This window comes from Bubalus bubalis, chromosome 16, assembly GCF_019923935.1.
Source record: "Bubalus bubalis isolate 160015118507 breed Murrah chromosome 16, NDDB_SH_1, whole genome shotgun sequence".
Lineage (NCBI taxonomy): Eukaryota > Metazoa > Chordata > Mammalia > Artiodactyla > Bovidae > Bubalus > Bubalus bubalis.
The window spans coordinates 35,921,070-35,982,017 of NC_059172.1; the positions used below are offsets into that span (position 1 = coordinate 35,921,070).

Consider the following 60,948-nt stretch of genomic DNA (forward strand, 5'->3'; position numbering starts at 1 on the left):
TGTGAGAGTTGTTTTTGTCTTTATAATCATATATAATGACCTGCCTCAGGGAACTCTTCCCCTCTGCCTGACTGTTAAACCCTCAGGCAGGAAATAATGTTTAGAATTTTTAGTAGAGTATAATTCTCAACTACTTGAACCTCATGCTGGGTGGTTCAGTAGAACAGGAGTAAAGAAGTAGATTGATCTATTCTTCTCCAGCTGTAAGGAAATTGTAAACTCAACATATCCTTTTTGAAGAGCAATCTTAAGTCCTCTAAGGGTTCACAAACTCATTGTTCCCCAGGCCTCCTGGGAGCTCGGTTTGTTTTCAAAGACAGAGGTATAGCTTTAATCTGAGTATGGTGAATCCAAGGTTTTATCTCAGGCAATTTGACAGATGAGCTCATGGTGAATAACATGAGCTCTACCTTGCAGTCTACCTTGCAGTCAGTTGGTCCTCATCCCACTGTTCTCTCTACGTTTTAAGGAGGACTCCATCACTGGGTTAGAAAAAATGTAAGGCTACTTCAGTTGCATAGGCAGCTGGAAGCTTAGAAACTTAATATTGGATGAAAGGCTTTTACTCTAATGTGTGGACAACTGGCTCATAGCTAACCTTACATATGACAAATGTCTGCAAAATACCATCAGAACCCTGAACTATTTGGCTAATTGTGGATTAAAAGTTCCCTAGAAAAAAGCCCAGATATGCAAACAAGTCATCTATCTGGGCTTTGTCCTCTCCCAAGGACAGTGAGGGTATTTCACCTGACAGGAAGCAGGCAGTTCCAGGCTTGAGGGCACCAAGATCTGCAGACAACTGAGAAGGTATCAGGGGATGTCAGGGTTCTGTGGGATTTGGATCCCAAACTACAGGCTCATGTTAAAGCCCCTCTATGAGGCACTGAAAGGGCATGATCTTGAGCCCTTTACTCAAGATCAGAGGTTAGTATAATAGAGCAAAACTCATGAACAGAGGTTTTTATAATGTCCAAAGATTTAACATAATTAGCAACAGCTAGGTATTTCAGAGCATTTACAGATAGCCTGTCTGGTAGAACAATTGAAATGGCTTATCATACAATATTTCAAAGGGGCTTAATTTAAGCCTACTTCTGGGAGCCACCCTGATACGTAGCGGGCAACTGGCAAAGCCTCATTCCAAGTTCAATTAGTTTACTGACATATTTTAGCAATTCTCCTTTTCAATGTATGACTCATTTTCTCAGTTTTCCCTGTTGATTGTGGTCTCCAGGATGAATGTAAGTTCCAAGCAATTTGCAGTGCTTTAGACAGTTGTTGGGATATGCTAAAGACAAATAGTAGTTTCTATGCGCTAGGCTTCCCCGTCCTTCATTATCTCCAAGAGATTGTTCAAACATATGTCCACTGAGTCAGTGATACCATCCAATCATCTCATCCTCTGTTGCCACCTTCTCCTCCTGCCCTTAATCTTTCCCAGAATCAGAGTATTTTCCAATGAATCAGTCCTTTGCATCAGGTAGCCAAAGTACTGGAGTTTCAGCTTCAGCATCAGTCCTTCCAATGAATATTCAGGACTGATTTCCTTTAGGATGGACTGGTTTGATCTCCCTCCCTGTACAATGGACTCTCAAGAGTCTTCTCCAACAACACAGTTCAAATGCATCCATTCTTTGGTGTTCAGCCTTCTTTATAGTCCAACTCTCACATCCATACATGATTACTGGCAAAACCACACATTTGACTATTTGGACCTTTGTTGGCAAAGTGATGTCTTTGCTTTTTAATATCCTACCTAGGATTTTCATAGTTTTCCTTCAAAGGAGCAAGCATCTTTTAATTTCATGGCTGCAGTCACTATCTGCAGTGATTTTGGAGCCCCAAAAAATAAAGTCTATCACTGTTTCCATTGTTTCCCCATCTATTTGCCATGAAATGATAGGATCGGATGCCCTGATCTTAGTTTTCTGGATGTTGAGTTTTAAGACAACTTTTTCACTCTCCTCTTTCACTTTCATCAAGAAGTTCTTTTGTTCTTCTTCACTTTTTGCCATAAGGGTGGTGTCATCTACATATCTGAGGTTATTGATATTTCTCCCGATATTCTTGATTCCAGTCTGTGCTTCATCTAGCCCAGCATTTCACATGATGTACTCTGCTTATAATTTAAATAAGCAGGGTGATAATACACAGCTTTGATGTACTCCTTTCCTGATTTGGAACCAATCTGTTGTTCCATGTCTGGTTCTAACTGTTGCTTCTTGACCTGCATACAGGTTTTGCAGCAGGCAGGTAAGGTGGTCTGGTATTCCCATCTCTTTAAGAATTTTCCACAGTTTATTGTGATCCACACAGTCAAAGCCTTTGGCATAGTAAAAAAGCAGGGTTGATAAGAAGTCTGGGGTCCCCGAGAAGGAGAAAGGGGTCTGGGCTCTTGAGGACTAGAAAAGGACAAACTTTTTTTTTTTTTTTTTTCCTACTTTCCTTCATCTTAGTCACATAAAACAGTTTTTCCTTTAAGCACAGAGCTAATGATTACACAAAAAATCAACTCATCTTGCTCAAGGAGTTTTTCCTTAAACTCTGTAAGAATGATTATGTTACAACAATGTATCCTGCTGGAGGACAAGTTTCTCCTTCTTAAGATCCTTCTGAATAATCCTGACATCTTAAAATGTATATTGTGGGAGTGGGTCTGGTAAGACGTTTATGACCTTGAGACATTCTTTTGATTTACTGTAATAACCAATTGCTAAGGCTACGAGTGGGGCACTCTCAGCCCCTTCTGATGTCTATGTCAGAAGTTTTCTCTGTCCTTTTTCACTGTAATAAAACTGTCACATAAGAGCTCTGAGTGATTAAGCCTGGTCCTTGATCCTGAAGCTAAATCCTCTTCTTTGGAGATCACAAATCCAACATCATTCACTGTAAGCGATCAAACATAGGTAAAACTTGTATTCATTATCAGTCACTTCTTTCAGGGTATCCTGAAAAGTGTTCCTCTTACTTTGGGCGGGTGGCTGATCTCTGAGCCAGTTGTTCACAGAGATGACTTTGTGATGATATGTGACATCCTGGCAAACTTCTGCATTTATATTTCCAGATCAGTGGGGTAATTGGGGTGGTTGAATCCCTATGCTTTGACTCAGGGGTCTTTTCCACAACATCTTTGAATAACCCTGTCCCTGATCTGTTTGGTTCTAACTCCATAGATGATGGGGTTGAGCATGGGAGGTACCAAGAGATAGACATTAGCCAACATGATGTGTACCACTCGGGGCACATGATGTCCAAAGCGGTGGGTAAGGAAAGTAAAGAGAGCAGGGATATAGAAAGCCAAGATGACACAGATATGGGAGGCACATGTGCCAAAAGCCTTGAGCCGGGCTTCACTTGAGGGTAACTGTAGCACTGTTCTCAGAATCATTACATAGGATACACTGATGACGATAATGTCAAAGCCAACCACAGAGAAGGCCACAAAAAGCCCATATGCACGATTACCTCTAGTGTCAGCACACACCAACTTCAGCACAGCCATGTGCTCACAGTAGGACTGGGGGATGATCTGATTGGGGCAGAAGGGCATCCTGGACACCATGAAACAGAAAGGACTCACCCACAACAGCCCTCTCATCATCACACCTGCTCCCAGTTTACCCACTACAGATGGGGTCAGGATACTAGAGTGATGCAGTGGGAAGCAGACAGCCACATAACGATCCAAGGCCATAGCCGTGAGCAATCCGGACTCCACCGAAGAAAAGGCATGGATGAAGAACAACTGGATGAGGCAGGCATGGTATTCAATCTCATGATCGTGAAACCAGAATATGGCCAGCATTTTAGGTTGTGTGGAAGTGGAAAGGACCAGGTCAGTGATAGCCAGCATGGCCAGAAAGAGGTACATGGGCTCATGCAAGGTGGGATCAGTTCGGATTACATGAAGGAGAGTGATATTGCCGACTAGAGCCACAACATACATGGCACAGAATGGAAAGGCAACCCAAAACTGGGAATTCTCCAATCCTGGGATCCCAAGCAGGATGAAGGACACAGGATCAGAAGAGCTGTTCCCTGAAGTCAGCATTGCACTCTGGCTTATATTTCTTCACTGGAAAGGTAATCTACTCTCTGCAGGAGATAGCATTAAGATAAGTCTTTACTATTATTTATTATATTTAGATATAAGAATTGAATAATAAGGTAAAAGTTGAATGGCAAACCAGAACAACTTCAGCTATTTTAATAAGTAAAATTTGCAATATAAAATGATGCTAATCTGTGTTCATTACTTACATTAATGTTCTTGAATATGCAGTCAGAACACACCACTAGCTGCAACCATGATATTTTATAAGAAACAAAATTTTTTTGAAATAAGAACATGTAGAAGGAAAATTTAAATATAATGCCATGTTAATTCTGTCCCTGTGTTCTACTAAGAACTGACATCTGATTTGCTTAAACTTCTACATAGGTCATTTCATCCCTGTTGGAAATCCCTAACTCAGGGAAGCAGTTGGTTCACTACCCCACAACGAGGAATCAGTTTCTGGAGGACGCATGCTCTGAGGATGTGGGGATCAGTGATCTTCCTTGCTCTTCCAGCCGGGAGAGGGCTCCTGCTTCCCTGAGAAGGGATACTTATGCAGCTGACCCCATCATCTCCCTGCTGTTAGCTTCTGAGACTCCCAAAGCCAAGGATCCTACTGTGTTATCGAGGCCCCAGGAGGAGGTCCAGTCATGCCTTCCCCTAACCCCTCCCAGGACAGGGCTGGTCTCTAGAAGGTGGGGCAAGCACACTAGCCAAGGGCACCAGGCTGGTTAGGGGCTGAGCCAGGCTTCTACCCAACGTGCCCTGTTTTTCTCCTAATTTCATACACGCTTGGACTGACCTGTATTGCGAGTGTTCAGAGCCAGAATGTTTTTGGATTTTTACATGAGAATCCCTTTTTTTTCTTCTATGGAAATACTTAGATGTATACACAGACATACTGATGATGTAGACAGAGATCTATAAACAACAGTCTCCATGCTGGGGCCTCACGCTCCTGGATTAAAACAGCAGCAACACTTGGGCCACTTTTCAAAGTAGGAAGTCACTCTGGAAAACACTGACTCAAAGGACCATAGAGTGTATTTATTAAGTTAGTTTTAACTCTAAGACAATTACTGTGAAGATTTGGGTTGGTAGGTAAAGGACTGACCAATTGTGTGCCTATAAGGGATTTAGCATATGACTCCTCAGTTGGAGAATCAAAACACTTTCCTTGGCCAAATCATGAATATTTTAGGCTTTGTGGGCCATAGAATCTCTGTTAAAACTAGTTAGCATAGGTATTGTAGCATGAAAGAAGCCGTAGTCAATATGTTGTGTCCATGGGGTTGGACACAATTCTGATGGGTTATAGTTCATGGGGTCTCAAAGAGCTGGACATGACTGAGTAACTAAGACACACACACACACAAGGCTTAGCAATTAAAAACAAAGTCATGAATCATAAACAAAAACTGAAAAGAAATTCAGAAACACATACATTATCTGGGCACCAGGGCTGTGTTTTATCCCATTTGTCCTGGCCTGATGTTCTCAAACAGTCATATATTGTGTTTACTCTAGAGGCTTCTTCATTTTCCTCTTTTCACCTCATGTGTGTCACTCTTCACTTGCAAGGACACAGTCACTGAGGCTGAAGGTCACTTGGAAAAGCATACTTGTGTCATATTCACTATTTCAGTGGGTACTGGTGATGATGCTGGATATAAATTTATCAAAGTGAATAATAATCTCTTTGATTAATTCTGAAAGATATTGTATTTTTGTAGATACAACACTATACACTTTTGCATTTTATTATTTCTCTCGTAAAGCCTCTGCATCTTTATTTACAACGAGAGAAACAGAACTGAGGGTAGCTACATGATTTGCCCAAAACCACACAGTAAATTAGTGCCAAGTGCACAGCTCCACACCCAGTGGTCTTGGTGATCCACAATACTCCCTCTGCTAGGTAGTGACTGATTGGAACACCCAGGCTGATAGGATACAACAGTGATCGTTGCCCTGTCATGAAAAAGCCAGATACAAAGGGAACTTGTGAAATTGTTTAGTGAATTACAGATAGATCTGCATTTGAATCTGGAACCCCACTAAGTCATTGAACTGGATGCCTCTTTAATAGGTTCCAGGTGGATTTTCTGGCATCTCTGGGTATAGACTGCTGAATGGCATCTTCATTCAATCTGCCCACGAACCTTAATAGAAACTCACCTGTTATATAAACTCCCTTTGGGGTGGTGATCCTCTTCTCAACCAGGGTTCAGCTACTCATATACTGTAGCTTCTTTCAAAACTAGTTTCTCTCCACTGATGGATCTATTTTCCAGACTTTCCCATGGCCTTTTCACAGACCAAAGGTCCCTCATAAGCGATGACTCTCAACTTCTTCACTCTATTCTTCTATTCTGTTGGCTCTGACATTCAGGTCTCAGATTTTCTTTCTTGGGTCGACAGTGGAGGAGCAGAGCTGACCTGAAATTCAAGTCTGAGTGGAAGATGGGAGCTTCTTGACAGGCACCTCTCTTTCCTCTCTGCACTTTCTGCTGTGTTCCTTTGAAATCTGGTACCTTCGCTATCACTCACCTGATGAAATACCAGGGCAATCCACGTTGCTCAAACCCAAAGGGATAAAGACTAAATGGGCTGAGATCTTGCTAAGGAACAGCTTCTGGGAATTTTACACTCTGTTTTATTACTTTGGGCATTTAAAACTAAGACCCAGAACCATAATACTAGAGTAGTATGGAGTCCTGATCCAACCTCCTTCCTGGATGGATTGTGTAAGGAAGTAGTCCTTCTACTTTTCTAAAATTTTCCTGGAGGACACAGAATAAGCAGCAAGTCTTCTTCCCATCAGGCTGAAGATCGGCAGTCATGATCTCTGGGGCCTGGAGCACCCCAGTGAGTCAGGCCATTCTGCACAGAGCACACCATGCCTCTAGCTCCTTGAAGACTCTGAGTCCTATTGCTCCCTGGGATGGGCAGAGATAACTGGGGCCCAAGACACCCCTCACTGAAAGCTCTGCTTTATCTCTCACCAACTCCAACTTTACCAGACACAACTCTAAATGGCTTCTGGAAAACAGCTTATAACCGAGAACACTGAATGGAGCCTCTTTAAAACCTGTGAGTGTTTACACTTTCCCTTCCCCCAAGCACTAGTTCTCTCCGCCCTCCTAGGTCCCACTGCCTCATACTTGAACTGACTTCCACTAAGCCTGGAGACTAAAAGTGGAAGCATTAACCCCTAAATCTCCCTTCTTCTCTATATGTGTGAATTCTCTATATGCATGCATTTGAATGCACACATAATAATGTGTGTTGCTGAGATTGTTTTTGTTCAGTTACTAAGACGTGTCTGACTCTTGATGACCCAAAAGATTGCAGGACACCAGGCTTCCCTGTTCTTCATTGTCTCCCAGAGTTTGCTCAAACTCACGTCCACTGATCGTATGAGTGTAAGTTTATCTATATGCATGTACTTTATTTTTTGCACGAGTATGTATATTTACAAGTGAAGGGATATTTTGTGCAATGTGCAAGTGTGTTCATTTATCATGTATATTGATGTGTATATCTGAGTGATAGTAATAAACGTGTGTAAAGGAGTGGATTTTCTTCAGGATGTATGTATGTGAAATTGTATATACGTGCAAGGACAAATAATTACTTGCATGACATATACATTTTAATGTGATAGCAGGGCTCTGTGAGGGCAAGGTCACTACACATGTGGAGAAAACATCACCTGCCATTTCAGTAAGAAAAGAATATTGCCTGCCATTAAGCCATCGAGCCATCAACCAGTGGACTCTGGAAGGTATCCCCCTTCCTGCAACACCATTTCTTAGTTACAGGAAATAGTCTTCATTCAGTATCCTTGACTCCCTGAATTCCAGTGAGTGTGTTCAACAGTTGCTAACCAGGGAAGGGAGGTGATATAGAGACAAAGGGAAGAACAGTCAAAATAACCTGCCCCTGCCCGCCCCCCTGACCCCGACACACACACACAAAATAGTGCAGCCTTGGGGCAGTGTCCTGATCCTCTCTCAAGGGATATACATAACAATATCTTTGAACTGTTTTGCAGATCTGAAAATCCCACCAGGTGGGAGAAATTAAATGTATGCTTCCCACAAACATGTAGACCCCAGACCACTTGGAACCAGAAGGTTGATGATGTGGACTCCCACTTATTAGCATACCACCAACCAATCAGAAGACTGTCCAATAGATGACCTTGCCGCCTTTGAACCATTACTATAAAACTCTTCTTAATCCTTCCAGATTCGGACACAGAGTATGAGAGCATTACAATAGCAATAAAGCTATTATTTTCTATTTCACTTAAAATCTGTCTGAGAATTAGTTTCGTGCTGGGGCACAGAGGGTGGATTTGACTTCGACAGTAAGGACTTGAATTCAGATACTGATGTTCTAACCTCCAGTGCCCCTGAATGTGACCTCATTTGGAAATGAGCTCATGTTGTGCTATGCCTAGTCACTCAGTCATTTCTGACTCTGGAAACAAGCTCATTGGAGATGTAATTGTAACTAATAATAAATAAATAATAAAATGAAATGAAAATAAACTAGTAATAATAATTTCATGCTGAACTAGAGTGGGTTCCTAATCAATATGACTGATCTTTTAAAAAGGGAAAATTTGGACACTGAGACATACACCTACACGGCATGGCTCATAGTTTCATTGAGTTAGACAAGACTGTGGTCCATGTGATCAGTTTGGTTAGATTTCTGTGACTGTGATTTTCATTCTGTCTGTCCTCTAATGGATAAGGATAAGAAGCTTATGGAAGCTTCCTGATGGGAGAGATTGACTGATGGGGGTAACTGGGTCTTGTTCTGATGGGTGAAATGATACTCAGTAAATCTTTAATCCAATTTTCTGTTGAAGGGCAAGGCCCAAACTATGGTGGAGGTAATGAAGATAATGGCGACCTCCTTCAAAAGGTCCCATACACACACTGCCGCACTCAGTGCCCCCGACCCTTCAGCAGGCCACCGCTGAACCAGGCCTCCATCTGAGACCCCTGGACACTCATGGGCAAATCTGAGTCAGTTTCTTGTAAGGTTTCTGCTCCTTTCTCCTGGGTCCTGGTGTGTACAAGGTTTTGTTTGTGCCCTCCAAGAGTCTGTTGCCCCAGTCCTGTGAAAGTTTTGGTTGTTCTATAGTGGGATTAATGGTGACCTCCTCCAAGAGGGCTTATGCCATTACCCAGGTCTGCTGCATCCAGAGCTCCTGCCCTTGTGGCAGGCCACTGCTGACCCATACCTCCACACTCAAAGGCAGGTCTGGCTTAGTCTCTGTGGGGTCTTCTGCTGTGCACAAGGTTTTGTTTGAGCCCTCTGAGCATCTCTGGTGGGTATGGGGTTTGTTTCTGAATGCAATTTCACCCCTCTTACCATCTTGCTGGGGCTTCTCCTTTGTCCTTGGACATGGGGTATCTTTTTTTGGTGGGATCCAACATTTTCCTGTAGACGGTTATTAAGCAGTGAGTTATAATTTTGGATTTCTTGTAAGAGAAGATGAGTGAAGATAAGTGCATGTCCTTCTACTCTACCATCTTGATTTATCTTAGATGGACGGGTCATGGTGGAGATGTTTTGACAAAACATGGTCCACTGAGAAGGCAATGGAAAACCACTTCATTATTCTTGCCTTGAGAACTCCATGAACAGTATGAAAAGGCAAAAAGATAGGACACTGAAAGATGGACTCCCAAGGTCAGTAGGTGCCCAATATGCTACTGGAGAAGAGAGGAGGAGTAACTCCAGAAAGAATGAGAGACAGAGCCAAATCAAAAACAACACCCAGTTGTGGATGTGACTGGTGATGGAAGTAAAGTCCAATGCTGTAAATAACAATATAGCATAGGAACCTGGAATGTTAGATCCATGAATCAAGGTAAACTGGAAGCGGTCAAACAGGAGATGGCAAGAGTGAACATCAACATTTTAGGAATCAGTGAACTAAAATGGACTGGAATGGGCAAATTTAACTCAGATGACCATTATATTTACTACTGTGGGCAAGAATCCCGTAGAAGAAATGGAGTAGCCATGATGGTCAACAAAAGAGTCCAGAATGCAATACTTGGATGCAATCTCAAAAATGATAGAATGATCTCAGTTCGTTTCCAAGGCAAACCATTCAATATCACAGTAATACAAGTCTATGTCCCAACAGGTAATGATAAAGAAGCTGAAGATGAATGATTCTATGTAGACCTATAAGACTTTCTAGAACTAACATCCAAAAAAGATGTCTTTTTCCTTATAGGGGACTGGAATGCAAAAGTAGAAAGTCAAGAGATACCCGGAGTAACAGACAAATTTGGCTTTGGAGTACAAAATGAAAAAGGGCAAAGGCTAATAGAGTTTTCCCAAGAGAATGCACTGGTCATAACAAACACCCTCTTCCAACAACACAAGAGAAAACTCTACACATGGACATCACCAGATGGTCAATACCGAAATCAGATTGATTATATTCTTTGCAACCAAATACGGAGAAGCTCTATAGAGTCAGTGACACAAGACCAAGAGCTGACTGTGGCTCAGATCATGAACTCCTTCTTGACAAGTTCAGACAAATTAAAGAAAGTAGGGAAAACCACTAGACCATTCAGGTACAACCTAAATCAAATCCTTTACAATTATATGGTGGAACTAACAAATATTCATTTTATATATATATATATATATATATATATATATATATATATATATATATAAAACAAATTATTCATTCAAGGGATGAGATCAGATAGGCAGAGTGCCTGAAGAATTAAGGACAGGCGTTTGTGACATTGTACAGGAGGCAGTGATCAAGATCATCCCCAAGAAAAAGAAATGCAAAAGGGCAAAATGGTTGTCTGAGGAGGCCTTACAACTAGCTGAGAAAAGAAGAGACACTAAAGGCAAAGGAGAAAAGAAAAGATATACCCATCTGAATGCAGAGTTCCAAAGAATAACAAGGAGAGATAAGACAGCCTTTCTCAGTGATCAATGCAAAGAAATAGATGAAAATAATAAAATGGGAGACTAGAGATCTCTTCAAGAAAATTAGAGATACCAAGGGAACATTGCATGCAAAGACGGTCACAATAAAGGACAGAAATGTTATGGACCTAATAGAAGCAGAAGATATTAAGAAGAGGTGACAAGAATACACAGAAGAACTATACAAAAAAGATCTTCATGATCTAGATAACCATGATGGTGTGATCACTCATCTAGAGCCAGACATCTTGGAATGCAAAATCAAGTGAGCCGTAGGAAGCATCACTATGAACAAAGCTAGTGGAGGTGATGGAATTCCAGTTGAGCTATTTCAAATTCTGAGAGATGAGTTTGTAAAAATGCTGCACTCAATATACCAGTATATTTGGAAAACTCAGCAATGGCTACAGGACTGGAAAAGGTCAGTTTTCATTCCAACCCCAAAGAAAGGCAATGCAAAAGAATGTTCAAACTACTGCACAATTGCACTCTTTTCACATGCTAGCAAAGGAATGCTCAAAATTCTCCAAGCCAGGCTTCAACATTACGTGAACCATGAACTTTAAGATGTTCAAGCTGGATTTAGGAAAGGCAGAGGAACCAGAGATCAAATTGCCAACATCCACTGGATCATGGAAAAAGCAAGAGAGTTCCAGAAAACATCTACTTCTGCTTTATTGACTATGCCAAAGCCTTTGACTTTGCAGATCACAACAAACTGTGGAAAATTCTTCAAGAGATGGGAATACAAGACCACCTGACCTGCCTCCTGAGAAATCTGTATGCAGGTCAAGAAGTGACAGTTGGAACTGGAAATAGAACAACAGACTGGTTCCAAATCAGGAAAGGAGTACATCAAGGCTGCATATTGTCACCCTGCTTATTTAACTTATATGTAGAGTACATCATGTGAAATGCTGGACTGTATGAGGCACAAGCTGTAATCAAGATTGCCAGGAGAAATATCAATAAGCTCAGATATGCAGATGACACCACCTTTATAGCAGAAATTGAAGAAGAAGTAAAGAGCCTCTTGATAAAAGTGAAAGAGGAGAGTGCAAAAGCTGGCTTAAAACTCCACATTCAGAAAATGAAGATCATGTCATCTAATCCCATCAATTCATGGGAAATAGATGGGGAAATAGTGGAAACAGTGTCAGACTTTATTTTGGGGGGCTCCAAAATCACTGCAGATGGTGACTGCAGCCATGAAATTAAACGATGCTTGCTCCTTGGAAGTAAAGCTATGACAAACCTAGACAGCATATTAAAAAACAGAGACACTGCTTTGCTGACAAAGTCCTTCTAGTCAAACTTATGGTTTTTCAAGAAGTCATGTATGGATGTGAGAGTTGGACTATAAAGAAAGCTGACCACTGAAGAATTGATGCTTCTGAACTGTGATGTTAGAAGACTCTTGAGAGTCCTTGGACTGCAAGGAGAGCCAACCAGTACATCCTAAAGGAAATCAGTCCTGAATATTCGTTAGAAGGACTGATGGTGAAGCTGAAACTCCAATACTTTGGCCACCTGATGTGAAGAGCTGACTCATTTGAAAAGACCCTGATGCTGGGAAAGATTGAAGGTGGCAGGAGAAGGTGCCGGCAGAGTGTGAGATGGTTGGATGGCATCTCCAACTCGATGGACATGAGTTTGAGTATGCTTCAGGAGTTGGTGATGGACAGGGAAGCCTGGCATGCTGTAGTCCATGGGGTTGTAAAGAGTCAGCTATTGAGCTGAACTGAACTGAACTGAACTGAGATTTGCACACAAAGAGAATGTCATGTATACATGAAGTCAGAGATTATGGTACTATGTTTATATGGCGCAGTTTCCAGAAAATCACCAGAAGCTAGGAGAGATGCAAAATACAGGTTCTTCTTCAGAGCCTTTAGAAGGAATCAGCCCTGCTGACACCTTAATCTTGGACTTCTAAGCTCCAAAACTGTGACACAATCAATTTCTGTTGTTTAAGCCACTCAGCTTTTGTTACGTTGTTAAGCGAACCATTGCAAACTAATATAACAATTAATGCATTTTTATACATTATTCTAAGACATCATCTGTAAATAACTCACTTAATATGATCCATTGGATTTTTTAATATAGTTCTAAGAAAATTGTTCATCTATATATGATCCTACAGAACATACATGCTTAATGTTCCAAATACCCAAGAAGTGATCTTTTCTTTATCTGAGAATAGATCAATATACTGTGGAAGAAAATCAGGAAGAAGTCAGAAACAGCTCCAAATATAATTAAGTAATTTTTGTCAGATAAGTCAATGAACTTCAGTGATAGAAAAACGTGTGGCTAGAACAACTGTGTATTTGTATAAAAACCAAAATGAAATTTAATTCCTACCTCATTATAAAACATCTTTATTTGCAGTATAGTATAAACTTAAATTTAGAAGCTAAAACTATAAATATTATTGAGAAAAATTGATAGGATAATATTGTCATGAACTGAAGGAAAGCAAAGATTTCTTAGGACACAAAACAGAGTTTGAAGAAAAAAAAAAATCAGCATTTGAACTTCATCAAACTACAAAAGATACAAAGGTAAAAAAGAAACGCACAGATGAAGAAAATAATCACATTGTTTGTATCTGAAAAACAAAATCTCACAATAGAAAGATAAAGAACTCATTAAAATCTAAGCCTGTGATTTAAGAGACACTTCACAAAGGGAAGTAAATGAACATCTAGTACATGCATGAAAATATGCTCAACTTATTATTCATTAGGGAAATGAAAATTCAAACCACAAAGAGATACAAATACAAAGTCATCAGAATAACTAAGCAAAATGCATTGGCAACACTAAGTGTTAAAAAAACTGTGGGGCACCTGGGGCCCTCAGGCACTGAGGACAACCCCATCAGGAATCTTTTTGGCTACTTCTAACAAAGTCAGGCATATTTTGATGAAGCAGGTCCACTTCAAGTTGCATACACCAAATAATTGGTTAATACTTACATCAAAAAGTGAATATCATAACTTTGTGATTCAACTATATTTCAGTTGCAAAAAAGAGCATATTTAAAGTAGCTGTGTACATAATAACAGCTAAAATATAGAAACCCAAGTATGTGTCAATCAGAGATTAATGAAATTTTGCAACATTTGTCCAATAAAACACTACTTAGTAAAGAAGGGAAAAAACAAACAGCTGGGCAAAAAGTATTTGTGGAAATAATATTGTGGAATTTCAGAGTTCCAGGATGAAGACTGGAGACTAAGGCTTTAAAATATGGAACTTATCAACTTCAAAAGAAAGACAACATTTAGTTTTAGGCTACTTAGGCCTATTAATGAATGTGTGACGTTTGTTTAATAGTTTCTCTGTGCCAGGTTGTACTCTAGAGGATTCTAAACTGTATAGTTTTGTATTCTCTACAACAACCCAATGAAATAGTTATCAACCTTCTCATTGTACAGGTAGAGAATCCAAGGCACAGAGAGGTTAAAGTTTTAGATTGTAGACACACAGAACCAGAATGCTAACTTTACTCTCATTCACTGTATTTAGGTAAACCTTAAAGTGTTCAAAGAAAATTATTTAAAGCCTAGTAATTTTGTATATATAGTCAATCTATTAACAAAGTGTAAAAGGAAAAAAAAACAGTCATTTTACACTGGCAGGACACACAGAAAATTTATCATTTAAGCCTCAAATCCATATTTTTCTGATTAACATTGAATTATGTATTTTAGCAAAGAGAAACATATGTGCAAAAAAGTTCAACAACTGATTAGAATTGTTAACTAAGTATAAATTACTGAAGGGTGCCATGTAAAGTAATCTCAGGAAAAGAGCATTCCAACATGCCTTTAAAAGTGCAGAAAAAAAAAAATAAATAAAAGTGCAGAATGTATTAAAGTCTTGTGCAAAATAGGGCCTCAGAGCAGAACTGTTGTCAGATATTCCTGATTCAGGCCTGCCCTCAGACCTAATGAAAGAGAATTTTCATTTTAACAAGAGGTTTAGGATGTTTGTATGCTCTTGCAATTTTGAAAGCTTTTAGCACCATTAAGAATAATTAGCAGAAAGTCATTGGTGAGATGATGCTGAAATCTTGTCTTTATCCTCCTAGTGAGCAAAATGGAAGATAATTTGAATGCTAGTGATATGAGAAAGTTTTCCCAGAAATCCATGGTCCAATGTAAATTAAACAAAATATGACATATTGAATCAAAGAAAATAATTTATTTTGTTGAATGAATGCTTTCTTTTACAGTGATACGTGTTTAGTTATGTAGAGTAATGTCATTGTTTTTTCCTAGTCATAGTATATATTTTAGATTCTCTGTTGGATAACATGTATTTAAACACATCAATCAAAACTGACTTGCTTTAAAGTTCAAATAAATGAAAAATGAATGTATCATATTTTATATAGCTACAAGAGCATATGTAAATTAGGGCTGAAGGAAGGGAGAAAGATAACAATTGAGGTATGTAGAAATAACAAAACATACTAACTGAGCAATAATAGGAAATGAATCACTCATACATGCAACAGTATGGATGAATCTGAAAAGCTGTATTCTGAGCTAGACACAAGGCTCAAGTTTTGGAAGGAAAAATAATAATATAGAGAGAAAGAAATTAGATCAGGAATTGCCTGTGTGGGATGAAGGGTGTGTTTGAATACAAAGAGGCAGCAAAAATCTTTATAAAGTGATAGAAATGTTCTATATCTTAATTGGGCTGGTACCCACACAGGCATTTATGTGAGTCAGAACTCATTCTACTGGGGCTTCCTGGGTGACTCAGTAGATAAAGAATATGCTTGCAATGCAGGAGCAATCCCTGAGTTAGGAAGATCCTCTAGAGGAGGGCATGGCCACATATCCAGTATTCTTGCCTGGAGAATTGCATGGACAAAGAAGCCTGGCAAGCTACAATCCATAAGGTCACAAAGAGTCGGACACAACTCAAGAGACTGAACATACATGCATAAACTCATTAAACTATGTATTACAAATATTTGCATTTTATTGTTTCAAGTTATACTGCCATAAAATAATTTTTAAAGGACAAAGAGAGAGAATCAGAATTATTTATTGATTTGCTAATAAGGGGATCATGGTTCCTCAGAACTCTAAAATTTAGGAATTCTGACAATGGTCCTTCAGAATACCCATTCATTTCTGAAGGCTTCTTTAAGCTCCATTAGCTGTTTCTTGTGAAAAACAAATACTCCTGATTTCTTTTAAAGCACCTTCATCTGATGTTGGTTTTAATAACATAAAAGCCTCTATTTTAGGACTTTTTTCACCATTGGCTTTGAGAAGAGAGTAGTGCATGAGAATAAAAATACAGATACAGTAAATGTGACACATACGTTTATCACCTTGATTGTGGTGATGGTATCAGAGGGATATGCCTAAGTCCAAACTCATCAAAGTGTATGCATTAAATATGTGCAAATATTTGTATGCTTCATACAACTCAAAAAAGTTGAAAAAAATAAGAAAAAAATGGACATGTAGTTTTTAATATACCTTAAATTTTTCATTTAAAAGGAAATTGAATATTAATAAACAACAAAATTTTTAGTGACTTTCTTGCTACCTTCAACTCTACAACATTTATTTTCAAGGAGATGCTCCTTCCTCAATTTTTTTTTCCAAAATTTGATTTGAAATCAGTTATCATCAGAGCATCAGCAAATTTTGTTAAGAGAAACCAGCATTTAGTCTACCTAATTCTCAGTATTAGCAGTCTCAAGATACTGTGAGCAATATTATGTATGGCAGCAATGTTATGTCTATATTTCCAAACATTTCTGGAAATTATTATGGAGTCCCTAATGCTCTCAGATTGTCCATACTGCCCCCCTAGGCTTTGGCACTGAATTAACATCTTCTGTATAGTTTTACTGTTACTTCAATTACTTTTTTTTCTCACACTGAAACTAAACTTTTCAATCATGAATAATTTTGAGAAATACATAAAGGTGCAAAAAGAACATCAAATTCCACAAATCTCAGTACTATCATTAAAGTTATAGCATTTGGATTCATTTCCTGAATCCATTTCTATGCACCTATATTCCTTTTTAGAATTGAAATCAACCATATGGGCAATCTTTTTTCAGTTTCACATTATATCTTGATCATTTCCACACCATTACACATTTTGAAAATACAGTATTTAAATGATAAATAACATTCAATTGCTCATTACTATATCTGGTTTCTTATAAATCAATATTTTAATGTTTTCCTGCTCTTATTTTTATAAATAATGAATCCATACATGTCTTTGTACATCATTTTTAACATTCTATTACTATAAATAAATTACAAGCTTGGGGAAAATACAGAACTTTTAAACAGTTTCCATGGAAATTTCTAAATTCCTTTATCACAAGGTATATCAGCTTATCCTTCTACCAACCATTCAAAAGGAAATGTCATCTTGTTTGTCCGTGGAAGATGATATTCTTTTCAGATCTTCACAAATTTGATAGGTGAGCATGTCTTTTACTCTTTTCTTCTGATGATGAACATAGGTCAACCCTGTGTTCATTATCGATAACCTCTTTCAGAGAATCATATTCAGTATATCCTGAAAATTGCCCCTGTTGCTTCAGGATGATGGCTATTTTCTAAGTCAGTTGTTCATATGATCTTCTGACAATATGCAATATCATGTTGCTGCTGCTACTGCTGTTAAGTCGCATCAGTTGTGTCCGACTCTATGCAACCCCATAGATGGCAGCCCAACAGGCTCCTCTGTCCCTGGATTCTTCAGGCAAGAATACTGGAGTGGGTTGCCATTTCCTTCTCCAATGAATGAAAGAGAAAAGTAAAAGTGAAGTCGCTCAGTCGTGTTTGACTCTTAGCAACCCCATGGATTATAGCCTACCAGGCTACCAGGCTCCTCCATCCATGGGATTCTCGAGGCAAGAGTATTGGAGTGGGTTGCCATTGCCTTCTTCATGCAATATCATGTTAAGCCTTCTATATTTATGTCCCCAGACCAGTGGGGTGACTGGGATGGTTATATCCCTAAGCTTTGACTCAAGGGTCTTTTCTACAACATCCTTGAACAACCCTGTCCATGATCTGTTTGGTTCTAACTCCATAGATGATGGGGTTGAGCATGGGAGGTACCAGGAGATAGAGAATAGCTAACATGACATGTACCATTCGGGGCACTTGATATCCAAAGCAGTGGGTGAGGTAAGTAAAGAGAGCAGGGACATAAAAAGCCAAGATGACTTGGGAGGCACATGTGCCAAAAGCTTTGAACTGGGCTTCACCTGAAGGTAACCACAGAACAGTTCTCCAAATCATCACAGAGGATACACTGATGACAATAACATCAAAGCCAACCACAGAGAAGGCTGCAAAGAGCCCACATGCATGATTAACTCTAGTGTCAGCACACACCAGCTTCAGCACAGGCATGTGCTCACAGTATGACTGGGGGATGATCCGAATGGGGCAGAAGCACATCCTGGACACCGTGAAACAAAAGGGACTCACTCACAGAAGCTCTCTCATCATCATACCTGCCCCCAGTTTACCCACGACAGATGGGGTCAGGATACTAGAGTGATGCGGTGGGAAGCAGATGGCCACGTAACCGTCCAAGGCTATAGCCATGAGCAATCCAGACTCCACAGAAGAAAAGGCATGGATGAAGAACAACCGGATGAGGCAGGCATGGTATTCAATCTCATGATTGTGAAACCAGAATATGGCCAGCATTTTAGGTTGTGTGGAAGTAAGAACCAAGTCAGTGATAGCCAGCATGGCCAGAAAGAGGTACATGGGCTCATGCAAGGTGGGATCAGTTTGGATTACATGAAGGAGAGTGATATTGCCGACTAGAGCCACAACATACATGGCACAGAATGGAAAGGCAACCCCAAACTGGGAATTCTCCAATTCTGGGATCCTAAGGAGGATGAAGGGCACAGGATGAGAAGAGCTATTCCCTGAAATCAACCTCAGTAGATGGTGAATGTTTCTCCACTGGGAAGGTAATCTACTCCCTTCAGGGGATAACATTAAAAGCAGTCATGATGATTATTTATAATATTTTGGATGGAATAATTGAACAATAGAGCAGCTGGAGTTAATGTTAAACCAGAATATTTTCAACTATCTTAATAAATAAAAACTTGCAATATAAAATAATGCCACTCATTATTATTTATTCATATTTATATCCATGCAAAGGGGGTCAGAATATACAAGCTACATTAATAATAATATTTCATGAGTAATGTTTTATAATATTTCATAAGAGTAATAGCTTTTTGAAAATAGAATCTGTGAAAGGAAAACTATCTTGACAAATAACATCATAATATTTTTTCCCTTCTTTTCAATTTAGAATTGACAACTCATTTGTTTAACCTAAGCATAGGTCCCTTCATTCCTCTTGAGAAGTCCTTCTGCAGGGAAGCAATTGGCTCACTACACGACACCACAATACCCCTTTGTGGTGGACCCATGCTCTGAGGATGTGGGGAGCAGTGATCTGCTCTTCCTTTCTGGCAGGGAGAGGGCTCCTACTTCTCCATGAGGGATGACTATGCAGAAGACCCTGTCATCTCCCTGCTGATATGTTCTGAGACCCCCAAAGCCAAGGACCTTACCATGTAGAGACCCCAGGAGGAGGACTGGACTGGACATTCGCTCTGACCCCTCCCAGGACAGGGCTGATGTCTGGGAGGTGGAGCAAGCATTCTAGGCAAGGGCACCAGCCTGGCAAGGGGCAGAATCAGGCCTCCATCCCATGTGCCTTGTCTTTCTTTGGACTTCATGCACACTTTCACTGATCAGTTTGCAACTGTTCAAAGTTGTTCAAAGTCAGAATGCACTTTAGATTTTACATGAGAATCTCCTTTGGTAGAAATATTCAGATATATATTCAGACAGATGACCAGATAACAAAGGCTGAGGTTTATCAATAACAGGCTATATGCTGTGGTCTTCTGCTTCTGAATTAAAACAATGATGCAACACTTGGGGCACATTCCAGGTTGGATGTCAGTTTGAAAAACTCTTTGACTTAAAGGCAGATAGTCAACCTCAGTTGACTTTTTACTGATATTAATCAGTATCAGTATACTGATACAATACTGAGTATTTACTGATACAGTAAATACTCAGTGTATTTACTGATAATGAATTAGTTTTAACTCTAAAACAATTACCATGGGGATTTGGAATGGATGATAACTTGACTCAGCAATTGTGTACCTGTAATGAATTTAGGCTATGACTCTTACTATTTGGAAGATAAGCAAACTTTTTTTTTCCCTGAAAAAGTCAGATCTTAAATGTTTTAGACTTTGTGGGTCATATGATCTCTGTTGTAACTTCACTTAGCCAAAGCAGCTACCATGGTCAATATATAAATACATGAGTATGGCTGTGTTCCAATAAGAGTTTATTTATTAAAACAGGCTGCAAGTTAGATTTGGTCTGTAAGCTATAGTTTTCCAAACCCTGTCCTAAATGATAAATTTTCATATTGCCATCCTTAAGCCATGTTCTCTTTCTAGCACCTGTGTATGCCATAGAATAAGAGTTTAATAAAGGTTTGCTGAAGAAAATAACAAATAGAATTCATTATTCAGTAGCAATGGGGTCATTAATACATTGACCACATCTTAAAAAGGCTTCCCAGGTGGCTCAGTGGTAAAGAATCCACCTGCCAATGCAGGACTCCTGGGTTTGATCCCTGGGTTGGAAAAAGCCCTTGGAGGAGGAAATGGTAACCCATGTGAATATTCTTGCCTAGAGAATCCCATGGACAGAGGAACTTGGTGGGCTAGAGTTCATAGGTTACAAAGAGTTGGGCATGACTTGAGCATGCATGCTCACACGCACATCTTAAAATGGTCTGTCAGAACCCTCTACTTTGACACCAGGCCCACAAGATGGTTGTGCACTTTTTCATACTAGCCGTTGCCCTGCTGACCAGAGGATGACTTTGTGAACATCATCCTCTGCCAGTATTTGATGGAATTATTTGGGTTGAGCCTACTGTTTGTTCCAGTTGGTGACTCTTAACTAAGAGTTAATGACTCGAAAAATTCATCTGGAGCTCACCTACCCAACACTTTTTCACTATTCAATCTCACTTGACCTGAGTCTTTGACAATTCTTAGATTCTTAAATTCTTTGATTAATTCTTAACTCCTTTATAACAGAAACATGTAGGCAAGAAAGATATCTTTTCAAATCTCCTTTAACAAATCTATTGACAAATGTTTTATTCAACCCAACCCAAAGGTATCTAATAGGGGTTTCTGTAAGACATGTAATAAACCTAGCTTCTTTCTGATTTTTCCTTAGATTTGTAACAATTTGAGAGAAGTGTGGCTCTGAACTTGTCTTGCCATCCTTAAGCCATGTTTGGAAGGCAAGTTTGGAACTAGAAAATCCTATTTAGATAATAGCTATAGATTTGCTCAAAACAAACAGTCCTATATGGAGTATGGTGAAAATTCAGAAATATACACCCATTATCTAGGCACTAGGGCTTTGTTTAATCCCCTTCTGCCTGTCCTGGTCTTCCCAAATTGTCACATATTCTGTTTGAGGTAGAAGCTTCCTCCCAAACTCCTTTTTTTTTGCCTCCTGTATGTCATCCCCTCCCTTGTGAGGATGTAGTCACTGAGACTCAGTGGCAGCAGCAAAAGCACAAGTTGTACCATCTTCATCAGGTTGTACCATGGGCATTGGTGAAGATGCTGGCCAGAGATACAATTTATCAAAGTGGATAATAATCTCTTTGATTAACTGTGGAAGACATTGCTATTTTTGTAGATATGCCTTTACATTTTATTGTTCCTCTCACAAAGACTCTGCATCTGCATTTAAAATGAGGAAAATAGAGCTGAGGCTAGTTACATGATTTGCCCAAGACCACATAATAAATTTGAAACTGAAAGTGAAAGTTGCTCAGTCATGTCTGACTCTTTGTGACCCCATGGACTATATAGTCCATGGAATTCTCCGGGCCAGAATACTGGAGTGGGTAGCTTTTCCCTTAGCCAGGGGATCTTCCTAACCCAGGAATCGAACCCAGGTCTCCTGCATTGCAAGTGGGCTCTTTACCAGCTGAGCCACAAGGGAAGCCCAATAAATTAGTGCCAAGTGCATAACTCCACACCCAGTGATCTTGGTGGTCCACACCACTGCCTCTAATAGATAGTGATTGATTGGGACACTCACTCTGGTAGCACACAGAAGAGATTTTTGCCTGCCCTGTCGTGAAAAAGCCAGATACAAAGGGGGCCTGCAAATTATAGGGAAATCTGCATTTGAACGCAAAACTCTGCTTTTCATTGGACTGGTTACCTCTATAACAAGATTCCAGGTTGATTTTCTGGCATCTCTGGGTATAGACTGTCTTCTCTAGGATGGTGTCTTTATTGCCTTCTGCCCATGAGCCTTAATAGAAAACTCACCTCTTCTGTAAACTCCTTTAGGGGTGGTGACTCTTCTCAACTAGGGTTCAGTTATTCATATGCTGTAGCCCCTTTCAAAAACAGTTTGTCTCCACTGATTCATCTATTTTTCAGACTCTCTAATGTCTTTTTCACAGACCAAAGTTCCCTCAAAAGAGATGCCTCTCAGCTTCCTCATTCTATTCTGCTGATTCTGACTTTCAGATCACAGTTTCTTCCCCGCTTGGGTGGATAATGGAGAAGCAACGCTGACCTGCCACCCAAGTCTGAAATGGGAGAGAGGAGCCCTAGAGAGGTGCCTGTCTTTACTCTCTGCACTTTTTCCTGGATTCCTACAGAATCTGGTGCCTGCACACTGACTCACGAAGAGAAATAGCAGTTCAATCCATGTTGCTCGAGCCCAAAGGGATAAAGACCTAAATGGGATGAGATTTAGCTAATGAATAGCTTCAGGGAAGTTGAGACCCTGTTTTTGTACCTTGGGGTACTTAAAACTAAGACCCAGAAGAATAATTCTGGAGTAGTACGGGGTTCAGAACCAACCTCCCTCCTGGAGGGTTTGTGTATGGAGGAAGTCTTCCTACTTTTCTAGAGTCTCCTTGGAGGACACAGAACAAGCAACATGTCTTATTCCCATCTCAGACTGGAATCAGCAGTCATAATCTCTGAATGTTGAAAGTTTGTCTTTATCCCTTTATCTTGTTAGCAGGCAAAATGGAAGATAACATGAATTCTGGAGAAAGCAAAATGTTATCCCAGAAATCCATGGTCCAGTGTAAATTAAACAGAAATGTGACATGAATATGAGTAATTGAATCAGAGTCAAAAAAAAGTGATTTTATTTTGTTGAATGGATGCCTCCTCTTACAGTGGTGTGTGTTTGCATGCTCCGTCACCTCAGTCATGTCCAGCTCTTTGTCACCCTATGGACTGTAGTGCCCAGGCTCCTCTGACCATGGTATTCCCTAGGCAAGAATTCTGGAGTGGGTTGCCATGCTCTTTTCCAGGGATTTTCCTGATCCAGAGATCAAACCCACGTCTCCTGTATCCCCTGCATTGTGGGCAGATTCTTTATCCACTGAGCCACCTAGGAAGCCAGATATGTGTTTCAGTTCAGTTCAGTCCCTCAGTTGTGTCTGATTCTTTGCAACCCCATGAATCACAGCACGCCAGGCTTCCCTGTCCATCACGAACTCCCGGAGTTCACCCAAACCCACGTCCATTGAGTCAGTGAATGCCATCCAGCCATCTCATCCTCTGTCATCCCCTTTTCCTCCTGCCCCCAATCCTTCCAAGCATCAGAGTCTTTTCCAATGAGTCAACTCTTCGCATGAGGTCAAAGTACTGGAGTTTCAGCTTTAGCATCATTCCTTCCAAAGAATACCCAGGACTGATCTCCTTCAGAATGGGCTGGTTGGATCTCCTTGCAGTCCAAGGGACTCTCAAGAGTCTTCTCCAATACCACAGTTCAAAAGCATCAATTCTTTGGCACTCAGCCTTCTTCACAGTCCAACTCTCACATCCATACATGACCACAGGAAAAACCATAGCCTTGACTAGACGGACCTTTGTTGGCAAAGTAATGTCTCTGCTTTTGAATATGCTATCTAGGTTGGTCATAACTTTCCTTCCAAGGAGTAAGCGTCTTTTAATTTCATGGCTGCAATCACCATCTGCAGTGATATGTGTTTAGTTACACAAAATTGTATGTTATTTATTTTTCTAGACACTTCTTGGGTTTTAGATTCTGTGTTGAATAATGTTTATTTAATCATATTTCAATCAAAATTGGTTTGCTTTAAAGTTCAAACAACTGAAACATAAATATAATATGTTTAATAATAGTTATAAGACCATACTAAAAAGCCTCTTGATGAAAGAGGAGAGTGAACAAGTTGGCTTGAAGCTCAACATTCAGAAAACTAAGATCATGGCATCTGGTCCCAACGCTTCATGGGAAACAGATGGGCAAACAATGGACAGTGTCAGACTTTATTTTGGGGCTCCAAAATTACTGCAGATGGTGACTGCAGCCATGAAATTAAAAGATGCTTACTCCTTCGAAGAAAAGTTATGGCCAACCTAGATGGCGTATTGAAAAGCAGAGACATTACTTTGTCAACAAAGGTCCATCTAGTCAAGGCTATGGTTTTTCCTGTGGTCATGTATGGATGTGAGACTTGGACTGTGAAGAAAGCTGAGTGCCGAAGAATTGATGCTTTTAAACTGTGGTATTGGAGAAGACTCTTGAGATTCCCTTGGACTGCAAGGAGATCCCACCAGTCCATTCTGAAGGAGATCAGTCCTGGGTGTTCTTTGGCAGGATTGATGCTAAAGCTGAAACTCCAGTACTTTGGCCACCTCATGCGAAGAGTTGACTCATTGGAAAATACTCTGATGCTTGGAAGGATTGGGGGCAGGAGGAAAAGGGGACGACAGAGGATGAGATGGCTGGATGGCATTCACTGACTCAATGGACGTGGGTTTGGGTGAACTCCGGGAGATGGTGATGGACAGGGAAGCCTGGCGTGCTGTGATTCATGGGGTTGCAAAGAGTCGGACACGAGTGAGAGACTGAAATGAACTGAACTGAACTGATAAGACCATATGGACTTCCCTGGTGGCTCAGACGGTAAAGTGTCTGCCATATATAAATTTATATAAATATTCAGGAAAATATTATGGTTTAGGGGATTATATTAATATCTAGGAATGAAGAAAGGAGATAAGGATAAGGGCATTTCTTGTCTGCACTCTGCACAGCAATAAACAAAATTGAAAACTAAAGGAGGAAAAAAAAGACTTTACATTTATGGAACATTTTATAAAGATAGTGAAATAACTAAAAGGGAGATGGCAAACATATTATTTAGATTTTCTTCAATCTGAAACATACTATTAAGTATTTCCCAGGTGAGCCTCCTGGGAAATTCTAGTCTTCCACCTAGGATTATTCTGCTCATTTAATTTTACTCTCTCCAAGCCTCAAGGGTCTCTTGGCAGTAGGGCTGAGTCACATGCTGGGCTCTTCAGAAGGCTGGGTCTGAGAGCTACACTGTACAATTGGCTGAGAAGTAGAGGAAAAGGAATCTGCCCCTCTGTTGGGAGCCAGGTAAGATGCTAGGACCAGAAAGTGCAGACCAAGAAGAGGGACTGTTGAAAGCTCATCAGAAGGGCAAGGGACAGAGCAGAGGGAGGGATGGAGAGAGGGGAGGCAAAAGACTGCACACCTGAAAAGGGAGAGTAGAGTGATCAGAGTGACAGCCCCAAAGCTAGAGCTTGTGAAAGTTAAGTGACAGATTTGCAAGCACATATATGTCTACAGGAAAAACATTAAATTCAGTTCTATCAAGAAATTGAGTGAATTGTACTTCTCTGTGGCCCCAATTTGATATTTATCTTATATTTTATTGTTATTTCACACAGCTTTTAAATTTGATTTCTGTCTCCCTATTTGTTAGAAAGTAAGTTTTTTGAATTCTTTCACTTGGCATCAGTTCCACCTTTTTTACAGGATCCTCACAGTCTGAGCTTCTAAGAAACCTTTTATGTTTAGAAAGAAGTACTTCAAATACATCTTGGCATTTGATCATTATAGATACAACTGGATATTGGCAGACCAGGGAGTTTATTTTTTAATTGAAATATAGTTAATTTACAATGTTGTATCAGTTTCTAGTGTACAGCAAATGATTCAGTTATACACATATGTATAAATATTATTTTCAGATTCTTTTCCATTATAAGAAATTGAGTACAGTTCCCTGTGTTATACAGTAGGTCATTGTTGGTTAGTTATATTATATATAGTAGTGTGTATATGAGATAAATTGGGAGTTTGGAACCATGGATATTTAAGTCCAAGGTTGACAGGTAAGGAATCTTAGATGGGAATGGGTTACCAAGGCCTACCTCTCACCAATGTCAATGTAGGAGCGAGGACTTGTACCTTCATCTTTATTATTATAGTGGGCCAGAATAACACATCCCAACATCCATGATCAAAACCTCTGGACACAAAGATTTGTTAAGTGCTATTGTTCCTGTTCCCAACTCTCTTACCATGTATCTAACCACAGACTGTCATCAAATAAATAACACATGCACAATCTACTTTAAATCAGATACAGCAGTATTCTCTGGCTTTGGCATTATAATGTGTATATTTGCTGTACAACTTATTTTACTTACACGTATCTTTTGTAACCAGTTGTATTTAAGTTTGACATAGTGTGTTCTGTATTGGTATTTTACTTAACTGTTTTCACTTCATCTTATTTAAGAAGGCACTCCCTAAAAAAATATGCATTTCACTTATTTATTCTAATATTAATTATTATAGCTTTTTTTTGGTCTTGAAATTTTTAACCCAAGTGCAGAGATGTGTGAAATAGGGATCCTTTCATATTATTATAAACTGTTAACCAACTGCCCAAGTATTATCTATCATATCAAAATTTTCCTGGTAACATGCCACTGTCATTATATTCTTTATCTTCATTTAACCATTTTTTGGAAATACTCTTCTATTCTGGGGGTATATATTTTTAAACTTTTGACCATTACATTTTTTTAATGATAATAACTTTCAATTACCTTTTGACATATCAAAGAGTATCCCATCTTTGTTGCTTCAATATTATACCAAATATATTTGCACATTTATAGTACCTAATGCATTTTATAATACATCTGTCACTATCCATTAAAAACTTTTGTGTTATTGACTGATAACACTTTGAATTTATGGGAGTGTTAATGGGAAAATTCACATCTTTTCACTGTTGAATATTCATTCTTACTTTTAGGAAAGGAATAAAGGACTTAATGTTCTTCAGTAAATTTTTACAGACCTCCCCTATCTCTGCCAGACACAAACTTCTGTCATACGAATGCATTTTATAGCTTTGTAGCTATTATAAATAAATCATTACTTTAATAATATTTCCTCAGCAGTTAATTTCTTTTTAAAAAAATTTTTATTGGAGTATAGTTGGTTTTCAATGTTGTGTTATTTTCAGGTGTACAGCAAAGTGAATCAGTTATACATATACATATATCCACACTTTTTAAATTTCTTTTCTCATATAGGCCATTAGAGAATATTGAGTGAAGTTCCCTGAGCTGTACAACAGGTTCTTAATAGTTATCTATTTCACACATGATAGTTTGTCAGTCTCGATCTTCCAGTTTATCCCTTCCCCATCCCACCTTTAGCCTCTGGTAACAAGTTTGTTTTCTACATCTGTGACTTTACTCTCAGTGGTTAATTTCTGTGGCAGAAAAAGCTATTAATTTGTGATATTGATCATCTATACCATCACTTTGGCAGATTCTGTTTTTAAGAGTTTTCAGTCTATTCTTTTAAATGATTAGTTAAAACCTAAATAAAGACATTTTTGCTTTGTCCCAAAGGTAAGACATTTTTGCTTTGTCTCCTTTTATTTACTTGTTTTTTTCATTTATGAAGACTGCTCCATTAAATGTTGAATAGTAGTTGTGTTAATAAATATCGTTGGGGCTCAGGGCAGCCCATCCCAAAATACATTACAATGGCATGTTGATTATTTTGAATTAAAGGTTACTTTAGAAACAACCTTTTGCAAGAAGGACATACTGAGTGTCTTCTCTCTTTCTTAAAGTAGGAAATAAACGTCCCATGTGAAACCTTCCCTGTACTGTAGGGTAAAGAGAGGACCTTATCATCAGAGACAGCAAATTCAGAGCCCAGAAGGCTGTACAGACAGACCTCGCTACTTCTTTACTAATTTACCACCCCAAACCAAAACTCTGTTTAGATGTGTCACTAATTAAGCACCCAAGCCTAAATTTCTTTGTCTGGTCATTTCCTCACAAACATGCTGTTTCTTTGTCTTAAGAGTATAAAGCTGCCAGCTTTGGCCACTTCTTAAGTTCCATTTCTATGAGACCTGCACACTCCACATGTAGAAATCAAATTTAATATGTGTGTGGGTGTGTGTGTGTGCGCTTCACCTGTTAATCTGCCTGGTGTCAATTTAATTACTAGATTAGCCAAAAACTAAGTATGGGTAGGGGGGAAATTTTCCCCTCCCTAACAAAATCTTTATCTTGTCACTAACTTTAACTGATTTACTTTTCACAGGTCACTGGTAAATACATTTGCTCCAAATTTCTGAAAGACACCTTTCATTTGGAAAACTATTTGCATTTTATATATTAAGAATTTTATCATAGATTGCCATTGAATTTTCTGATTTCTTCCTCATCTCTTGAGAAAAATCATCATTTGCTTCCCTTGCTCTGTTGGTATAGTCATTGCATGGATAGCATGGGCTCATTTGGTGATTGTTTTTCCATAAATGTTATCTATTTTGTATCTGTTGCCAAATATAGTATTATACTCATGCATACTATTCTATTATAAAGTTTTATTTCTCTGTTCTTATCATTTCTCATCCAGTTAATCATGCTTTTTCTAAAATTTTCTTGAAAAATTTCACATATTTTCTTTTTAAATAATCGACTTTGGTTTTATTGTTAATGCATTAATTTGTGCTCATTTTCTGACTTTTATTTAAATATTTTCCTAACATCTTAAGCTGAAAACAAAAAAGTTTTATATCATCGCTTTCTGCATTTAATAAAAGAAAGTTTCATTAAAAACCTCATTGTTTTAATGAAATAAAACTTTATAATAGAATAGTATGCATAAGTATAATACGCCAGTCCAGATTCGATGCACGACACTGGGTGCTTCGGGCTGGTGCACTGGGCCGACCCAGAGGGATGGTATGGGGAGGGAGGTGGAAGGAGGGTTCAGGATGGGGAACACATGTATACCTGAGGTGGATTCATTTTGATATATGGCAAAACCAATACAATATTGTAAAGTTAAAAAATAAAATAAAATTAAATTAAATTAAAAAAAAAAAAACAATGAGGTTTTGACCAATATGAGCTGTGCTTAGTTGTTCAGTCGTGTCTGACTCTTTGCGACCCCATGGACTGTAGCCCTCCAGGCTCCTCTGTCCATGGGGATTCTCCAGGCAAGAATACTGGAGTGGGTTGCCATTCCCTCCTCTAGGAAATCTTCCTAACCCAGGAATCAAACCCAGGTCTCTCCTTGCAAGTGGATTCTTTACCATTTGAGCCACCAGGGAAGACCATCATTGTTTTCTAATAAATGTATATTTTTCAGGTTAATATACTGCACTCCAGTGCATTGCCTCACAGGTTCTGATCTGTGTTTTTCTAATTTTTATTCAGCTTAAAGTATTATTTTTTTCATTTATATTTTTCTATGATATAAAAGATTTTTAATAAATGAGTGTTGCTATTGATGCGGAATCCTTTGGTGGGGGTTCAGGGGGAAGTTGCTGAGTGGTGGGAGAAAAATAATAGAGACTTATGCCATATAATATATATAGAAAGGAAATTTCCAGAAAGAAGGGGTCATCAGAATAATATGTAAGTGGTAGATAAATGAGATGGTCACCAAAATGATTCAACTGAATTTGGCGATTCTATTATACTCTGGTATTGTTTTTCATACTGGGTATATCCTCAAAATCTAATTCTCTGGGCCCTTTGCACACAAAACTATTCATGATGAGATTCTTTTCTTGAGAAGCCTAAGCAGCATCATACCCACACAACTGACATGGAATTAACATTTTAGGTGTCTGAAAGTAAAAATCTAAAAAATATTTGTCATGGACATTTGTCAGACTGTTAGAGACCCCTTCTCTATGTGCCTCAGCCTCACTGAATGAGGTCATACATGCACTGGGGTCATACAGGAAAGTTCCAACTTCAGCTCTTCTATGTCTAACTCCATAATTTGGGACAAATTAACTTAACCACTTTAAACATCAGTTTCCCTGTTTATATATTAGAGATAACATTTTTTGGTACTTGATTGGATAGTTATGATTATTAGATCAGATTATGGATATGAAGATAATAACATCTGTCACATGGTTTGTATTTAAGAAATGCTAGCCTTTGTGGTTCAGTAATTGTTTAGTCGCTAAGTCATGCCCGACTCTTTAGTGACCCCATGAACTGTAGTCCACCAGGTTCCTCTGTCCATGGGATTTCCCAGGTAAGAATCCTGGAGTGGGTTGCCATTTCCTTCTCCAGGAGATCTTCCTGACCCAGGGATAGAACCCATGTCTCTTGCTTTGCAGGAGGATTCTTTACCCCTGAGCTACCAGGGAAGCCATTTTAGCAGTAGCTTGGCAAATTTATCAAAATGTGGTGTTATTGGACTGTGTTAAAATAATTGCAAGTTTTGTCTTTTTTTCTTCCTTCCTTCCTTTCTTCTTCATTCCCTTCCTTCCTTTTATACTTTCCTTCTTTCCTCCACCTTTGCTAAATATGTGGTTTCTCTCAACAATTGCTATCTTTAACTTTAAAGATTAATCTGAGGATTATTTAATTAAGTCTTCATTTCCTCATATGCCATATATACATTTATACATACTACCTACCTTCTAGAGTTAGTGTATGGGTAAAATCATATAGTGCTTACTAGTATTTGTCAACAACACAGGGAAATTTCAATGAATGAGAGATATACTAATTTTTCTTAGTGTGATTCTTTGGTCCATCATCACATATATAAACATGTGAGTCTTGGAGATGCCTTAGACATGTGTGTGTTAGTCACTCAGTTGTGTCCAACTTTTGTGACCCCATTGACTATAGCCTTCCAGGCTCCTCTGTCCATGGAAATCTCCAGGCAAGAGTACTAGAGTAGGTTGCCATTCCCTTCTCCAGGGGATTTTCTTCACCCAGGGATTGAACCCAGGTCTCCTGCATTGTGGTCAGATTCTTTACATACTTCTGGATATATCCCAGGAAAACCTAATAATATCCACATTTCAAATATGAACTGATTTTTTGTTCTTTATTCTAGGATCAATAAATTATTAAAAAAAATCCTGGAAACCAGATTTAACAGCATATTGTTTAGGTATTCTACTGGGGACTTTTATTTTTTTTTTTAATTTTATTTTATTTTTAAACTTTACATAATTGTATTAGTTTTGCCAAATATCAAAATGAATCCGCCACAGGTATACATGTGTTCCCCATCCTGAACCCTCCTCCCTCCTCCCTCCCCATACCATCCCTCTGGGTTGGCCCAGTGCACCAGCCCCAAGCATCCAGTATCGTGCATCGAACCTGGACTGGCAACTCGTTTCATACATGATATTTTACATGTTTCAATGCCATTCTCCCAAATCTTCCCACCCTCTCCCTCTCCCACAGAGTCTGTAAGACTGTTCTATACATCAGTGTCTCTTTTGCTGTCTCGTACACAGGGTTATTGTTACCATCTTTCTAAATTCCATATATATGTGTTAGTATACTGTATTGGTGTTTTTCTTTCTGGCTTACTTTACTCTGTATAATAGGCTCCAGTTTCATCCACCTCATTAGAACTGATTCAAATGTATTCTTTTATAGTTAATAAAAATTGAACTGTGTTATTGTTGCCACCAAAGACAATTATATATAGACTTAAGAAAATGTTATGTAAAATAATTCAGGGAGTCTTCAGTTCTCAAAAATGAGAAATACTGAGAGGCAGGGAAAGAAACTTATGACTCTATAAAAGTCATAAAATACTAAAATTCATAGATCAGCAATAGTAATTTAGTGAATCTGAGTGTCTAATGATAAGCTATATTTTTATCATATGTTATGTTTAATTATTCAAATATCCCTGTCTTCTCAGCCTCTCATTATGTGGATCCTCAACAATACCAGTGCTCAGCCTCTGACCTTCCTCTTGACGGGTATGCCAGGCCTGAGAGCAGCCCAGATCTGGGTCTCCATCCCTGTTTGCCTCCTGTATGCTGGCGCCGTCTCTGGGAACAGTATGATCCTGTTTGTGGTCCTCCGTGAACAGAGCCTTCATGAGCCCATGTATTATTTCCTCTCTATGCTTTCAGCCACAGACCTGAGCTTATCCCTGTGCACACTTTCCACTACCCTTGGTGTCTTCTGGTTTGAAGCCCGAGAGATCAACTTAAATGCCTGCATTGCTCAGATGTTCTTTCTCCATGGATTTACTTTCATGGAGTCTGGGGTTTTGCTGGCCATGGCCTTTGACCGTTTTGTGGCCATCTGTGATCCACTGAGATACACCACCATCCTCACCAATGCCAGGATCGCCCAGATTGGGATGAGCATGTTGACAAGAAATGTTGCTGTCATGTTGCCAGTTGTGCTTTTTGTCAAGAGGCTATCCTTCTGCAGTTCTATGGTCCTCTCACATTCTTACTGCTACCATGTTGATCTCATTCAACTCTCATGCACAGACAACAGAATCAACAGCATCATTGGTCTGTTTGCACTCTTCTCCACGACAGGGTTTGACTGTCCTTGTATCTTGCTCTCCTATGTCCTGATCATCCGATCTGTCCTCAGCATTGCCTCCATAGAGGGCAGGCAGAAAGCCTTCAACACCTGCATTTCCCACATCAGTGCTGTTGCCATCTTCTACATCCCTCTCATCAGCCTGTCTCTTGTCCATCGCTATGGCCAGTCAGCACCTCCCATTGTCCACACCATCATGGCCAATATCTTCCTGCTTATTCCTCCTGTACTCAACCCTATCATCTACAGTGTGAAGACTAAGCAGATTCAAAAGGCTGTTATCAAGGTCTTAATTCAGAAGTGACTCCAAATCTAAGCTTTAGCTGTCTCAGAGTTAAGTGATTTGAATGAATGCTTTGGTAGAATGGTGCAACTGTCCACCAAATGCCTAGATATGCCTCCAACAGTACAAATTATTCAATTTATAGGTTGTATGATATTTGCTTAGCTTTCTTATTCAGTAAGTTCATATTAATAACACCTAAATTATTTTTGTTTTTAAGATAAAGTGAAATAATGTATGTAAACAAATATTTATATTTGAAAGTAGTATGAGGCCTGAATGAAATATTCACCAGACTCTTCAATAATAAAAGCTCAGATTTATGTAGATAACTTTAATAACAAGCCAGTTCTTTTCTGAATGATATACAAAAAAACACTTCTAATAATTGAATTTTTTTCCTTAAAACTCTCAATTCTCTACATGCTTTCAAAACAGATATATAGAGAGAGTGGATCCTAAAATATACATCAGTGTAACCTAACACTGGATCTTATGTAGGTAAATTTATTTTTGTCCTTTATTATGTTATAGGGGCATACACAGTGTGAATGTAAAATTTCATATCAAGTGCTCTGGATCAGTTTTGCTGCTGTTAGCTGAACATTAAACACTTGTAATAACATTTTTAACATCCCAGGAATGAGGATTGTACTGTTTCCCCATGATCAGCCTTGAGAAGAGAGAGCTCATACTTTTGGCTCATGCTTTATTTCTAACTCTGCCATTATGACTCCAACTATGGGCCCACTGGACCAGCATCAGTGGAGCCAAGGCCAAGTGATATTTCTATGTAGGTTCTCTCCACTTGGTTATTGAATTCTTCCATTGAGGTGTGTACTGTTTGGTGAGTAGTAGCATGAGATTTGGTGGGTGGTAGTTTGAGGTAAGGGCCTTCCCTTATGACTCAGATGGTAAAGAATCTGTCTGCAATGCTGGAGACCCAGGTTTGATCCTTGGGTCAGGAAGATATCCTGGAGAAGAGAATGTAAACCCACCCCAGTATTCTTCCCTGGAGAATCCTATGGGCAGAGGAGCCTGGCGGGCTACAGTCAATGGGGTCACAAAGAGTTGGACATGACTGAGCGATTAACACTTTCACTTTTAGTATGAGATAAAAGGTTTTCACTCTTTATGACCCTCTTCAATATGTACTTCACATACATATTCTGCAGACTTCCTTTTTTCTCTTCTTTCAAAGTTGCTTATTCTATCCCATGACCAACTATCCATACCTTTCAGAAAGGTACAGAAGTCCATGTATATCCACATAAGTCAGATAACCTCTCTTGACAACCAAGAGAACTGCACATTATGATAATTTTTCTTCATCATTTTTTTTATGACTACCCGTGTGTGGGACTGTTTTGCTGTTGTATTATATTTTGTGGCTCAGACCATAAAGAGTCTGATTGCAATGCAGGAGGCCCAAGTTCTATCTTTGGGTCTGAAAGATCCCCTGGAGAAGGAAATGGCAACCCACTCCAGTATTCTTGCTTGGAAGATCTTAAGAACAGAGGAGCCTGGCAGGCTACAGTCCATAGGGTCTCAAACAGTCGGACATGACCAAGCGACTACACTTTTCTTTCAGCACCAAACTGTCCACCAATCCACCCATAAAACCAGTGATAGATTCCATAGGATTCTAGGACAACCATTCATTCACATAATTTATTTGTGCTTTGTATAAATTATGTGAATGGGACCTTGCACTTTGCCTTTCCCACCATAATGGTTTAAACGTCCCAGATAGAGTAACAACATGAGATTTCACCAGCTACTAAATGTAATCTTGCCAGTTATATACTCAGGCATCTGTGTATATAATTGTGCATCTCTACACAGGTAGAACTGAAAATCATCAGGTTCACTATGGGATAAACTTGATCCAGAATTCCATCAATCATCTTGCTTCAATAATCTCATACTTTAACCAAACAAGAACGTGATGGTATATTTGGTTTCCCATATCAGTGAGATATTATATCCTATATCAATATTCCTCAAAGAATCTGGGTATTTGTCTTTCCCCAGTGAACAAGAACTTTTGTAAATGGACATATGTCTACTTGAAGAAAGACCTGGGTATTTTTTGCTGTTGTAGTTGTGTACTTATAATGGCATGGCAGGTTATTTCATCTAGGGAACCAAGACTCACATCCAGTTGATGACTACCCGGTATGTGAAGTGATTTAAATCTTTCAGATAATCTGAGGAGTCATAGCTTCCTGTTAGAGTGGTTGACACCAGTCTGATGGTCAGAAGTTCTCTATTTTAAATGTATTTCAAGTAATGCCTAGTCACTGTCTACTTAGCTTGTCTTCAATGCCATCATCTAATGCAACTGATCATTATGGGTGCTGCCACCTTGATTGTCATTCACGACTTGCTACTCTCTACTGCAGTTATTTAGCTTACTTCTGATTGTTAAGTACTGCCATGTGGTCTCAAAATCTCTGGGTTTGGCCCCAGATATTTGAGATGTACATGCCTGGACTCTTGTATCTTCCTGTATATAGAAAACTACTAAATTCTGTAACTTGAGATAACTAGTCTATTTTTAACAGTAATCTTTTGATCTGACACCTGCCTTTGTTTCTGCCTTTGTTTGCCTTTGTAGCTATATGTCCTAGCTACTCCCCCCACAACTCCTCAGAGCAGTTTTCTCAGTTACTTGAGATGCTGCCTCGTGGGTTTGAAGTCCTCAGTAGGTCTGCTGAAAAAAAAAACCCACAACTCTCAAATTTTAGATTGTTATTTATTTATTTTTTTTTAGTTGACACTCTGAACTCTAGATGCCAGAGAAGCCTATGACTGTTAGGTGCCACTTGAACTAGAATACGGGGAGGTTGCCTAAGGCTCAGCCTGAGGTAGTTCCAGGCTGCCTTTCTGGGAGGAGGTTTCGGTGGCCAGGTTGTTAGACAGTTCACCCTGTACTAATTCAATGTACAGCCACAGCCAAGGCTAATGAGAAGATGTAGGGAAGCTGTTTCAGCTGTGGTACTGGTCCATTCTGGCTGGGCCCCTGCTATTCCACTGGAGAGCTGGAGAACAAGCTCAGTGTGTGAATGCTGGAGGGAGCTATGCACTGCTGGAGCTGAGCACTGAAGAAACTGCATGGTGCCAGGCAATGGGGAACTGACATGTTCTGTGAGTCTGGCCTGCAAGCAACACAGAAAGCAGGGAGAGAAAACCCCTCTTCCTCTGGTGTTCTCCTACCATCCTCTAGTGACAAGTCTTAACATTGTGCCAACTGACAGAAGAGAAATAGCCACACAATCCAACACCTTCATCATGGAGCAGGCAAAATGAAATCTGGAGCTGAGAGATGATGAATCAGTAATAAGCCAGATACCATTACGGGTGACTATTGCAAATCCTGCAGATCCATCTCTGAAGCCTTATCGAATATGCCTTATGATACTCTATCCAGGAAAATAAAGTGGGGAAGATTTCTCCATTGGATCCTATTTGGTCAAAACTGACCCTATTTGTTGTTGATTGTCTCATACTTCTGGGTTGCAGATTCATGAACACTTAGTTACTGTTGTTGTTTAGTTGCTAAGTTGTGTCAAAACTCTTTTGTGACCCCACGGGCTGTAGCCTTCCAGGCTCCTCTGTCCATGGGATTTCCCAGGCAAGAATACTGGAGTCGGTTGCCATTTCCTTCTCCAGGGGATCTTCTGGACCCAGGGATCAAGCCTGCATCTCCTGCATTAGCAGGCAGAGTCTTTACTCTTGAGCCACCAGGGAAGCCCTCATGAACACCTAGTTCAGTTCAGTTCAGTCAGTCAGTCATGTATGACTCTTTGTGACCTTATGGACTGCAGCATGAACACCTAATAGTACTTATGAAAGTCTCACTCAGTGTCAGCCCTGGGGCAAGAAGCAAGAGGGGCATGGTGCAGGCCTAAAGCAGTCTAATATCTTGTTTTCTCTGTGTGAAATAAATGAATGATGGGGCTGCTTACTGCACCAGTGACTAGACAATGAGGCTGAATGATTTGAATGGTACACTGAAAAAACTGACTTTTAAGGCAAACTCAGACGGTGTTCTATTCTAGCCATTCTAGCCTGGAGAGTTTGTAGATTGAAAGTTTTGGTTGTCTCAGAGTAAGGTTTGGGCCATCCTTCCTGTTGTACTGTAAAGTTACCCTTAATTGTTTTTGTTTTTTGTGCAAGTTGTATTGCCCCTTTAAATCCCCATAAGTCAATTATTGTTGTTTAATTGCTCAGTCTTGTCTGAGCCCTCCAGGCTCCTCTTTACATAGGATTCTCCAAGCAAGAATAACGGAGTGGGTTGCCATTTCCTCTACCAGTGGATATTCCTGACCCAGGGATCAAAACCTTGTCTCCAGGAAGATTCTTTATCACTAAGTCACCAGGGAAGCCCTATAAAGTCAGTTAGGGTCATATAGTTATTAACTTCCGTTCCTTTATATTTTAAACCTCAGAGAAGAAAAATGATCCAGAAAAAGGTTTTCATAGGCAACACCCTTTAAAAAGAATGAAAGTAGCTCCAGGGCAATGGGGAAATGCTATGAGTACGTGATGTAGACAGAAGTGGTCTCAGAAAGACCGCTCAGAGCAATCCCTTTTATCAGAAATATTTGTTGTTAAATTCATGACCTTTTCCATTAAAATAATAATACTAACAATAAGAAAAAAGTAACAAGGGGAAAATTAATGAAAGTGGCAGGGATTAGGCAGCAATTTGAATTGGAAAAAGAAAATAATATATTTTATTTCATATTTTACTTGACTTTACCTAAATTTACTTAGATAAATGTACCTTGTACTTAAATATAGACCCTATAGGTCCAGATTTCTCCTGCCTTCCTCCTTCAAAAAACAAACAAATAAACAAAACACTTTTTTTTTTTTTTTTGGTTCCAACTGCTTTTCCTCCTGGTCCCATTTTGTTACCTGGAGACCAATGGATTTTCAACACAAAACAATGCAGATACCTGTCAAAAAGTGATGGGAAGAAGTAACATAGTTGAACTTGAGCCTTATAATTGCATTAAGATCCTAGAGTCATATGTATATCAAAGTTAAACATTTAAACTACTTTATTTAGTACTTTAACTGGAGTAAGCATTTTTGGAGGGGAGTGGAAAACACAGATTAATAGTCTAAAGGCATCTTTTCTTCAATTTCCTTCCTGACCTGATTTGATGACTGTAGCCCCACCCCTAGCACATTCCCTTTTCTACTAACCTGGAGACAGGGTCATCATTGTTGGCTCATCAAAACTTATTTATTTATCTCTTCTTACTTTTTCAAGAGTAAGATGTTTTACTAGATCTTATTTTCTATTCTCTGCCTGAAAAATCATGTCATTCCATAAAATATTATCAAAATTACACCTTTTATTTACTTTCAATCTTCAAAGTTGAGGGCTTGATAAATATTGATTTTCTCTTCTAAACTTGAGGGTCCAAGATACCAGGACTACTTGTGACCCTTGGCTTTCTGCTCTGTGAGATTAAATGCCTTTGGTTGCCAGTAAATGTGAAGACAATGACAAAAGGGGGAACCTATGATAAATTTGAGAGTTCATAAGCTACTTAAATGCATTAGCATTAAAACTAAAGTTAAACATTGTGATGACCAAATAGAGTTTTGTGCACAGAATTCTACATAAGGTCTGTAATAGTCTCACTGAGTCTACTAAGGTACATACTTTATTTTGGAGCTACAGCTGGATATGGGCTGCCTTACCAACATCTGAGACTGGCATTCCCAAAGCCTGCACCTGATGTGGGAACAGGGTCACAGGAGTTAAATCTGACTGTGAGACAGAAACTTGCTCTCTGCATTTTCTTAGGAGAGGTTATTATTGACAGACAGTGATCAAGCAAGTGGAGTCAGTATTCCCAGGGGCATAGTATCTGTTCATTCTCATGAGGATGTGCCTGTGCTTCCTAGAGATGTATATGAGAGCATAAAAAAGGATGCGATTCCCAGCAGGCGCTGGAGCAAAGAAGCTGCCGAACCTGAAGAATCTGAAACCTTGCCACCCTTGTTCTGGGATAAGGTAACCAGGAGCCTGGTAGGTGTCTTGAAGACTCAAACTAAACTTCCTTAAGATGATTTTATGTTTTCCAAGGAAAACTCGGCAATTTATAGGCATCAACCCAATGCCTTTTAGAGGGCTAGAGATAAAAATGTTTCATAGGTTCTCCAGCCAAGGGATCAAGCTATGTTTTGGACAGTGTTGATGACTGAAAAGATTAGGGTCTATAAGTGGGACAGGGTACATCTTTGTATTTGCATTATGAACAGTTGAAAAAATGATATTATCAACAGCAGCTCATTTATTTAGTTACCTGAATTAGGTTGGAAGCTTGTCAAAAAAAACATCAGACACGTAACTTTGGAAATGACCCATTTTGAAGGGACTTATTGAGTAAGAATGGACAAGGGGTTATCCCTTTTCTCTCTGCCTCTGAATTCCATTTGCCCACAAAGGCAGACTGTCAGCTGCACCACTGGGGCTTCTCTGGTATAGAGTTGTTAAAAGGAGTGTCACCCAAGGTGTTGGTGATGCTGATGCCAGAGGTGTGAGCAGGCCCAAGTCTAAACAGCAGAGATAAGAACCTGAGCTGCAAGTCACCAATCTAAGGGCATTCATGGAGAAGCCAAGAACAATGGGAAAAGAACTTGGAAGAGGGAGAAAAGAGCAATATCTGTGGCTACTATGAGCAGGACCAGTAGCAATTGCATGAAAGGATGTGAGGGTTTAGGCAACAACAAATAACTACTGTGGTATGTACTGCATGCCAAGGGAACACTAACCACATCTGAAAGGCTGAGACACAATGCACACTCAGGACTGTGGTAGATTGATTTTATATTTTCATACACATGAACAGTACTATAAGATTTAGGTCTCCTTTAACTCCTGTTACTATAGCATCTGTGGTTTGTTTGAGTACATGATCATTGACCACATTCATGATATTATAGCTTTTCCAGATTGCAATATATTCCAATTTAGTTTTCAGTTCAGTTCAGTCACTCAGTCATGTCTGACTCTTTGCGACTCCATGAACTTCAGCATGCCAGGCCTCCCTGTCCATCACCAACTCCTGGGGTTCATCTAAACTCATGTCCATTGAGCCAGTGATGCCATTGAACCACCTCATCTTCTGTTGTCCTCTTCTCCTCCTGCCCTCAATCTTTCTCAGCATCAGGGTCTTTTCCAATGAGTCAGCTCTTCATATCAGGTGGCCAAAGTATTGGAGTTTCAGCTTCAACATCAGTCCTTCCAATGAACACCCAGGACTGATATCCTTTAGGATGGACTGGTTGAAACTCCTTGCAGTCCAAGAGACTCTCAAGAGTCTTCTCCAACACCACAGTTCAAAAGCATCAATTCTTCAGTGCTCAGCTTTCTTTATAGTCCAAAGCTCACATCCATACATGACTACTAGTAAAACCATAGTCTTGACCAGATGGACCTTTGTTGGCAAAGTAATGTCTCTGCTTTTTAATATGCTGTCTAGGTTGGTCATAACTTTCCTCCCAAGGAGTAAGCGTCTTTTAATTTCATGGCTGCAGTCACCATCTGCAGTAATTTTGGAGCCCCCAAAAATAAAGTCAGCCACTGTTTCCATTGTTGCCCCATCTATTTGCCATGAAGTGATGGGACTGGATGCCATGATCTTAGTTTTTTGAATGCTGAGCTTGAAGCCAGTTTTTTCACTCCCCTCTTTCACTTTCATCAAGAGGCTCTTAGTTCTTCACTTTCTGCCATAAGGGTTGTGTCATCTGCATATCTGAGGTTATTGATATTTCTCCCATCAATCTTGATTTCAGCTTGTGCTTCTTCCAGCCCAGCGTTTCTCATGATGTACTCTGCATAGAAGTTAAATAAGCAGGGTGACAATATTCAGCCTCGATGTACTCCTTTTCCTATTTGGAACCAGTCTGTTGTTCAATATCCAGTTCTAAATGTTGCTTCCTGACCTGTATACCAGTTTCTCAAGGCAGGTCAGGTGGTCTGGTATTCCCATCTCTTTCAGAATTTCCCACAATTTAGTTTACTTGATTCATAAACCTCCAAACGTGGTGGCTTAAAAAGAAGAAAAAAGAAAAGTTATTAAAGCACTCTACTACTTCTATAGATGGGCTTCCTAGATGGCGCTAGTGGTAAAGAACCCACCTGCCAATGAAAGAGACAGAAGACACTTGGGTTCAGTCCTTGGATTGGGAAGATCCTCTGGAGATGGGCATAGTAACCCACTCCAGTATTTTTGCCTGGAGAATTCCATGAACATAGGAGCCTGGCATGCTACTGTCCATAGTGTTGCCAAGAGTTGGACATGACTGAAGAGACCTAGCGTGCACAGACACACATCTATAGAGTTGTTTAGAAGTATATAAGGAATAAAGATAGACTCAAAGAGTATAAAGGTCTTAGATAAAAATGAATCTATTTAAATTTACTCCTTATTTTTCTTTATATAGAAAAAGTTATATAACATTATTTTTTGATACCTAAATGTGAACTGTGTTTAATTTAACTGACAACTAAAGTGAGTTGTGTTCAGTAAACATAACTGAGAATAATAATTTGATTATTTATCTACCAGGAGCAGTATGTAAGAGACCTATTTATGATGCTTCCTCTCAATGCCTCAGAAGCTGCAGTCTCCACATTCCTGTTGATTGGGATCCCAGGGCTTGAAGGTGTGCACATTTGGATCTCCATCCCTATCTGCCTCATGTACTTCATGGCTATCCTGGGAAACTGCACCATTCTATTTGTCATCAGGACAGAGCCTTCTCTGCATGAGCCCATGTACGATTTCCTCTCCATGCTGGCATTATCGGACCTGGGCCTGTCTTTCTCTTCTCTTCCCACCATGCTTAGGATTTTTTTGTTCAATGCCATGGGGATTTCTGTTGATGCCTGCATTGCTCAGGAATTTTTCATCCATGGATTCACGGACATGGAGTCCTCAGTACTCCTGATCATGTCTTTTGATCGCTTTGTAGCAATTTGCAACCCCCTGAGATACCGCTCCATCCTTACTAGCTCCAGAGTTTTGCATATTGGGTTAGCATTTGCTTTTAAGAGCATTCTCCTAGTTCTTCCCCTCCCTTTCACTTTAAAGAGACTCAAATACTGTAATAAACGCCTGTTATCCCACTCCTACTGCCTCCACCAGGATGTCATGAAGCTGGCGTGCTCTGACAATAGAGTTAACTTCTACTACGGTCTGTTTGTTGCACTCTGTATGATGTCAGACAGTATGTTAATTGTTGTCTCCTATGTGTTTATTCTGAAGACTGTATTGGGTATTGCATCTCACAGGGAATGGCTTAAAGCTCTTAACACCTGCGTGTCCCACATCTGCGCTGTGCTCATCTTCTATGTGCCCATCATCACCTTGGCTCTCATGCATCGCTTTCCCAAGCATACACCCCCTGTGGCTATGATTCTGATGGCTGATGCATTCTTGCTGGTACCACCCTTGATGAATCCTATCTTGTATTGTGTAAAAACTCAGCAGATTAGAGTGAAGATTCTGGAAAAATTGGAAAAACTGGGTCTGAAGTCTAAATGATGAGGCAAAGGTAGAAGTTCCATTTTCTTTACATCAAATTGCCTCAGGAGTACGACAACATGTCTTTCAAATAGGAGCTGCTTCCATTTACTTTAGAGTCCTTAATTATATTAGCTAATTCATTAAGTAATCAATTAATATCTATCATGGATGTCACACACCACAGCTTTTTGATATTAAGGAAGAAGAGGCTTACAATTTATAAAGTAGGTAGTGATCCTGTTGTTGTTGTTGTTGGGGGAGACTGAGGCCATCTATCCTCAGGTAAAAGAGTAAAGAAGACATCTAACCTCAGAGAAGCTTGTAAGTAGGAGTTCAACTATAATTGGGAGAATTCTGCAATGTTCTGGACCATTTAGCATCTTTATATTTGCCTCTTGGCATTTGATTCCTCCTTGTGATTTACATTAAATCCTTTCCAATGTGATTAGGTTTGTCTAAGTAAGTTTTCTTCCTTGCTAACCAAAGGGTGGTACACTGATGTGCCTCAGCAGCATCTGGGAAATAATAAGAATCATAGGATCTCAACCTTCTTCAAGCCTACTAAGTCAGAATCTGTCTTTTAACAAGATTCTAGGTGGTTGGTGTGTACATTAATGACTGAAAAATACAAAATACTTTCCTGGGATAATGTGAAAAGAAAACCTAGAGAGTTTGTCTTTTGCTAAAGCCAATTTGGAGGGAAAGTGTAGGAGGAAATCCTTGGGGCACAAAAGATGACCTATATACATCATCAACATTCATACGTTTCTCTCATTGATGCACTGTGAATTTACACAAGGAAAGAGTTATGAATGATCCAAATTTAAAAGTCTCTTCAAGATGAAATACTTCATCCATTGTATATGCTTGGCAGGTGTATCTCAATTTGAACTAAATTAATAGTCTAAATGGAAGGGTGTGGGTAAAATGGCTAGCATAAAGAAGTGTAATAAACATTAGAGAACAAATTATAGTTCCAGAAGTTATTAATATCTCTATCCCCATATGCGCTGTTGAGAGGAGAAAGAACATTTAAGTTCTTCCTGAAACTTATCATTCAAGTTGGTGTGGAATGATTTTCAGAGAGAGAACGGTGCTATGAGTGGTAATAGTGAGCCCTGAAAACCAAAGATGTTACAGGATTGATGTGGGTGTGGCCAGTGGTCAGGAGAGAGTGAGAGCCAGGGGAGAGCAGTTGAGGCCCTGCTGTGACATGAAGAGCTCTTTGCTCCCATCTCTTCTTTCTCTCTCTAAGTTGCTTCAGTAGTGTCCAACTCTGTGCGACCCCATTGAGAGCAGCCCACCAGGTTCCCCTGTCCCTGGGATTCTCCAGGCAAGAACACTGGAGTGGGTTGCCATTTCCTTCTCCAATGCATGAAAGTGAAAAGTGAAAGTGAAGTTGCTCAGTTGTGTCCAACTCTTAGCGACCCCATGGACTGCAGCCTACCAGGCTCCTCCGTCCGTGGGATTTTTCAGGCAAGAGTACTGGAGTGGGGTGCCATTGCCTTCTCTGTACCATCTCTTAGTAAAGTAATAAAAACATGGAGGCAGTCAGTGATTCTGCATTTAGCTCATCTACCACCAAGTTACAAAAGGCCATTCAAATGCTTTCAGTAGTTTCGTGTATACAATGAGGTGGTAGGAACTTAAAGAAACTTCCAACTGTAAAGTTCTTTATTCAGATTAAATATTCATACAAAGTTTAAATATAGTTATTTTAATTTCCATGATTAATTTCAAAAACTATCATTTATTGAATATTTTATATGTTCAGACAGTATGATACAGAGACTTGACTGCATGAAATCCTTATTGCACCTATTTTACAAACATGGAACAGCTAGTGCCAAATTACTCAGGAATAATGGACTGAGGACTCTAAGCCAGGCCAATGTGACTCCACATTCTTTATATCCAACATTCTACTCTCAGTAAAGAAATGGGAAGATGGAGGTTGGTGTTCCAGGGAGGAGGAAGGAGTGGGCTTTGGGGGGAAAAAAAAAAAAAAGTTTCTCAGAGACCTCATCACTGTTCTTCAAGACCAAGCTGTTTCTCCATTCAATAATTTTAATAGAGTATTTTGTAGCAGGGGTTTTGAATTAAGGCAAATCTGAAAATAAATTCTGTTTAGTAACTAATTTTATAGACCTGGGGCATTCTTAAAATCTCACCCTCAGTATTCTCATTCATGAAATTGAGAGCTGCTGCTGCTGCTAGGTCGCGTCAGTCGTGTCTGACTCTGTGCGACCCCAGAGACGGCAGCCCACAAGGCTCCTCTGTCCCTGGGATTCTCCAGGCAAGAACACTGGAGTGGATTGCCATTTCCTTCTCCAATGTATGAAAGTGAAACGTGAAAGTGAAGTCACTCAGTCGTGCCCAACTCTTCGTGACCCCATGGACTGTAGCCTACCAGGCTCCTCCATACATGGGATTTTCCAGGCAACAGTACTGGAGTGGGGTGCCGTTGCCTTCTCCATGAAATTGAGAGACTGACATATAATTAGTTTATTAAAAGAATATATAGTATATCTTAAAGAATAGTTTGATAAAATATGAGGCTATAACTGTTTCTGTATTCCTAGAATATGTTCTAATATATCACTGTGTATTCTTATCTTGTCACTAAATGGATTTGATCTGAAAATTTGATTTTTTCACTTTTCATTTAAAATGTGTTCTTCTGTAATCACAAGTAACAAGGATGTTTCAACTGCTCAACATATTAAAGTAGAGAATTCTTATTGTGCTAGTGAATGCTGAAAATGCATTTAATAGGATTCATTAAATAAGCTTATTAAAATTTTTTTAAATGCAACATAAATGAACTATTAAGTGTTATAAACTTTATTCAAAGATCTAGCAGTCAACCATCTAGCAGTGCCAGTAAGTGAAACACTAATGCCATTTAAATAAAATGAGAAACAACATTTTTTGTTCACTCTTAAACTTTCATAACAGGTTGGAGATTCCAAAGAATTTAATAAAATAAGAAAATAAAATAATTTATATGAATATTAGGGGAACATTACCTATCATCTATTTTTACTTATGAATGCTATTAATAAATACAAATAAAATACAAAAATTTTAAAATGGTCCTAAAATTTTGTGATAATTTGGTAAAGTAACATATTAATGCAAGATAAAAAAAATGTTTTTCTCAATCTAGCAATATATATGTGGAGATAGAAATGGCCAATTACCTCAGTTGATTAGAGTTTGGTGCTATTAACACCAAGGTCCTGGGTTCAATCCCCATACAGGCCACAGAAAGTTTTCCTCCTTACTACCCAAGGTGATGACATGTTAAGGGCTTCCTAGGTGATGCTAGTGGTAAAGAACCTGCCTGCCAATGGAGGAGACTCGAGAGACATGGGTTTGATTCCTGGGTGGGGAAGATCCCCTGGAGAAGGAAATGACAACCCATTCCAGTATTCCTGCCTAGGGAAACCCATGGAGAGAGGAGCCTGGCAGGCTACAGTCCTTGAGCATGACTGAGCACACACACACACACACACACACACACAGAAATGGGGTAATGTTTTATTTATAATAGCAACACAATCATACATTTTAAAAACTACATAGAAATAGACTTAAATAAAGTGAATAATTTTATTGAAAAGTGTAGAAATGTTCTTAATAAATGAAATACATAAATTGTTGGAGGTGGAAACATCGTGAATGCTGATTTGTTTATATTTAATCTACTAAAAATGTAGTTCTTGTTAGAATTTCATAGTTTTTAATTCCTTTTGAAAAAGGACCACTTTATACCACATATTAACCAAATCACACTATGAGGCTGGTCTAATAGATCAGTGATATGTGAACATATATGACACATATATATATTGTTGTTCAGTTGCTCAGGTATGTCCGACTCTGTGACCCCATGGACTGCAGCACACCAGGCCTCCCTGTCCATCACCGATTCCTAGAGTTTGCTCAAACTCATGTCCATTGAGTTGATGATGCCATCCAACCATCTCATCCTCTGTCATCCCCTTCTCAGCATCAGAGTCTTTTTCAAAGAGTCAGCTCTTTGCATCAGGTGGCCAAAGTACTGGAGCTTCAGCATCAGTCCTTCCAATGAATATTCAGGGTTGATTTCCTTTAGAATTGACTGGTTTGACCTCCTTTGCTGTCCGAGGGACTTGTCTTCTCTAGCACCACGGTTTGAAAGCATCCATTTTTTAGTGTTCAGCCTTCTTTATGGTCCAACTCTCATATCCATATATGATACTGGAAAAACAATAGCTTTGACTATATAGACCCTTGTCGGCAAAGTGGTGTCTCTGCTTTTTAATATGCTGTTTAGGTTTGCCATAGCTTTTCTTCCAAAGAGCAAGCATCTTATAATTTCATAGCTGCAGTCACCATCTGCAGTGATTTTGGAGCCCAAGGAAAGAAAGTCTCTCACTGTTTCCATTGTTTCCCCATCTATTTGCCAAGAAGTGAAGGGACCAGATGCCAAGATCTTCATTTTCTGAATGTTGAGTTTTAAGCCAGCCTTTTCACATATATATATCATACTCCATAAGAAGATTTCTAAAGCAAAGTCCATATCCATACACACACCTAAAATATGACATATATGCTGCTTAGTCAGTCATGTCTGAGTCTTTGCGACCCCATGGACTATAGTCTGCTAAGCTCCTCTATTCATGGGATTCTCTAGGCAAGAATCCTGGAGTGGGTTGCCATTCCCTTTACCAGGGAATATTCCCAATCCAGGGATCGAACCAGGTCTCCTGCACTACAGGTAGATTCTTTACCATCTGACCCACCAGAGAATCCAAAAATATGACATACATAGTTTTTTATTTCAGTGAGAAAAAGAGAATGTATGTAATAGATGATGCTACTACGAGTACATAATTACCCTGTTAACATAAAATTGGACTTAGAAAGAAAAGTCATTATAACAGTTCTTTGAAAACAGGCTTAAGAGAATATGTGCAGAACAAGTTAAAGACACTTGTTTTAAAAGCAACACATGAAAAACAAAAAATATAAAGATATATAAAAGTGGATTTCATCATGTAAAACTGTATTTACTTGAGATTTGGTTCCTTAAATAATGAAAAAGGCACTTACTATATTTGCAAAGGTATAAAAAGGATTTTATATGAAGGATTTCTTGCATATTTGTTTTTAAAACCATAAACAATGCAGTAGAAAAATGGATGAAGGCTCTTTGAAGAGACTTTCATAGAGGAAGAAACAAAATAGTCTACAGGTATGTGAAAGACACTGTTTCTATTAGGAAAATCTGATGTAAAGTAAAATTCATCACTAATAAAATAGATGAAAATTTGAGAATAATGGTAACAGGGAATTCTGGTGGACATGCAGAAAACGTACATTCCTAACACACCTGAATGGTTGTGACAAGACTTAGATTCTGACTGTTTCTGGGCCATGGATGTGATGTTAATAGGGGCTCACAATAGACCACTCCCCTTCTCTAGGGCTCATAAACTTTCATCAATATGCACATGAACACTTCAAGGGACAGAAATATACATCCATGTACATGGACTTTTGTGTACCTGAATGACATTTTATGCATGATGAACTGAGTTCTCAGTCATGGAAACCTTTGTGTCAGGTAACGAACAAATATGGAGGAAACATCCTTCTCACTAAGCACAACCCACCTTCCTGGGCTGCAATCTCGTGTGGATTCTCTCTCTAATCTCCTTCATCTTGACACTATAGAGAATAGGGTTTATCAATGGGGGAAGCAGGAAGTGGACATAGGAGAGAAGAGTATGGGCAGGCTGAGGGATTGGCATCCTGAGATGATCAATGAGAGCCAGGAGGACCATTGGCACATAGAAGAGAAGCACAGCAGAGAGGTGGGCAGCACAGGTTTGGCCAGCTTTCCAGCGATCCTCACTGGATCCCAAACCTTGCAACACCCTGCCAATTAGGCCATAGGAGAATAAAATAAGCAGAGGATCCAAGCCCATGGCAGACAGGACCACAAAGAGGCTGTAGACTGCTCCCCCACCTCCGGGGCAGGCCAAATGGGCTATATCCGGGTGCAAGCAGTAAGAATGGGTCAGGACCTGTGGACGGCAGTAAGGCATGTGGGCCAGGAGGAATGGAAGGGGCAGGTGGAGACCCAGGCTTCGGAAAGCAATCGCCACACAGATCTTGCTGATGACACCATTGGTGAGGAGTGTTGGGTAGTGGAGAGGGCGGCAAATGGCCAGTGCCCGATCCAAGGCCATGGCGAGTAAGACAGAGGACTCCATGACAGAAAAAACATGGACAAAGAACATCTGGAGGAGGCAGGCTGAGGCAGAGACAGCATGAGTATTTGCAAAGGCAAGACCCAGCAGGGTGGGCATCAAGGCTGTGGACAAGCCAACATCAGACATGCTGAGCAGAAAGAGGAAGAAGTACATTGGGCGGTGCAGTGTGGGCTCCAGGGCAATGATCCAGAGGATAGCACCATTACCCAGGGCAGACAGAAGGTAGACAGTGATGAGGGGTACTGCCCACCAGGAGGGTACAGCTGATAGTCCTGGCAGGCCCACCAACAGGAAGGTGGGGGCCATCGAAGTGCTGGCATTGGGAGTTGAGTGGGTGAGGAATGTTGACATACTTCAGGATCCCACTTTGAACTCTGGAAACTGAAAACAGATTAGAAGGATTTATTTAACCTTATGACACATTTGCATAAGGCTTTCTAAAACTGCCTGCCCCCTCCCTCTCCTGCCCCAGGCACACATACACATACTCAATCTAGTATCTATGCCATAGTCATCCCTTGCCTTGGAGCATTTTCTATAGCTGTCCACAAAGCTCTGATTCTCTCTTTAAATTATTTTCCCATTTTCCTCAACCCTGTTTTTCACTGTAGCTTTTTTCCTAATTTGCTCCCTCCTTTAACGGAAAACACCCATAAGGGGGTCTATACTCCTATGAACACGTTTTCTTTTTTTCTTTTTTAAATATATTTGGCTATGCAGGATCTTAGTTGCAGCATGCAAACTAAGTTGCAGCATGTGGGATCTAGTTCCCTGACCAGGGATTGAACCCCAGGCTCCCTGCATTGTGAGTATGGAGTGTTAGCCACTGGACCACCAGGGAAGTCCCTAAACATGTTTTCGACTCCTCCCAGTCCCAGGCAATCTGACTTCTGTGCTGCCTCAACACACATTTCAATTCAACTGCTCTCATTAGTCATCCATTACTCCTTTATTACTAAATCTAGGGGCACTTACATTTCCTAAACTGATATATTTCTCAATGAGCTTTGGCTCTTATGAAACACTTTCTCCTTTTCTTTTTAATTCTACCTCCCAGAATTTATATTCTTAGTTCTCCATCCCCTTTCCCATCCAATTTATACACTGGTATTTTTGAGAATCTTTATTTGGCTGTTTCCTTTTTCCTCAGTGACATTCCTCCTGACTTCAACTAAACTTTATAAATGGATGAATCATAAATATATCTCCAGATCATTCTATATTTAGTTCACCCAAATCTCTACTTGGATGTCGTAAGCATTTTAAATTCAAATAATCCAAATCAGATCTTAACAAATGTATTCACATACAAAATATTAAATTGTACTTGGTTCTTATACTGCAAACAAAAATTAACTCAGAAAGGTTTAAGGATTTAAATGTAAGACCTGGAACTACTAGATGAAAATATAAGGGGAAAGCTTCATGACATAGGACTTGGTGATAATTTCTTGAGTATGACACTGAAAGCACATGTGACAAAAGCAAAATTGAAAAGCGGCATTGGATCAACTGGAAAAGTCCCGTGTAGTAAAGGAAACAATCAGTGGGGTAGAAAGGTAACCTATAAAATGGAAGAGGGTATTTTTAAACCATATATCTGATATATCTGATATCTAAAATACATAGTTTCTACAGCTCAATAGAAAAAAAGGAATAACTCCATTTTAAAAATGGGAAATGAGTCTCCCAAGATTACATACAAATGGTCAACAGGTACATGAAAAGATACTCAACATCAGTAATACTCAAGGAAATGTAAATAAAATCTTAATTATATAATAACCTCACACTTGTTAAGATGACTATAATTTTTTTAAAAAAGATAGGAGTTGTCAAGGAGATGAAGAAATTGAAAACCTTGTACACTGTTACTGGGAATGTGAAATGGTGCAGTCACCAAGGAAAACAGTACAGTGTTCCTCAAAAAATTAGAAACGAAATTGCTAAATGATCCATAAATCTGTTTTGGGGTATACATTCAAAAATATTGAGATCATAATCTCAAAGGATATCTGCATCCCCATGTTCCTTGGAGCACTATTCACAATAGTCAATATATGGAAACAACCTAAATGTCAATCAGTGGATAAATGAATAAAGAAAATATGGTAAACACGCAAGGAAGGCTGTTTCTATTGTTATTTAGTCACTGAGTCATGTCTGACTTTTTGCGACCCCATGGACTGTAGCCTGCCAGGTTCCTCTGTCCATGGGTTTTCCCAGGCAAGAATACTGGAGCAGGTAACCATTTACTTCTCCAGGGAATTTTCTTGATGCAGGGATGGAACCTTGTGTCTCCTGCATTAGCAGGCAGATTTTTTTTAAACCACTGAGTCACTAGGGAAGCCCGCAAGGAAGGCTATTCAGCCTTAAGAATGAAGGATGACTTGCTATATACAGCAACATGGATGGACCTGGAGACAGTCTGCTAAGTGAAATAAGCCTGTCACAGAAGGACAAATACTGCAGGAGTCCACTTATATGAAGTATATAAGTAGTCAAACTCATAGAAACAAAGAGAATGGTGGTTGCTGGGAGGGGGGAAAATTCTGTTTAATGAATAAAAAGTTTCAGTTATGCAAGATGAAAGGTTCTAGAAATCTTCTGTACAACATTGTGCCTAGAGTTACCAACTTAAAATTTTAAGAGGTTAGATGTCATGAGTCATCTTAAAATAAAAAATTCCACAACAACAACAACAACAAAATCTAATATAACCGTGGTATTTTATATGAGGTTAAAAGATTAGGGAAACAATGGAACAGAGTTTCCCTAAATGGAACAATGTTTGCAGCTTACATTACTGAATGAAGTTTAGAATTTGAAATACATTTAAAAACTACAAATAAATAAGAGAGATGAGTAATCTAACATCAAATTTGGCAAAATATGATTTTTTTCTCATAAAAATAAATACAAATACTGAACAAATGTACAATAAAATCAGTTCCAATGGTCACAAAAATAATACACATTTTCAAAATAATAAAACATTTCCTACCCATCACATGGAATAAATCATAAAATCTGATAAAATTATATTCTGGAAAAGATTAAGGCCCTGGCTCTTAATCAAGGCTGCAAGACTATAAAACTGTATAGCCCTTTTGGGAGCAATTTGGCAGAACTCACTAAAACAAGAACTTTATTTGGCAGTTCTAGTTTTTGATATACTAACCAGACAGAATGACTCTCATATGCATAAGGAGGCATAAAAAAGATTTTTGTTTGCAAAAGGAAAAAAGTAGAGTTCTTTATAATTCTTCAATTAATTAGTTCCGATAACTAATTAATCAGGGAGATGGTCATGGTGAGTAATAATCTTAATAGTTAAGAAAGAAAATATATTGTTGAGTTAAACAATGTATAGTGATTTCTATACAATGGCATCAGTTTAAAATCCTCTTAAAGTACTGTCTCCCTGATAGCTACATTTGTACTTAAATGCCTAGAAGCCCTGGAAGGATTTGCATTCAATTGATTTGATTAGAGTAGTAATGGCTGTGGAAAAGGGACTAATACTGGATGGAGGATAGGAATTCAAAGATGACTTTGGCCTTAAGCCTAATACTTTATTTTTTCAGATAGATTCTCTTAACAAATGAGTGTCAATTACTCGGCAAGCTCCATTGTTTCATATCAAATATTTCTCCCTAATCCAATTCATTCACCCATCAACAATGTTGTGGTCTTTGCTGAGGCTTATATTTGCATTATCTCCATTGGTTTCCCTACTACCAATTCTTCTTTTTAATCCTTCCACCATACAAATCCCACAGTGTTATTTCCAATTTGCTGTCTGATAATGTGGCTGTGATGTCTTTCCTCAAATCCATCTGGTTTTCTCCCGCTTTAAAACAGAGTCCAAAACTGCTTTACCATCTGGCCCAAAACAACGTTTACTATTTAATCCAATTCTATTTCTACTCATCCGTTTTAGCCTTCCAGCCCTACTGGGACTCCTCAGGTATGTCACTGACTTTCACACCTTCAAAAATACAATACATAAGTGCAATTTTCTTCTCTCTCTATACGATCATGCCTCATATATATCATGGAGTTCCAACACAGATACTGTTTCTCTCTCCCCTGGAAGCCTGCAGACCACCTTTTCTCCCAGGGTCCGGGATAGATTACTTACCCTCTCCTGTCACACTCTGGCACATTCCCTAAAACAGTCTCTAACATTCTCAGTTCAATTCAGTTCAGTTCAGTTGCTAAGTCATATCCGACTCTTTGCGACCCCATGAATTGCAGCATGCCAGGCCTCCCTGTCCATCACCAACTCCCTGAGTTCACTCAAACTCACGTCCATCAATCAGGTCAGTGATGCCATCCAGCCATCGCATCTTCTGTCATCCACTTCTCCTGCCCCCAATCCCTCCCAGCATCAGAGTCTTTTCCAATGAGTCAACTCTTTGCATGAAGTGGCCAAAGTACTGGAGTTTCAGCTTCAGCATCAGTCCTTCCAAAGAACACCCAGGTCTGATCTCCTTTAGAATGGACTGGTTGGATCTCCTTGCAGTCCAAGGGACTCTTAAGAGTCTTCTCCAACACCACAGTTCAAAAGCATCAATTCTTCGGTGCTCAGCTTTCTTCACAGTCCAACTCTCACATCCATACATGACTACTGGGAAAACCATAGCCTTGACTAGATGGACCTTTGTTGGCAAAGTAATGTCTCTGCTTTTGAATATACTATCTAGGTTGGTCATAACTTTCCTTCCAAGGAGTAAACATCTTTTAATTTCATAACTGCAATCACCATCTGCAGTGATTTTGGAGCCCCCCAAAATAAAGTCTGACACTGTTTCCACTGTTTTCCCATCTTTTTCCCATGAAGTGATGGGACCAGATGCCATGATCTTCATTTTCTGAATGTTGAGCTTTAAGCCAACTTTTTCACTCTCCTCTCTCATTTTTATCAAGAGGCATCTTCACTTTCTGCCATAATGGTGGTGTCATCTGCATATCTCTGGTTATTGATATTTCTCCTGGTAATCTTGATTCCAGCTTGTGCTTCTTCCAGCTCAGCGTTTCTCATGATGTACTCTGCATAGAAGTTAAATAAGCAGGGTGACAATATACAGCCTTGACATACTCCTTTTTCTATTTGGAACCAGTTTGTTGTTCATGTCCAGTTCTAACTGTTGCTTCCTGACCTGCATATAGGTTTCTCAAGAGGCAGGTCAGGTAGTCTGGTATTCCCAAAATTCTCAGTTATTAATATTTCTTTCTATGCTTTCCTTCTCAATGAACTCTTATTTCCTCAAGATAATTTGGTTCTTTATTTTATTCATTATAGCAATTCCAGTTTCTAATTTACCTGTGGGTGTTCAGTGTGCTCAATCATGTCCAACTCTGCGACCCCATGGACTGTAGCCTACCAGGCCCCTCTGTCCATGGAATTTTACAGGCAAGAATACTGGAGTAGGCTTCTGTCATTTTCTCCTCCAGGGGATCTTCACAACTAAGGGATCAAACCCACATCTCTCGTGTCTCCTGCATTGGCAGGTGAATTCTTTACCACTGTGCCACCTACGGAGCCCTTCTATTAATAGTTTATATTAAGCTGAAAATAAATTTGATATATAAGTCTTTTATACTACTATTTTGCACTTCTGCAATTCTGTTTCTCTAAATTTTCTTCTGGATTTGATCACTCTTTCTGAAATGCCCACTTGATTTTATTATTCCATAATTATCATCTTTCTCAAAATCTTCCTATGCACTCCTCATGCAGAACTAAGTTTCTCCAAAATGTTCTTTCCTTCAGTGGAGTGCTTTCTTCCCAACCTATTTCTAGTTCACACCTTTCCTTCCTGTTTCTTGGGTTCTCTGCCTCTCTATCCACTAGATGGAGCTTCCGAGTATCAGGGATTGCAATCAGGAGAATGAAGCTTCCTGCTATATACCATACATTTCATGGAACATCCCTGTTCATTAAAACAGTTCAGATAATGGGTTGCGTTTGATAGATGTAAGGTAGAAATATGCTTGGGACAGGTTTCTGTTGTGGGGATATTTAAGTCACCATATTTGGCAAATCCACTGAGGAATGAAAGTAAGTGAAAGTCGCTCAGTTGTGTTCAACTCTTTGCCACCCCATGGACTTTATCTATAGTCCATGGAATTCTCCAGGCCAGAATACTGGAGTGGGAAGCCGTTGCCTTCTCCAGAGGATCTTCCCAACCCAGGGGTTGAACCCAGGTCTCCCACATTGCAGGCGAATTCTTTACCAGCTGAACTTTTCAGAATTGTGAAAGTCTTCTCATACATACGTAACAAGTATACAAGAAGCACTTATATCATCTCCCATTTACACTATTCACACACAAAAGGACACTCACATCTGGCAATCAATGTGCATGCCCACACATAACACAGACACATACATATGCACTCATATATGTTTATTCATACTGATATACAGAAACACATGCACTTTCATATACTCATGTAAAAAAAGTTTATTCATGGACAGAGGTATTTTTGAGGCTGATGCATATTAAATTAGCAGATATTTAAACAAAATGTAATGCATACTCATGCAAACACTCAACTATGCAGAGATATACAAAATGTTCATTCCCTAAGATGGAAGCACTTCTGAATATGTACTGATATGTATGCACATATTCACATGAAAATACATGTGGAACAAAAGCACCCATACATCCATGTATTAGTATATTGTTATCATACATACACTTATCTCCACAGATTGTGAATGGCAAGTGCCCATAACCAATCTTTTGCTGCTTTACACCATCAGAGCCAAGTAAATACAAAGACTCAATCATTCTCCATAAACATACCTGCAGACAATGAGTAAGTCTACTTCTTCACATCACGTATTTCTCAGATGTTCAGAAACTTCCCTCAGTATGCAGCACACAAACAAACATCTGCACCCATCAGAAAAGCAGTATCATAAACACGTATCTAATAATCACATCTCACATCACTCATTTTTATAAATATTTTACATAGGGCATTTTTTTATCCATATTTTACTTCAAATATCTGATAGGTTACTACAAAGACAAGTATAAGCTCCATTTTTCTCATACTGAAATCTTGCTTTCTATAGATTTATTTCTGTGATTCAAAACTGAAAGTGGGGACATTATCAACAAAAGACATGTATAAATACTTAACGATGTTTTCTGGGAGAGGACAAGTTTCACTCATTACCAGCTTAGTTCCCTGCCATTTGAAATACAAGTGGCTCAGGCTACTAACAGAGAAGGCAATGGCACCCCACTCCGTACTCTTGCCTGGAAAATCCCATGGACGGAGGAGCCTGGTAGGCTGCAGTCCTTTGGGTTGCTAAGACTCGGACACGACTGAGTGACTTCACTTTTACTTTTCACTTTCATGCATTGGAGAAGGAAATGGCAACCCGCTCCAATGTTCTTGCCTGGAGAATCCCAGGGACAGTGGAGCCTGATGGGCTGCTGTCTATGGGGTCACACAGAGTCGGACATGACTGAAGCTACTTGGCAGCAGCAGCAGCAGCAGGCTACTAAAGAGATAGAATATGGGATATTTGGTTATAGGGGAGGTTTGAGGCTGGTGCAATGGAGAGATTGGAGCAGCCATACAGAGATGGCAGAGTATTATGAACAAATCTTCTCAATTTACAGTTGCATCCAGACCAAGACTGGCTATAGGGTTCTCAGTAAAATTCTCCTTGCTACTTACCAGGCCAGCATTGAAAAATTTATGTCAGAAAAGGTCTTCAGTTGCAGATGAATGCTACAGAATTAGAAGTGGCCAGTTTGAGAGATTGTTAAGTTAGGTAACAGGGGATAAATCACAGTAGGAAGAAATGGCTAAGGGATTAGACTTTTCTCCAAGGTGATGATTGCCCCTCCATTTCCTGAGAGACCTCCCTTTGTCTCCATATTAACCTTGACTGTACTGAAAGAGATATTTTTAGGGCCAAGAACTAATGAATCTGCTGGAGGCTGGTGGTATATCCATATGACAAAGTAAGAGATCAAATCAGATACGTTATGAAATTTGAATATGCAAGAGACCTAGGCATATAAGAAACATTTTAAAAAGGGTGTCACATGTGGGATTGAGAAGTAAAACAATCTAGGGAACAAAAATGATTTGGTAAATTATAGGGTCTAACTTTTGGTAATAAGCTCTCTATATTTGGTCTCAAATCTGTGGCTAGTTGGAATACAAGGCAGGGATCAGTTCTGCTACTCCGTATATTCAGATTTTTTCTCACACTATGTCTTTGTGAGGACACCCATGGGATTTAGCTTTGCTCTGAAGAATCTGGGGAAAAGGACCCCTGCTAATCTTATCAGGAGTGTAAGGTAGGCAGAAAGCCAGCCCACATATAGTTAATAGTAGATACTGCTACTGAATTTTCAAGATTCCCCAAGCTCCACCATCCAGATTTTGGCCACCAGTAAGCTTAGAACTATACTACATTAATTTTTGCAATAACTTTTTAGTTTCTATTGGAGTATAGCTGATTAACAATGTTGTGATAGTTTCAGGTGGATAGCAAAGAGACTCAGCCATACCTGTACATGTATCTATTTTCCCCCAAACTCCCCTCCCATCCAGTCTGCCACATAATATTGAGCAGAGTTCCCTGTGCTATATAGTAGGTCCTTGTGGGTTATACATTTTAAGAACTATACTATATTAATTTTAAGACATCTCTCAGTGATATATTTGGTCTTCAAAGTCTGCTTCAAGTGACTTCCTATCTCTAAAGTATGGTGGTAACTGTTAGAGTCCTTTATGCCTAGTATCCAAGACTTTAACCCAATCCTGAATACTGCATGCTGGTTCAGAATCCATGTCTATGCATGGACAGTGATTTCTATCTTCACTCCATTATCCATCTCAGGAAACAATTTATTCTTACAAGAACTCATCTGCTACCAGTTCCCATAGACCTGCTAATGTTAATATATTACTCACTGCAAACAAGTCACTTATTATTCTCTTAACTTTACTCATCCCTCTAGTATAAACTAGTGCACTATTATAACACTTTCCATGCCTTCCTGCTACTCTGTGAATTGTATAAAGACATATCATCTTTTATGTTTTTCATTCCTATAATAATGGTATCTTTCCATTATACATGAAATATATTTGTTGAATTCCATGAGCTGTTTTACAGTCTGCTTATATAAAAATTGTCCAGATTCTGAGCCCATAGCTCCTTATAAATGCCACTGTGCTTTTCTAACCTTTCTACTGCTCCATCCCAATTCTCCAACCCAAATCTACATTTCCGAGCTTCAAAAATGGAAGTGACTTTCTGCAAGTGGTCAAATTCTTTACGCTATCTTCTTTCTGCCCTCTCAGGCTCAGAAACAGTAACTTTCACACCTATTTCTCCTTCCGCTTTCCTCATCCTTGTTTCATCTCCCAGTTACTACCCTCTCCCCATTTACTTTATCACTCTTACCTTGAGCCTTATGGTCCTTTTTCACACCTGCTTCTCCCTTTGTGCAGTTCACTCACTTGGTCCTCCCAGTGACCCTCACACACTTTGGGATTCTATTGGGCTGCCTCAGATGTATTCTTTATGCTGTCCTTGTTGTACAGCTTCCGGGGGAGTGGGTGGCATGTGGGGTACAGGAAAGTAGAGCACAGGTGTCCAGTCTCTTGTTGCCAGAGCCCCATGGGGATCCTGAGAATGCTGTAGTTAGTTAAGGGTCTGTGGTTCTGCCTAGAGGAAGTATCATGATAACTTTTGAACTATAGCTGGAATGGAAGAATCCTTCCATCCCCAGCATCAAGTCCTGCTCTCACAGCCTGTAAAACAAGTCTCTTCCCACCTCACACTAACTCTGAGCTCATAGGCCCACTAGGTTCTGATGCCCTATTTTGTCCTGGCCTTTCTGCTCTTTGGCAGTTTACAACCTCTCCCAAGCTTTTTTTTTTCAAAGAGCAGATAATGAGCCCCAGAGAGTATCCCAGGTTTAGTCCACAGGGGCACCTTCTGGATTTGTTGCTTGTCTTTGTTTTTACTAATTGCCATGAGCTCAGTGGAGTACCACAGGGTGCTAATGGCTGTACAGGTTCCATCTCTACAAAGATCACTTACTCACTTTGCTTTGTAACTTCAGGCTAAGGGCTGAATCAATTCAAATAATCCATTCAAAGAGGGCTGTTGAATGACCTTTTATCCTTGTTATGGTCTGATGCTCGTCCCCAACCACACTCACTCTGCTACACATAAAGTCAGATCTCTCTGAAATACAGCAGTGAGCTTGACTGGATCCCCCTCCTCTGGCCCAAATCAAGTCATTTGGGCTCACTTTTTTACTCTCTTTTCCCTATATTTGCCCTTTCTCATTCTCTCTGCCGTTTTTCATTCTTCACAAATGTCCTGTTGTTTGGTGGATCAAATATCAGACACTCCTACTCCCCACACCAGCTTGTGGCTTTTCCTTCATACCTTGGACATAGTTAGCCCAAATCTCTGTAAAGAACCTAGGGATTCATGTGTGTCATGCCACCCACTGCTCCTCCCCTACCTGATGACTTTCAGGGATGTGTTTGTTCCTATAATCCCTAAGGCAGACCTGGGTAACCAGATTCCAGCTTGTGGGTTTATACTGGCTTGTCCCTGTTACTTTTACTCCTCTTGAAGAGATTGTACGTTAATGTCTTTATGCCCAGGGTACAACTAAATTTCTCCTAGACTCAAGTTACTGCATCCTTCCTCTTATTTTCTTCCAGCAATTTCCAGTAGGTATGATCTATTGGACCTGGAGGCTGCCCTCAAACTCTCCAGATTGAAGCTTTTTTTTTAATCCCTGGGGATTGGAACGAGGACCTTGATAAAGTCAGTTTTACCTCCTCAGAACACCCACAGTCCCATAGCCAGTCCTGTAATAGGTTCCCTGTTCAATTCAATGTACCATTCCCTATACTTTCATGCCTTTGGGATCCAGGGTTGTCTCTCCTCTCGTCTCTAAACCATAGAAATGGTCCCATATCTCTGTACTCTGGTCTTCCTAATGTTCAGGATAACTATTTTCTAATGTGATAAGTGACTCTCACCTAATAGGTTGGAGAAAGGGACAGAATTAAACCATTCCTGGATACTTTTTATCTCAGATCAACATGTCTGTCATCTGCTATCATATTTCAGGAGCCCAATATGGCATTATGACTTTCATATTTAGATCTAAGTTCAGTTGAGTTCAGTCTCTCTGACTCTTTGTGACCCCATGAATCACAGCATTCCAGGCCTCCCTGTCCATCACCAACTCCTAGAGTTTACTCAAACTTATGTCCATCGAGTCGGTGATGCCATTCAGCCATCTCATCCTCTGTCGTCCCCTTCTCCTCCTGCCCTCAATCCCTTCCAGCATCAGGGTCTTTTCCAGTCAGTCAACTCTTCGCATGAGGTGGCCAAAGTACTGGAGTTTCAGCTTTAGCATCAGTCCTTCCAATGAACACCCAGGACTGGTCTCCTTCAGGATGGACTGGTTGGATCTCCTTGCAGTCCAAGGGGCTCTCAAGAGTCTTCTCCAACACCACAGTTCAAAAGCATCAATTCTTCAGCACTCAGCTTTCTTCACAGTCCGACTCTCACATCCATACCTGCCTACTGGAAAAACCATTCCTTGACTAGATGGATCTTTGTTGGCAAAGTTAATGTCTCTGCTTTTGAATATGCTGTTTAGGTTAGTCATAACTTTCCTTCCAAGGAGTAAGTGTCTTTTAATTTCATGGCTGCAGTCACCATCTGCAGTGATTTTGGAGCCCCCCAAAAATAAAGTCTGACACTGTTTCCACTGTTTCCCCATCTATTTCCCATGAAGTGATGGGACCAGATGCCATGATCTTCGTTTTCTGAATGTTGAGCTTTAAGCCAACTTTTTCACTCTCTGCTTTCATCAAGAGGCTTTTTAGTTCCTCTTCACTTTCTGCCATAAGGGTGGTATCATCTGTAC

At 39.5% G+C, this 60,948-nt stretch overlaps 4 protein-coding genes and 1 pseudogene across 4 annotated transcripts; 2 read left to right on the forward strand and 3 right to left on the reverse strand.

Moving 5' to 3' along the window:
* Positions 1 to 3,109: 3,109 nt before the first annotated feature.
* Positions 3,110 to 4,054, reverse strand: LOC112579484 (olfactory receptor 52R1-like). The gene has a single exon (XM_045162879.1). The coding sequence runs from the start codon at positions 4,052 to 4,054 to the stop codon at positions 3,110 to 3,112; it is 945 nt and encodes a 314-aa protein (XP_045018814.1).
* A 14,039-nt stretch (positions 4,055 to 18,093) lies between these two features.
* Positions 18,094 to 19,089, reverse strand: LOC112579359 (annotated as a pseudogene).
* Positions 19,090 to 32,214: 13,125 nt separating this feature from the next.
* On the forward strand, positions 32,215 to 33,183 carry LOC102390006 (olfactory receptor 51F2). Its single transcript, XM_025265929.3, has one exon. It carries the CDS (start codon positions 32,245 to 32,247, stop codon positions 33,181 to 33,183), a length of 939 nt encoding a protein of 312 aa, XP_025121714.3. The 5' UTR covers positions 32,215 to 32,244.
* Positions 33,184 to 41,786: 8,603 nt separating this feature from the next.
* On the forward strand, positions 41,787 to 42,740 carry LOC102413161 (olfactory receptor 51A7-like). The gene has a single exon (XM_006040830.4). The coding sequence runs from the start codon at positions 41,787 to 41,789 to the stop codon at positions 42,738 to 42,740; it is 954 nt and encodes a 317-aa protein (XP_006040892.4).
* Positions 42,741 to 48,370: 5,630 nt separating this feature from the next.
* LOC102412816 (olfactory receptor 51S1-like) lies at positions 48,371 to 49,339 on the reverse strand. The gene has a single exon (XM_006040892.4). It carries the CDS (start codon positions 49,337 to 49,339, stop codon positions 48,371 to 48,373), a length of 969 nt encoding a protein of 322 aa, XP_006040954.4.
* Positions 49,340 to 60,948: the final 11,609 nt, after the last annotated feature.

What these genes read in the sequence shown, in the direction of transcription:
- LOC112579484 (XM_045162879.1), bottom strand. Translation starts at nt 4,054, where the DNA reads ATGCTGACTTCAGGGAACAGCTCTTCTGATCCTGTGTCCTTCATCCTG.
- LOC102390006 (XM_025265929.3), top strand. Translation starts at nt 32,245, where the DNA reads ATGTGGATCCTCAACAATACCAGTGCTCAGCCTCTGACCTTCCTCTTG.
- LOC102412816 (XM_006040892.4), bottom strand. Translation starts at nt 49,339, where the DNA reads ATGTCAACATTCCTCACCCACTCAACTCCCAATGCCAGCACTTCGATG.
- LOC102413161 (XM_006040830.4), top strand. Translation starts at nt 41,787, where the DNA reads ATGATGCTTCCTCTCAATGCCTCAGAAGCTGCAGTCTCCACATTCCTG.